At 42.0% G+C, this 72,089-nt stretch overlaps 3 protein-coding genes across 5 annotated transcripts; 2 read left to right on the forward strand and 1 right to left on the reverse strand.

The window, feature by feature from the left end:
* The first annotated feature begins 18,071 nt into the window (after positions 1 to 18,071).
* On the forward strand, positions 18,072 to 54,957 carry arhgap44a (Rho GTPase activating protein 44a). Of its 3 annotated transcripts, none has more exons than XM_050070057.1 (21): positions 18,072 to 18,371; positions 32,514 to 32,553; positions 33,556 to 33,675; positions 35,354 to 35,430; positions 35,590 to 35,701; positions 35,892 to 35,968; positions 36,116 to 36,230; positions 36,415 to 36,483; positions 36,665 to 36,746; positions 37,180 to 37,307; positions 38,358 to 38,469; positions 38,976 to 39,057; positions 39,240 to 39,320; positions 41,374 to 41,487; positions 41,601 to 41,692; positions 43,324 to 43,507; positions 44,419 to 44,436; positions 44,536 to 44,724; positions 49,359 to 49,504; positions 49,595 to 49,996; positions 51,732 to 54,957. In XM_050070057.1, the coding sequence occupies exons 1-21, from the start codon at positions 18,319 to 18,321 to the stop codon at positions 51,884 to 51,886; spliced, it is 2,448 nt and encodes an 815-aa protein (XP_049926014.1). In that variant the 5' UTR covers positions 18,072 to 18,318; the 3' UTR covers positions 51,887 to 54,957. The 3 variants fall into 3 exon arrangements, with proteins under 3 accessions (XP_049926014.1, XP_049926016.1, XP_049926015.1); XM_050070059.1 differs by having other exon boundaries at positions 49,595 to 49,669; XM_050070058.1 differs by lacking the exon at positions 44,419 to 44,436.
* Positions 54,958 to 56,673: 1,716 nt separating this feature from the next.
* On the reverse strand, positions 56,674 to 59,072 carry LOC126405371 (RING finger protein 222). Its single transcript, XM_050069082.1, has one exon. The coding sequence runs from the start codon at positions 58,839 to 58,841 to the stop codon at positions 58,212 to 58,214; it is 630 nt and encodes a 209-aa protein (XP_049925039.1). The 5' UTR covers positions 58,842 to 59,072; the 3' UTR covers positions 56,674 to 58,211.
* Positions 59,073 to 61,218: 2,146 nt separating this feature from the next.
* On the forward strand, positions 61,219 to 71,508 carry ndel1b (nudE neurodevelopment protein 1-like 1b). Its single transcript, XM_050068617.1, has 9 exons — positions 61,219 to 61,365; positions 64,069 to 64,165; positions 67,161 to 67,314; positions 68,545 to 68,693; positions 68,791 to 68,927; positions 69,023 to 69,190; positions 69,282 to 69,373; positions 69,510 to 69,655; positions 69,776 to 71,508. Exons 2-9 carry the CDS (start codon positions 64,080 to 64,082, stop codon positions 69,864 to 69,866), a joined length of 1,023 nt encoding a protein of 340 aa, XP_049924574.1. The 5' UTR covers positions 61,219 to 61,365; positions 64,069 to 64,079; the 3' UTR covers positions 69,867 to 71,508.
* The last annotated feature ends 581 nt before the right edge of the window (positions 71,509 to 72,089 follow it).

Genomic DNA, 72,089 nt, shown 5'->3' on the forward strand with positions numbered 1-72,089 from the left:
ACTTTAACATGCAGCACACTAATATTACAAATAATTTATTTACTTTAATGGCACCAGTGTAAAGCTGATAATATATCGATGAATTCTAGGATGATATTAAGATGTATTAATAATGATATATGTTCACTAACACTCTATAAAAATGGACCTGGATCTTATTTTTGCCTTTTTCTGGGGTTTCATTTCTGTCTGCATGGAGGGGATTGACAGACTTCAAAGTAGAGCACAGTCATGGAAGGATGAGGCTTAAAGTAAGAACAAAAGACACCTAAGGGAGGATGCACACACACACAAACACGCATGCACACACACACACACACACACACAAAGGGCACACAAGCAGACACACTTTTTTCCAAAATAAAAGTATGTGTGCTGCTTTGCTCCGTCTGTTGTGCTTCATGATGCACAGAGACAATACTTTAAACCCCCATACACACATGTGCACTCTGTGTCACTGCACAAGGACTAAGGAGAAGAAAACCGGACCCACTAAAGGGAGCGCTTGACTTGTTCTACACATCCTCAATACGATACCACTAACTGAACCATGTTAACACACTCCTCTTCTGCAGCCTAAACAGATGACATAAACTGCAGCTCATACATGAAAGCCAGACAGTGGAATGGGATCAGTACACACTGTGATACTGAGTTCAAGCGTGTGTAATCTAATGAAATCTGACCTATCCTGTGTGTGTTTGGGTTGTCAGCCTGACATGTGGTGGCGTTTTATGCTTTAGTAAAAGTAAAAATGTAGTTTAACAGTGTTCACACCACAGAAAAAAACGTTTGTTGCATCATTGTGTGGAGAAGAAAGCCTAAAGCTGAGTCTTTCTACCCAACAAGGACATGTGGTGTCCCACACACCTGCTTGCACAATAATAGCGCTGCTAACAACCTGTGCTAGCTTAACACCTTGCCCTGTCAACATGTTTTCAAAACCCACTTTTCAGCTTTCTCGCAGGTGTGTGAATAAAGTGGGAATCAGGTGCAAAGGTGTGCCCTGAGTGTATTCTTATGTCTGTGCTGTAGGGTAAGATTCAATGTGCACTCATAGTTAAGTACACAAATGAACGTGCTCAGACGTGACAGTGCACTAACGTCACTGTTGGAGCAACCTCCAGATGTCAAAGATCTGAGCCCATTACAGAGTAAAGTGGACTGATGGATGATCCCATCCACCGCTCTGTCCCAGAACACAAACAACACTAGGACAGAGGAGGTCTTACACACGCAAAGCCCTCAATCTAATGACGGGGTTATTAGGCCAGCCGAGAGGCAGATCAAGACACCGCTCTGGCTCCTTAAGTCCTCCTTCAAGGTTCTTCAACTCTGGCTAAGGCCATTTAGAATGTCTATAAATTCTCTGGAGCCATGCTAGAGACCATCTTATCTTCTGTTAAGAAAGAGTCTGAGCGGATTTCCTCGCTTGATCCTGTAGAAAAGGTCTTATCCCTTACTGCTGTCCTCCTGGACCTGAAAGCAGCCCTGTGGCAGGTTGGAGGGCTCAAGCAGGCTTAGATGTTCTGCTCCTGCCAAGTCTTGCACAAACTAGAACAAAATCCATGATGCTGGTTGGTCTTTTATAGAGTGTAAAACAGTGGCTCAATTAGATGTAAAGATGCGCAACTTTTGGGAACGAGCATTGGCATGTGGATGCAGTGCTTCGAAAGCAGGATCCTTGCCCTCTCCTCAAACTGCAAATTACTCCAAAAGAATGTATCCAGTTAGACAAATGAAAGCTTTCCAAACACCTGCTATTCTATTGGTTTAAGAGAATTTTCTCATGCTGACGTGTTCTTCCATATAAAAACAGGTTGTGTATTCCTGTAATCATATGAGTTGTCTGGATCCTTTTCACAACATCCAGATGGTTCACAAGTTTAGCATCAAGGTCTTAGGTGTGATACAAGGTTTCAGGTGTGATACAACTTTATCACTTCATTTTCAAGTCGTCATTCCAGTTTAGTTTATGTAGTTTCACTTTGTAAGAAACATCTGCAGCAAACTTTCTACTTTCTGAAATAAATAGACTCCAGCAAGGGCTCAGGTTTCGTTTGAGTTTTAGGGGGCTCACATAAGAAACAGGGAGTTTTGGGGGGCCTTTGCCAGAAAATGAGTGTCAAACAATTTTCTGCATTCAGGTTCATGTATATGAACCAATACATGTATGTGTGTTTTCTGCATCAGTCCATGGTCTTTAATTTGGTCAAAACTAAAGTCCTCTGCTGCTTTCATGTTAAAGGAGAGGTCCGGGATTTTGCACTTTGAGCCCCATTTCTGGGTTGTTTATGATGACATAGAGCGGCTAAGACCAAAATACACTGCTGCCTATGGCCATGTGTGAACCTACCTAAAACCACCCTAAACGTTCGTTTTCAAAGCCATGAAACTCACCGTGTGGTCAGTGGTGTTCATTGATGTTCTGACATAAAAATCGTCGCAAACTGTGGTTTCTGTGATGATTTATTTGACATTTTGTGTAGTCCATTGTTTTTCTATAGGAAGCCTCATTGTCTGTTGGTAGTAATCCACCACCAGAAAAAGAAAGGGGGTTGTTTACGACAAGGTTGTAGTCATTGTAGTCTTTTAGCTCAGCGAAAGTGCCGGCTCAACAGTGCTGTGTGCGCTCCTGAAGGAAGAACGAGAACAAACGAAAAGGTTTTGTAATAAGTTTAAAAACTGCACAATGGATTACTCACTTGTAAACAACCTTTGCAGTACAATGCCTTTGAACACGCCAACCGTCTTCTTCTGCTTCTTTTCTGTGTCCCATTACATTGCAATGGTTTCCTGCTGGTTGGCTACGCCCACGTAAAGGATCATTATCGCCATCAAGTGGGCAGGAGTGTATAACGCCTCAGGGTTAAACGAATGATCAAGCGGAAGTTTACACACAGGTGTGAGGCGGCTGAAAAAATAGTTCCACAATCGAGATGAATAGCGAAAACAAGACGGAAACAGTTTGCTATGATTTTTATGTCAGAACATCAACGACCACTGGCTTTGAAAATGATTGTTTAGGGTGGTTTTAGGACAGATTCACACATATTCTCGGAAAATGAGCAGTCGTCACTATTTTGGTCTTAGCCACTCTATTTCGTCATAAACAACCCAGAAATTGGGCTCAAAGTGCAAAATACTGGACTTCTCCTTTAAACTTGGGGGGACAAATGCGCCTGTTCTAAATCAGTGGTTCCCAACTGGTCCGGCCAAGGGGTCCAGATTTTTCCTTAATCATTAGCTCACAATTTAATATTTAGCGTCATACGTGTCCTCAAGCTAGTTTGCAAGTTGTCTCTGTCAAGTAGCTATCGGTTAGCTATTCACTCTACAGCAGGAAAAGGCACTACAAAATAAAAGCTTTGTGCCAGGGATTTGCTGCTCCTCAAAATAAAGAGTGTGACACATTTGAGAGTCAGTTGCGGTCCATTCAGAATGGATCCATGACCTTCTTTTGTACCATGATCCACAACTTGGAAACCACTGTTCTAAATATTGACGACCCAAAATCTATGCCTATGTACCCCGAAAAATGTGGGAATAACAGTAACTTCATATCATAGGAAGACATTTAAGTCACCTTCAGTCACCACCAGTCAATGATTTTTATTTTCAAATGTGCTCTGCTATTATATGCTTTTTAGCTGTTCTGTCTTGTACCATCATTTGGGTTATAGTGGTCATTTGATCAAGTTTCTACAGTATAATTAGAGATGTGATACACATTTAAATGCCAGAAGATTGCAGGTGCCACCCAGACAGGGAAGCAAATCATACTGCTCCTGCTTCAGGTGTTAGTTCACTTGAAAGACAGTTACCATAATCACTGTCAAGGTAGCTCATAAGGTCTAATTATCAATGGAAAACTAGGTGTTTAGATATGAAATGTCTTTGATATCTGGTGGACTTTTATTATGTAGAGGAATATAGTGATTTTATTCATCCCGTCTTTGTCTTTCTTTACAAGCTTACTCAGAAACAAAATTATTCACACACAGCTGGTGTGTCTTTTTTAACCACCAACTGCTGCTTTATTATCATAAATACAGATAATAACTTCAAAAGACAGCACAGCCTTGCCATTTGACCATTTCCAAAAACAGATCCTACCAGTCAAAGAACACATGTTGCCTGTGTTCAAAAGGTTGCAGCGAAAACATTCGCTGGCAACAGCGGCAACTAGATACCACCAAGTCGAAGGCTTGGAGGCTGGGTGTCCCTCAGGGGGTATATCCTGGATGAAAATGTAGCCCATTATTCGAGCTGAGAACAGGTGCTTTCAACAAAGAACGCTGCATCATTGCGCTCCTGTGGGAAATAAGGGAAAATATCAAGGTCCAGGAATTTACGATGTGGCCTTTTGAAAGCAAAGCAGATCAGATGCCACGTTGTGAGTCAAGCTAGAGAAGCCATTTATAGAATAAAGATGAAAAACACAGAAGGCTTCTGCTACATGAAGCAGTAATGCAATAGAATTTTCCTAACCAGCATACAGCAGGTTAATTGGACACGCACATGAAAGTCATGAAGTTATTTTGAATCTGCCATGTATGATGAATCACATTCATTATTTTAATTATTATGTATCACTAGATGACACATAAAATGCTGCAATTATTTTATATTTTAACCTCTAATCAAGATGACATAAATAAATAACACTTTAATGCTGATGGAGCTCATACTTAGAAGCACAAAACAAAGAGAGCTGAACATGCTGCAGCGTGATTCACAAACCATTTACTTTACAGATTGGTGTCTAATTATTTGATCTTCGCTCTCAGCCAGTATTTATTGTTCAGTCGAGACATTGAGCATGTCAGCAAAAACTCCGAGGTCACAAGAAAGCAGATCTGTGGCCAAGAAAAATGTCCCACTGAAGCTCCGTCCGGGTGGAGGTCCTCTAAAGACATGTTAAGCTCCACGTTTCCACTACCTCTCCTTCCCTGTGCTTTTGTTTCAACATTCCTGACGTGCTTCTTCTCTCACTTCCCTTTCATTTCACTCATCAGGTACTTACAAATTTTGCTTCCCTACTCAGATATCTTGAGCATCTCTTAAGAAAAGTTACAGAAGAAGCGGGTTCAGACAAAGTTTCTTCACCCAAGGATACGGATCCTCTTCTTTCTCACTCCATTTTCACGATAGCCTTCATCCAGAGGCCACGGCTCCTGTCAGACCAGAGCAGGGTCCCTTTGATCTGGGCTGAGATGACAAGGCTGTGTGGTCCCAGCGCCCCAGGCCTCCTCTGTCACCACACACAGAATATGACAAGGTCAGTCAGGGGAGGGCAGAGGGAACAGACACATGACCTCCAATCTACCTGCATAACTGGGTGGAGAGAACACAGCTAAAGACTACTTAGGGCTAGTGATGGGCGGACCGATTCTTTTTATAGTATTGTTTTCATTCGAGTTGATACATGTTAAATGCTCAAAACTTGTGAACCTTTCAAATTTTGATACTTTAAACAAAATATGGTGTCATTTTCTCAGTGGCGCTTGTTATAGTACATGCACATTTGACTGCCAGTGCTGCCAACTCCATAAAACTTCTCCTCAGTGCATTACCAGTCATGATTCAGCATTACACTTCTATGTAGGTAGGCTATGCAAGCTCAATACAATTTTGCTTACCAGTGATTTGTCATATTTTAAAGGGCACGTAACAGATGTTTCACTTATCCCATGCCTTGTGCTGCATTCATGTGATGTTAGAAAAATCTAACAAAAAAAAAAAAAAAAAAAAAAGAGCTCCTGATCATATTTTGTGACAACCTGGATCTGTTTCCTTTGCTCTTCATTATCAATGTGTTGTTCAAATGCTCTGAGCAATAGAATAAAATACATTGTTTTTTGTAACATATTTGTTTCCACATCAGAACTTAAAGCTCATGAACACACCGAAGTTGGAAGAATGATGGTCTGAGGAGCAAAGGAATGCCCCATTGGCCTTGGCTAGTGGACTCAACTTGAGTCCACCGCGGCAGAAAAACCTTGAATTTGCGGACAATTTTGTCAAAAATTGCAATAAAAATTGTGGCATTTTATGTATTTTTTTGTGGGAAATTGCTGCAAATGACAAAAGGAGAAAAAAAAAAGATTTTTTTTAAATTACTACCTCCAAAAAACTAAGTAATGTAATCACTTGCTATAATAATCATACTGAATATTACAAAAATAGCTACAAATGTTTTTTTTATAGTTCTCTTCTTTAGTTTTATTTAATTAGTTTCAAAACATGGACTCCAATAATGTTGCAAAAAATCCTGAGTGAATATTGTAGCTCTCAAACCAGACAATGTGACTGTAAAACAACATGTAAGCTACATCTTCTGTAAACATAACATTTTAATTCTAATATGCCCGACGACCTCCGGTCGGCCGGAAAATGCGGAAAAACGCAGCTGATTGATGGAAGGGAGTCAGCTGATAGATCACATGATTCCTTTCTATGCAACCAATTGGCAAATCTCATTGAGGGTGCCCTATTTAAACTGCTCTGGCCTGCCTACTGTTGCTGCTTCCTCTGCAAGCCGCTTCGCAACCTGCCTCCACCCCAGCTCCTCCTTTTCATGCCGTGTCTGACTTATCAATGTCATCTCTGTCTGTCATTGATGCTGCTCTGTTCTGTTCCGAGGGATCTTTGCTGCTGCTCTCCCTGCCTTAGGCTTTCCATGTAGGCGCATGGAAGGGCAGAAAGCTTTGCTCTCTCTGCCTCAGGCTTTAACCTTATTTGCAGGTGGAAGGGCAGACAGGTGTGCACTCTCAGCCTTAGGATGTCACTGTAGGCGCGTGGATGAGGCTTTCTGCGTAAGACTGAGGAAGGGCAGAGAGGCCCCAGAACAGAGTCATACTGCCAAATATAATACTGCAATGGACTAAAGTGTTCCTCACTGAATTAACATTTTGTCCAACATTGTTTTCCCATGTAAAAAGTGACAAAAATCACACTAAAAGGGGTCTGATAGCACATCTTCTTATTCATTTCTTCCTCAGTGAGAAATTCTAGATCTGGCCTCCATCTACTAATACTGCTGCTTGCAGTAGGACGGGTGAAAGGGCAGTGTTGGCATTAGAGGAAATATTGGAGAGATTAAGTCATACATGTTTGAGTCTCTGTCAGACCCAGACTGTTGTGCTCCAAAATTGGCAACTAGCAGATGATTTAGAATGGCTAGCATGTAAATATATGCCAGAGTTCTAATCAAAGTTTGCAGAAAAATATATCCTGTTTGGCTGAGGTTTCTTTGCTGGCAGTTGCGTTTTGAAGTTGCTCTTTAGTGAAAAACTTTGCACAGATACAAGGCAGTACATCAATGTCAATGTCGGACATTTTAGGGAACATGAATACATTTTTGAGGGAGAGGGGATCTTTAACTAAAAGAGAAAAATCTCTGCGGGCACTGTTAAATTTAGGTACATTACCATGAGCTATAGAAACAGACAGGTTTACAGGTCTCCCTGAGGAGAAACAACTTTGTTTGTTCTGTGATTTAGGTTAACATTTAAGTTGATGTGGTCCATTTCATGTTTTATTGTTCATTATATGATGATTTAAGGACTATGCTTTGTAATAAAATGTCCATCATTTTCTGGATTGATGGTTATAAAAAACCATGGTGCTGTGTTTTTTGAGGGGAACCTTTTTATGTGGCAGATTTTATTTGTATAAGTTCTTTCAGTTATATTATGTTCATGACTGACACCACTGCAACAGTATTTTTGGTCTCTTATAAAGTCCATGTGGACTGGGAAATTCTGTGTGCATGATACCATAAATAACATGTAGTAAACTGCAGACATGCATGTAGTGTATATGGTTTGTTATTCCTTGTGAGCAGTAAATGATCGTTGGCGCCTCAGTGTTGCAAAAGTTTAAAGTTTAGTAAGAATGCAATCACTGCTGTGATTGAACAGTCAAGAAATTTCCAGGCGGGCCGCTTCAATAAATTAGAAATAGCTCAAAAACACATGCTGTTTGTCTCTGAACTGCACTCATTAGAAATGTACAGTCATTTTTCACTCTTCTAGTTGTATTTTCAATCAGTCACGCAGTTGTCATATCCGCTGACTTTATTCTCTGTGGAAATGAAATAAAGCTGGTCTGTGGGCAAGTAGTTAACCCCCTGAGGAAGAGACAAGACAAACATGATAAGAGGCTGTTGGTAAAATTACAGACTGCAGGCAGCCCTTAATGGAGTTCAGCGCAGGGTTGAGGGAAGTAAGGTCAGTCAGTCATCGAAGCTCCTACGCTGACGTTGATGCTTCCTACATTCCTGAGCACCAATGTCAACAGGAAAAAGAGGCCAGTTATTACATTAAGTTTAACCTTTTAAACATGAATCCTGACAAACATGCAAACTTTATTGTACTTTTAGTCTACAAAGAATGCTGCTTTTAATGATAATATACCGATTCCACATTAACAAAGCATAAAGGCGCCGTATGAAGCCAATACAAACAGCGTACTGACGATTATAAAGTCTCCCTGCAGAGCTAACCACGCTCATTAGCATTAGATAAACACACTGCTGCGCTTGAAACATGTTTAGTGTATGCATATTTCATAAGGGTTGTGACAGACCATTGAAAATTCAAGATTTACAGTACATGCTACAGCAGTAAGGGTGGGCAAATACCATACACCACATAAACCAACTTTGGTATACATTCTTCACTGAGTTCATAATCCAGATTTTTTTGCCAAATATACACAGCACACGTCTTAACTCAAGGAGTCAGAGCTCTCTGAACATTTGATTTATGGACCCTTCAGCGTTCACTTTGGCGGAGCCATTCTTGACCTGAGTCTCTAAAGCTTTAGGTTTGAACAAGTGCTGTGGGATCCAGCTCTGTAATTCAGCTTTGTGCGCACTGTGTACATTTTACTTTTCCCATGGTCTATGAGCAATCAGCTGTAATATCCAGCCTGTAAATCTCTCTATCACCAGTGGCTGCCAGCCCAGGGAGGAGTTGGCTTGTCCCTCAGGTTGCTCGCCTCACGTCATAAATCCCGGACCATCTGAGCTCAATCTGTCTTTCAGATCCATGAAATGCCAAGGCTACCTCAAGGCCTTGGTTTCCACAAGTGTTGGTCTCATATCAAATGTGCTGCTTTTTTGTGTGTGTGTGTGTGTGTGTATAGTACAGGAGCCGCGAGAGCTCAACACACTGCAAGTAACAAAAGAAGTGCATTCACAGATGTGCTACAAATACAATGCTGCAAGAAGTACAGAAAACAACAGATAAACAGAAAATCATATTTTAGTTTCCATGCTCTGGCTGCATGATTCAGATATTATGTTAAACAGTGGTTCCCCACTGGTTCAGATGTCTCCCTAGCCATTAGATCAAGGTCCATGCAGGTTACATTTAGTGTCATACTCACATTTGGCCATGTCCTCGAGCTAGTTTGATGTCTCTGTCAAGTAGCTATCCGTTAGTCACTCACTCTACAGCAAGAAACGACACTTAAAAAACGCAGCTCTGTGCCGTAAATCCACTCTACCTAAAAAATACAGACTGTTTTTTACAATCTTGACACATTTGCAAGTCGCTTGCCATCCATTCAGAATGGACCTGTGACCCACTAGTTGAGAACCAGTGATGTAAAATACCAGCTAACTTAGCATTAGCCTTCAATTACATTACTTCTGTTTTCTTGGGTAGGGCTTATAGTGCATATCCATATCTGTGCTGTTTAACTGTGTTTTATCTATTTATTTTTTGTTGTTTTGTTTTCTTTATTTGCTTGTGTTTTGTCTGTTTGTATGTTTGTGTGCTGAGCTCCAAGGGGCCACCATACATATGCATGCTTGTGTGTCATATGACATATGTTATTATTTTGTTGATAATACTTCTGTACTTTTACAAAAGTCAGTTTTTAATGCCGGCCTTTACTCAAGGACTGTACTTACACAATACTGAGGTACCAACTTTACTTGAGCATTTCCATATTTTGCTCTTTTACACTTCTAGTGCACTACTTGAAGTTAACTGTTGTACTCTTTACTCCCCTAAATTATTAATAAACCATGAATTATAATGTATTATTATAGGTTAGGATACAACTTTAGCAATCCCTGGGGGTCAAGATAAAAGTAGGCTATACAGTTATATTTAGTTCCACCTTTAGCAACTTCAACAATGGATGTACACATTAATGCATCAGTCCCGAAAGTGGGGACAGTGCATCACCTTGGTATATGCCACACTTAACCCTTTGAAACTTGGGCAAACTGGCTTGATTTCTTTTAAAAACAAGAGAAGAAGGCAATGAGCAACAAAAGAAGAAATTACCTCTGAAAATAGAGAGAAATTAGTAAAAGGTGACAATTAAAAACAAGAAAGTTAGTGAAAAAACAAACAAAAAAAAAGTTTTTAAAAAAAAACAAAGAAAGAAATGACCTGGAAAGAGTGCCTAAAATTATAATTCTGTAACATAATTTTAAAATGTAATAATAATAATAATAATAATGATAATAATAATAGTTATAATGATAAAAGTTTCTCTCTAGCTTTATTTTTTCCCTCCTTTTCAATTTTTTTTTTTTTTATTATTAATTTTTATTAACTTTTTTTTGCAGTTTATGGAACATTTCTTACCAAGTTGCTCACTGCCATTTCCCCCTTGTTTTTTTAAAGAAATCAAAAAAATTTGCTCAGGGTTCAAATGCTTAAATACTTGCGAAAAGTGCCCGAAAGCATCACAAGAAAAGTGATATCACTCCAGGTTTCATAGGGTTAATGGGGGGCTTGTGCAATGGCCCTGGAGTTGGCTTCCTGTGTTGTCTTCCACAGCTTCCACATGTTATCAGTGTACTGTTAGTTTTGCATAGTGCCAGGCACTCTAGTATACAATTAGTCGTAGGCTTTCTTGTAGTTAGTCCAGGCAGTGCTCAGGTTCAGGTTGGTCTGCCTAGTCTATGAGTCTTGGTGACTGCTCTGTCAACCAGTAGCTGGTGCTTCAACCCTCTTCAACCCACCTGCATCCGCTCAGTGGAGAGCGTCAAAAGTGAGAGAGCATGCATTATTAAGTGGCCTGGGAACTGGATAAAATGGCCCCTTCACTATGATAATTATAACAAATGTATGTATATATCTCAACTCATGGCACCTCGTGAGTGTTGCTGGAATTATGTTCTGTTGTTACCTCCAGAACTGTTAGCTAAAGTTAGCAATTTTTGAGCACCTGTGATCGATACAGTAATACAGAATGGTCCAACACTAAGAGATCTTCTGTAGTTTTATCTAATGTAGGCTATAACATCATTTATAGCCTAAGCTAGCTTGCAATGCCCTTCCCTGTGTAGAAAATGTTGATGAAGAGCAGTCAATGATGAAGGAGATCATAGTCTGAATGACTAAGCAGTTAAAGGCACCTGCTGCTGACAATGTAAGATGTTTGCTTTGCAAGAAAATGAGAAGTGTACTTGAGAAAACAAGAACTGTAAGATAAAAACAAGAAGTATGCTCTGATTTAACAGCCGTCCTATTTTTAAATAATCATTTGTATTAGTGTGTGTGTAGTGTCCTCATGGTGACTGTCTTCTCGCAAGCACTCCCTTGTTAGTGAGAGACTCTTCTGTACTGCTGTGTGTATGCCAGAATGCTGTCTCAGGCCTGCTCAATAAAGAAGTGCTTGATTGGAGCGTCTATCTGTGTTCCCTGATCCCTTCATTTTACCACAGTTAACACTCAACCTGCATCAATGCAAACTGGAACAGCGGGAAGATTTTCCACACTTGGATGGGCCTTAGAAATATTGAAAACTCAATAAGAGAGTATGTACAGAACAGCACAACACACAAACAGTGATACAATAACACTGGCCCTGGGCGATCATGACTACATGACTGTTGAGTTTTCAATGATCCATTTTAATCTCTTTAGATAAGGAGATCGGCATATTGTCGACATATCATCTCATCTATTCACGCTCTCTTTCAAGCAAAACCTATCCTTTATCATATGGGCGTGCATGCATGCATATACATGTTCTGTCTCTGAGAACAAATATGTTCACTGTACACCGCAGCTGCAGATCAACACACCTCGGCAAACGGTAACAGAATTGGTATTATATATTTGCATCCAAGATCCAGTTGATGAAAGGTGTGCTGTGAAAGGTGACACTTTGTTAGCTGATATAAAACACCATCTTCTCAATTTAAAATTGACACCTTATAAATAGAATTCATGGGTAATCTTGTTAAAATGATAAAGCCATCCCCAACCTCTGCTGTTGTCCAGAGAAAGAAGCCTTATCCTGTTTTGTTCTACATCTCTGTCTAGATGCTGAGTGTCCAACATGCTGTCAGTATTGAGTGCTCAGCTCGTGTCTCTCAACTCCAGGCCTACTCACCTGCAGACCTGCATTTAGCTTCTGAAAGGTGTTTCTGATAACCATCATTTTCTGTCATTTGATGCATGTTAAAACAGCCCCTGTAGTTTAGACCTGTAATATATTTCCCCTCAGATGTCACAGCGTTTTCATTAGGCCTGGCGCTGGGCTTGCTGGGGCTCATTATGGCCCTAGATAACCCTTTAAAGACGCACCACAAAGTCTGGCCTCGGCGCTCAGGCTTAGGTCTCTCCATACCCAGTCTGCAAGAGGGCTGTAACAGCTACAAAGAGAAGCATGCCTCTCTGCTTTTTGCAACTTGTTTGACTCAAATTGTAATAACAGTGATTGATCCCTGATTATTTTGGGTGTGGATTTAACATAAAAGTGAATTTCTCCGAATTAAAAGGGGTGAGTCACAGCCAGAGGGTGAACGAGTGGCTGTGTCTGCCTGCTGCCTTGCACACACCTCCTTGATGAATATGTCACACTTTTCTTTAATGACAGACCAAAGGCTTGTAGCGACCCACCCCTCACACCCAGACTGATTGATCTGGGTAATGCACTGCTATGCGTCTGAAGATAAAACACAAGCATGATGTATGTGGCGAACCCACCTATCTTTCCCTCTGTTGACCGGGCACCTTTTAACTTGAGCTCACAACGTGCCATTAGGTTCCTGCTAATGCTCTACCCTTGTTTGTTTTGAGCAAAGCTAACACTTGACGCCTCAACATTTTGTTTCCAGCAAGACCTAACCCATTTAATGACTGCACGCAAAGGTCTCCTAAGTGTTGCTCTGATACAATGCCTCAGTGCGGCAACCACAAGGCATCCGTCTGACCAGGTTGCTGTCAAAGTGTAGCCCACATATCAGTAGCAGGACTGGGTCATCAGGTGGAGAGGTTATGACCTGAGAGGAGGCTTCATTTGGAGAACTGGGAGCCAATTAGTCCCCAGCTGCCCAGTAGAGGAGCATTAGAGTGAGAGGAGGAACACTCAGTCATCCCACTCACTGAGAGAAACAGCAGGATACCGCATGAAGAAATGTCGTTCAGATTTTCTTTTTTGCTCTCATGAGACTCATGCTACAAACCCGGGAACTCTTTAATGATTTCGGGGGCTTGAAATCCACCTGAATTCTGTTATGGTTTGACTTTATGTTCCGCCCTTGCCCTTTCTCTGTTCATTGTTGAGGGATCACCGGTGAGAGAGTTTCTGAAACAGGCCAGCGGATGTGAAGAATCATCCATGCTGATTTAGAAGTGTCCAGAGACGCTGTGGAGCAGTAAGTTTTGGGGGCTGGGGTCAAGAAGACCCCTGGAGATGCATTCAGAAATGCTCCTGGCTTTTAGGGGGGGGGGGTACGGGGTGGGTGTCTGGACTGGGACTGGCCAGTTCGTCTGAGTGGGGACTAATGAAAACAAATGATCTGACAAGGTCAAAAGGTTGAGATCAAGGCAGAAGGATCGTCCGCCCCTCTCAATTTCCAACTTGGGAGATTAATGAGGGCAGAGAACAGCCATTTCTCTGTATCACTTACTCCCTGAGGCTCCTGGACTCTATGGTGCCCACCTGTTGGCCTAGTGAGGCCTTATGACACCAGGCTAGGGGGCATCGGTCCTGACTCAGGGCTGTAACCACTCTGTCCTGTTCAAAGCACAGACAGGAACATATTGTGTTGTCATGGCTCCATCTCAAAGCCTCAAACATTGTCCTAATTGCCTTGTATTCATTTTTACTCTTGCCATTAGAGACACAAGATAGTTGCACATTTCCTTACTAGTATACATAAATCCCCTCACCTCACGCTGCTTTGAAAAATTCTACTTCATAGAAGCCTTCGCCATGTGACGAATGAACATGCTCTTCAATTTCATAGTTGTTGAAATAACTTTGATGGACTCAGCAGATAAGCATACACCAAGACAAGCATTTCATGTGGCATGTCATTTGTGTTTGACCATATTACACGGCAACAGATATCCTGCATAAACAGCCCAGTCATGGTGCTGAAGCTTGTTCCTCATGCTGGTGTGCTGAAGGTGGTTTAAAAGACAAAACTGCCCCCTACTGGACACTTCAAACCAGCACAGAATCAAAGTAATAACATCAGATGTCAGAACATTCTGGCACTGACCCCAAATTATTACATGAAAGAGAAATGTAGGGGAAACTTGGTTTAGTGGTAACATGTTTTGTCTCTGATTCTTTGTGTTAGAGTTCTAAAATATTGACACAAAGTTTCCTTATTTGTCTACTACACATTTTAATGTTTCCAACTTCTCTAACTGTACCACAGAATTAATTAACTGATGTCAAATACAAGGAGTTGCACTGTTAAAACCTGGCCCACTAACAGGGCAAGATGTAAATATAACAGAGAAGAATTAAAAATTACACAATACAAAAATACATATTAAAAAAGACTGATACATACACTAATAACCAATTCCTACTTAAAGGTCCAGTGCAAAAAATTTAGGGGGATATATTGGCATAAATGGAACATAGTAATCCACTGCTCATTTTTATTATTATTATTATTATCATTATTATTATTATTATTTATTGCCATTTCTTGTATTTTTGTGCTTTCTGCATGCCTAGTTTTTAAGTTTTTAAGTTTTTAAATTTTGAAATTCTTAATCTGACTCTTTCCCCTTGACTGCTGTAACACTGAAATTTCTCAATTGTGGGATCAATAAAGATGTATCTTGTCTTATCTTATCTCTTATCTTAGTACAATAGGTATGTTTTCTTTAGTATATAATTACTTAAAAATATTAATCTTAGTGTATTCGTTACCTTAGATTGACCTGTTAATGTCTACATAAGAAGCAGGTCTTCTATTATGGAGATCGCCATGTTGCAGTGCCATTTTTCTACAGTAGCCCAATATGAATAAATCAAACACTGGCTCTAGATAGGGCCTTTTGAGTGTACGTGTCTTTTAATGTGAAATTGCCTTATTTGGTGTTTTTACCGGTTTATATCACCCGGATCCGTTTGTTTTGTAGAGGAAGAGACCTCTGCAGATAATTCAGCTCCTGGTAAAAACCTCCTGAACATCAGGGGCTGTATTAACAAACATTCTGTTTAATAGGAGTGATTTAGGAAAGTTCTCAGAGCAGCTCTGTGCGAGGAAGGGACAGAAACTTTTACCTTAGTGAGGAGGTGTGGTTGACCCTGTTGCTAGGTATGACGCATTCTTTAAACAGATGTGATTGGTTGTCACAGACACACCCTTTTGTGAGTCTGCAAGGTGTGGACACCCAGTGGAAATTAAATGAACTGCTGACTATGAAAGTGTTGTCATTGTTAGTGTGATCACTCTGCTGATAGAAGGTTGAGACAGACCCAAGTCATCACTGCTGCACTGATGCATTTTCCAGTTTCCCAGATATCTTACTGTAGTGATCACTTTATTTCTGGTGTTATAGACATAGGTGGGAAATGTGCGTATCCCTACTGATTTCAACCACACATATTATTCCTGCATGATCTCATCTGTAGTATTTCATTAACTCACTGTCATCCAGCGTTGGGAGAATATTTCTCTGACCTCTTTGTGTTTTCACCATTTCCTCCTTTGCTTAAGTAACTCTTAAGCCTCTTAAAAGTCCTCCTCCCTGCTCCTAAAAGTTTTTCACCTTAGGGGCTTTTTTAAGGTCTAGAATACCCTTCGAATAACTCTTATCTTTACAAGGACCTAGTCTTAACTTTAAGGGGAAATTCTAAGAAAACAATTTTAAGAATTTTCTTAGAATTTCATCACTAGAAAATCTTTGTACCAGGAAGCTTTGTGAGTATGGCCCCTGGATCTTAACCTATCAGAGAAAAAAGGTGAACACACATTAGCAGGTGCTAGGCTAGCCGCCCGTCTCTGACATGCCAAACAGCGTCGGAGAAACACAGATTTGTGACGTGAAACTGCTTCATTCAGTGTTTTTACTGGTTGAAATCACCTGGAGCCATATTCACAAATCTTTCTAGTCACTAGTCACTAGTTGCTTCTATGATGCAGGGATAATATGTACGATCAATCTCATGAGGGGTACGCACACATTTCACACCCAATGCAATCACACTGTAACACCAGAAATAAAATGATCACAACACTAAGATAATTCAAAAATTGGAAAAAATGCAACAGTGAAGCAGTGATGACTTGGTGATCACACTAACACTTTCACAGTCAGCAGTTCATTTCATTTCCACTGGGTGTCCACACCTTGCAGACTCACAAAAGGGTGTGTCTGTGACAACCAATCACATCTATCAAAAGAATGCATCATATCCAGGGTCAACCACACCTCCTCACTAAGGTAAAAGTTCCTGTCCCTTCCTTAGTAAGAGTCACTCAAAACATTTTTAGGCTAAGTCAGGAGCTCTGTGAGAGTCCTCTAAGAATGTTTGTGAATACGGCCCCTGGTCCATTTTTCCACAGAGAAAGACACCACTGTGGATAATTCAAATTGTAACTGGGAAAAGTTTCAGCTTGTTGCATTCTGCAACCCTCATGGCTAGATGCCACTAAATCCCTTTAAATCTTAAACACTGAACCTTAATGCCTAACTGGCTAACCTGTACCTGCCAGATACATAATACCTTAAGTAGAGTGAGTCCAAAATACAAGTTTTCTGCTTCAGTTAAATAAATAGGCATGGAGGATCTACTCAGTGGCAGAGAGATTATTATTTGGGGAAAGACCTCAATGTCTGTCACTGCCTCACCTCATGTGCAAGCACACCCCTATCAGTTTTTCTCATCTGGCATGCTGAAAAAAAAGGAGTAAAATAGAGAAAATGTGATAAGTTGCCCCTTCTTTCATACCTGACATCAGTGTTTGGGCTATAAAATCTGCACACACATGCAAGGTCAGGATGGAAGTGGTCACACATTCAATGCATTACATGAATCATAGGTCGTCCCTTATGGTGAAAGTGGTACTGCTACAACCATCCTGTCGTCCCAGCTATTCCAAACATGTATTTATTATTAACAATCACATTATAATTGCAGCAACTTTAACTAAAGCATGCAAGAGTATATTTCATCTGTTTGTTAACTTTGAAATAAAGAATTAGTATCACTGTACCCATTAGTTGCAATTGCACATATTAGACACTAGATGGAGATGTTAGCCAGGCTGAATCACAGCAAGGAAGGGCTCAGTGGACACTTGCTACCACCTTTGTGCACATGGTAATTTCCATTCTATTCTATTTTATAATATAAATTAGTGAATATTATCACATCAGTGTAATAACTGTTAAAAAAGGAAGAAGAAAACGAATGATGTCTTTGTAAATGTATATATATTTGTTGTCATTTCTCTGAATTATGTTGCCTTTTTATTCTTTCTTTCTGGTTTGTTTTTTTTGTGTGTGTATGTGTGTAATTTTAACATTGCAACCCTCCAAATTCAGCCGTATTTGTGTTTCCCCATGCGCAGACTTTTTTTGAATTTCTTTGTAGCCGCTGGTTTAGGATTTGGGCAAGATTATACCGCAGCTAATTCCATTGTTGTAGTCAACAGCTGAAATCTAGAATAATAAATGGGATTTAAACATAAACGCCTATTTAATCACGCCTCAAAGCCCTCTGGGAACCGGCGAGATTGGATTCTACATTGAGGATCAGCCATGATTTACTACATTTCCCACACTGCATTGCTGCGCAGCCGCGACTTGTCACTGCTGTCGCTCTCTGCCTGTGAGTGCCCGCGGTGAATTGCTCCAGCATCCCTGCGCAGGCAGTGGGGCAAATGTAGATGTTAAAAAAAAATATCATTTGAAAATATGTAATCGTGGGATAAGTTCTCGGCGTCGGCAGCTTGCGATGAGGGACGGAGAACATGGCAGACTGGATTTTGTGTTGCGCCTCTGTGGAGCACGGACCGTTATATTGAGAGAAATAATGCGGAATATTTCCCCCTGTAGGTGTTAACGCAGAAAATACAAGATGAAGAAGCAATTCAATCGGATGCGACAGCTCGCCAACCAAACGGTGGGAAGGTAAGCAAACCCTTTCCGTGCGCTATTCTCGCCGGGCCAAGTCAAAGGGAAGAGAAACCCCCTGTATGGCCCCAATAGGATGCGTAGCCCATCCATGCAAGTATGATTTCCATTACATGATATCAGGCTAAATATATGGACTAGACAATGGTCAGTGCAGTCGTACTTATTCTGCTGAACAAAAGAATACTCCGTGTTCATGTTGGTGCTCCTATGCGTAATGTCCATTGGAAGAGGCTACCGCATAGGCAGCGTGTAGGCGCATTGCCCCAGTAACCTGCCCACGGAAATACATTAAATATAGACAGCATCACAGACCATCACGCAGAGTAGACCCCCTCTTTGAGGCAAGGTATCACCCCTGGAGTGTGAAGAACATGCATATGTGCAGTTATGGTGTGGTTAAATTTACCTCCTGTCACAGAACCTGTCAATAGGTGAACGTGATGCAGACGGATGCGGTGTGGGCTGCGACGTGAGGGAAAATGGAAAAAGGCGCAATGTTTTCATTACGCAGTAATGTCAGCTGTGAGGAGGGAAGCACCTCCTAGGCGTGGGTTATCAAGTCCGTGGATTCCTGAAGGTCGTGTTCCGCATTATACAATTATCTGACAACACTTTTTGTCATGATAATGTCATAATAGCATCAGCATTTAAAAGAGAATGCTCAATGATGCCACAGTAGTTCATAAAAACTGAATGAGAGGTTAATGTGGGAGGATTTTCCATCCCTCTCCTCACAGACTTCCATGTCCTGTACTTGCCCTGCATCTGGGTGACTCTGAAATCCCTTCCCACCTTCAGAAATAGATGCTTTGTGACCTTTTTACACAGATCCCATGGGTTCATCACTCCCCCCCGCCCCCCCCACCCCGTTGGCTCACCTCACAGGGAGGCAGAGCAGCTTGTGAAGCAGTGCCGGGCCAGAGGGTGTTCTCTGCTCAGTGTATGGTGGGGATTAGGACCAGGAGGTGTGGGTCATTATTATTACAAGGCTGTGTGAGTGACTGGCATGCACTCAGAAGGGAGGGGACACACCTTGCAGGCTCTGTTGGTGCTATCATTGTCAGTTGGTTCAGGCTGCTTTTTCAGGCTACAGGCTTTTTATAATCATTTCTGTGTGACTCATTAACGTGTGTGGATGGGATTGTGGATGTGTGTGTGGGCAGGTGGGTGGTGGGCCTTTATATGAGCAGAGAAGGCGCTGCTTCCTTTTGTGTGTTTGTGTGTTTGCACTTACGCAGCCTTATTTGAATGCGCTCCCCACATGTAGTGCATGCCGGTGCTGTTGTGAGTGTAATATTCCTCGCACACTGCTGTTTTCCAAAGCTGTCTGTCTAATAAGAGCAGGAACAGCTACCTGCTGAGGTGGCCTGCCTTTACCACAAAGCCATAATGAGCAACAGCATTCTCCCTGAGCAGTCCTGCCCCCCTGCTAATGGTACCTACTGTTCATACCCAGGACTGCATCTCTCAAACCCTCAGCTGAGCTTTGGATCAGGGCAAGAAGTAACACGTCTGACCCTCTGATGACCTTGGGCACTGTCAAACACTGATCATGTCATACAGGGAGAAATGGAAAGAAAGTGAAAGCAAAAGCTGTGCCATCTATAGCGACCTCGCCAGCTAGGTTGTTATATGTCAGTGAATGAAGCAAGACCATACAAAGCTTACTTTGGCCAAATCCCAACACACCCCTCGCCCCTATCATTAAGACATCATCCCTCTGTTTTGCATGTCCACATCTAGGGGTAGGGTGTCCCGATTCTTGTTGGGATAGAGGGGTAGGGCGAAGCGTTAGGGCTACAGGGCCCTCCAAATGAAGGTTCTTTAGATGCAAAGTTCAAACCAAATGTTATGAAAAATCATCGGCAAGGTGGCTGCACAAGAAACAAAAGAAACCCACAAGGTGTTTTCTTCCTTAATAAAAATTGAAAAATGACAATAACCATCATATTATCTTAGTTTAATTTTCTAACAAGCATGAAATTGCTATTATGCTGATGTCTTGGTAACTAGCCAGCCAGCTAGTGTTATGTTGTCATTGCTGATTTGGGCATGACAGCCCCACATGTTTCCATATCCCCCCCGCCCTTTGATGGCATATGACGCATATGAAGTTAACTAAAGTCCATCAACTGCTGCGCTTGTTACCACCACTCGAATATTAGTGCAGACCAGCAGAGTAGGAGTATGGGCAGCTAACATTAGCATACAGAGCACCGCTAGTGACCTGTGCATGAAGCAGTGTTCTGTTTTATTTGATGTCTTACTTGGTTGATAGATAGCGTGAAACTTAAGTTGTGAACAAATTGCAAGCGTCCTGACAACAGCAAAGGGTTGCCTGTAGCAACGCTCGTTGCGTCTGTTCACGCAAATGTAGGCATCGAGAACTTTCAGGGTCTTGAAGGGATGTCCCTATTGTAACGGGTCCATGTCATTGGTTCGACAGCCCATTGGTTTGACATCCCATTAGTCCGACTGTCCGCGGTGCTGAACGGCTCGCGGCGGGCGTATGGTGCGCCGCGACCGGCTTGAGGCGGAGCAGGCTCACGGCTTATGTGTTTGTCACTTTCTTTTTCATTTTAACCCACACCATGATCTTTTCCTGACCCTAACCAAGTGGTTTTTGTGCCTAAACCTAACCAGACCTTAACCACAGGGCATCATGATGATTTCGGAACGGACTTCGGAACAATGAGTTTAATATGGTCGGAACAATGGGATGTTTAATATGGTCGGAACAATGGGATGTCGAACCAATGGGCTGTCGAACCAATGGGCAGTTCCCATTGTAACTCTGTTCCGAGGGGCGAGGTGGTACTTGAAAATTAGGGGTATGGGTAAAAATAATAAATGGGATTGGGCCCAAGTCACTTCTTGGTCCTGATGTCTGTCCACTAATGCTAAAATTACACACAATCATGGTACCATAAGGTGCTCCGAATAAATCTGTCCAATAAAAGTGTTTTTATGGTTTTGCAGAGAAAATAACAATCTGGATGCTCCCTAAAGGTCTGCATGCTGTTCTTGTTTATTGCCATCTTGTTTTTCATGTATTTCAAGTCTTAGTCACCTTCTCCTCTATTGATAAAGAAGTTAAAGAGGTGTTGTGCTACATTTTGAATATCTCTTTCCTACATTTGCACCCTAACCACGAAGGATGATAACATCCCTGGATAGTACCACCCGCAGAGCAGAAGTGTGTGAGTGTGCATATATTATGTAGCGACAGTGTGTTTGGATCCATGTGTCCTTGCACACACACCTTAGTGTGTTAAGGGGGATGGGGGGGTCAGACAAATGTGTGTATGTGAGAATTAATGAGGCATCCTGATGTAAACATTCACACGCCGAAGACTCCCGTCATGCTGCAGTTCTACTTCTCTCCCTGTCTTGACTTTACACAACACTTGAGTTCCTTTTCTGCGATAGGGAGAATTTCATCATAATTTTAATGGTTGCTGAACACATCCCTGCTATGTTGACTGAAGTGGAGATGCTCTGGATTTAAGCTCTCGCTGTCTTTTCATTTTCTTTCCGCTGGTTTGCCATTTGAGCGGAATAACAAGGCTCCTCCAGCATAAGTGTTACCCTGCAAAGACAGGAATAAATTAGCAAATCAGGGAAAAGTCTGTTCATTAACGATTTCACTGATCCTAGGTACACTCCATCTTGTACTCACTGAGGCTTCAGATGTACTATTCTGCTGACTCAAGCTTCGCCCATCTTCGGAGGGGAGCGGGGGTTACTCTTTTGGTTTGAGCGTTTGACCTTCGTGAACCTCGGCAGTCTCAGTGGAGCCGTTAATACCGCTGACCAGTCCTCAGTCCCTTCAAAACAACACAAAACCACAAGAAGACGACTATGGATTGGATATACTAGGAACTATTGGATATTGTATGACTTTGATTGCAAGAATCTGTGTGTGTGTGTGTGTGTTAGCAGGAGTGTGTCTTCATTAAGAGATAACAAGTACACTGTTAGACTTTTAATCCACTCACCTCCCTCTGGCATGTATTATCGTGTCATTAATGGCGAGTGTTTCTGCACTGGCAGTATTACCACGAGTCCTTTTTTATGTGTGTCTTATATGTGATGGAGATTGAAGGTCTTTTTCAGTGGGGGGTTGGCGATCAGGTGTGCTGTGTCAGCATCTCTCTGGATCTCTGAGGCTGCTGCTGCTGCTGCTGCTTGCCTGGGTGAGATCCATGTCATGTGATCATCAGCTTGACCAATCACCTCCATGGAGCTAGACTTCTACTGGAGGATGTGCAGCCATGCATACTCTATAGCTGAAAGAAATGTGTTATGGCACAGTGGGAGAGACAACAGGGTGTCACAGCTCTGTAAAGTGCAAGAAATTATAGCCGCATTTGTGTTTGTGTTCACATTATTATGTTCTTGTTAACTTACTGTAAGCCATCAGATTTGATAGTTCAACCTTAATACAAGTGTTCACTGTTTTGCAAACCCTCTGCATGATATTAAAAATCCATTTGCAGGTATTTGGGTTTGTTTTTAATATGTATTTTTTGGATGCCTTCACACATAGCAAACAAGCCAAGGAAAGATAGCTTTGGTCCAGCCAGCTCCCACCCTCCATTTCTCTTGACCTATTTCTCTATTCCCAACTCACTGCCCTATCTAGGTCTAGGACAGCTTGGTAACAGATTCCATGATACAAGTCTGTAAGTCTGTCAGTGAATTTCACACATGAAAGAAAGGTGAAAACACAACGTGAATTAGCTTTTTATACTTGAAAAGGGCACCACTGTCTCTAGCCCTAACCTTCTGACAGATTGCCTCTCACCCCATCTTCGCACTCTGCATCACTCACCTGTGTGATGTTCACCAATACCATGAGTGTATGGTAATAGCATTCTTCCTGCTCATGCCTTTAGGGTAGGCTTTAGCTCACCACTCCACAATGCAATTACCAGAAAATGGCAGCCATTTGTGGGCTGGCGGATGAGTTGAAGATGCTTTCTCTCTCCCGCATTGTCTCACTCCTTCTCTCTTTCACTTTCATCTGACAAAATGACGCAGTAGGTGAATGCGTTGGCAATGAGCTTGCATGCTGGACACTTGGAAAGGAAGACAGACAAAAGGCAGACATTTTTAGTGTGTGAATGTTTGTGTGTACAAGAGTGAGAAGCTTGCATGTAAATGTGTAAGGCACTTTCAGTACTCCTTTATGCTACACTGACTCACTGGATGTTGACTGTAGCTGTGTCTCAGTTCAGGGGTTCCAGCCTTTGAAGAACACGGCCTTTGCGGTCGACGTCGGCCATTCCCTTTAAAGACCGCATCAGCCACACCAAACGGTCTCTGAAATGGGACGGTCTGGTCAGCGGAGGATTTCCTGGTTGCATCACCAACTGTTCTTGCCCTGAGCCGTTGACATTACTGTTACCTAGCAACCAGCTGCGCTTGACAAAAGAAGGAGTAAGCTAGTAAGATAGTTAGCCCTAAATCATGGACCCAGATATTGTTATAATATGTTTTGTTTTTATTTATTGATTCACCACTGGAGACACCGCCATTTGATATATTTCAGGCAGACGGAGGACCATTTTCATATAAACGTATTAAATTAAGATTGTTTAAGCCGTGTCCTATTAGCTAATAGTAATATTAACAACAGTTAACCTGTAGCTACAACTGTTAGTTAACTTAACTTAATATATAATCATCTCCGGTGCGCATTGCATCTTGGGATAGGCTAAGCCACGAAGGACTCATCCATTGCATCCTCCAAATTCTGGGAAAGAAGGCTGCATTTCTCGGCCTCATTTGAAGGAGCCTTCGAAATGGGACAGCCTTGGTGGCACCGATGTGACGCACTCAGTCTTGCATGCAGCCTTCAAAGGCTGCAGCCCCTAAATTAAGACACAGCTTGTGGGTATAAACTTGCCACTGTCCGGCTATTTAGGCCAGAATGCTCCTCTCTTTTTGCTATCTGCATGTTACAGGTTTCAATATTTTGGAGCTTTGACGGAGATTTGGATTGTGCAATAAGGCATGTCTGTTTTGTTCTTTCCGTGAATTGTTGTTAAGATCTACAACAGATAAAACAACTTGTGAATGCACCTGGGAAAAGCCCAGACTCTGTCACACACACAGGACTCCGTCACAGGATGCTCTGTGCCCTGATGTTGATCCATTTTTTGACACATATGTTACTGTTTTTTGTGGTGTTTTCCCTTGTGCAAAGTTAGTCATTTTAATGACAGTGCTCACCTTTCAGCATACAAATGTCGCAACAAAAAAAAAGGTCCCCCATGATACTATTTTGCAAGGGCACCGTCGCTACATCCTGGGCTAAGCGCCACTCAAGACAATTGTGATTGGTTAAAATAAATACAAACAAGCCAGTGCATTTTCCCACTGTAGCAGAATGATAATCAGTGCTTCCAGACCTTTCTACAGCGCTGACACAACACTAGAAAAAGGCCCGGCTGTGGGAGACTACCTTTATTCTAATGCTGACAGAAGGACTGAAAAGAGAATATTATGCATGACTCATTAATGTATCCCTGAACATATTAATCTTGTAAACAAGAGCTGTCTTTGCCTGTTTTAACATTCAGTGCATCATTTGCACATGTGCACCTCTTGGCAAGGATGCACGCGTGACTCTAAACGAGCATATGGTAGCTGACAGGTAGCATGAGATGTGGGAGGCAACCCTGTTGAATGCCAATGCAGCATCTCCTCCTCTCCTTTCTCTCCTCCTCCGCCACCTCGTTGCTTTGAATCGCTGGCCTGGCGGATGAGGACAATGCTTTGGAGATGTCAGAGCGGGTGGCCTTCACGGGGCAGGTGATTCACTGCTCCTCTGGCTTCACTTTTGTATAGTTTCTGGCTGATCACGTTGTTTAATCTTGACTGGAAAGTACACTCTCAGCATGTTGTTTATTACCTCAAGGCTCTTTCACTGCAAGAGTTTTGTGCAGTTTTGAGGCAGTAGTCATCTGCAATCAGAAATGAGTCATTACTTGTGTTCTAGGTTGTGTAACTTTATTGGAAAAAAAAGAGCTGTAATTGTATAGTGCCATTCAGTGGTAGTATCAGAGGTCCATGTTGATAACCCTCCCATAACCCAAGCAGTGCCTCTCAGAGACAGCATACTACACGATAGAGATAGTGATAAAGAGCCTTTGTCAAAGGGCCATTTTGGCCATCAAAAGAGAGATGATGTAATATCGGACAGAAGCGCCATTTCATCCTTTCTATGTAGCTGATTCAATGAAAAGACTAACCTCTTAAAGAGCCCCCTTTACTGGTGGTCGACTACAAACTCAGCACTAGTGTATTATATTGGCACATATGGCACACAAACAGATTTGATTTTATATTTGTCCTTATTGACCTGCTGCATATTAAAAGTGGGTTCGATCACGGTCACTATGTGTCCGGGGCATCAGGGTTGGCCCAGTCTGTTGCTCATGATCTCATCTGTAACAGGAAGTGACCTCGGGGCCTGACTGAGATGCAGCAAATGAATCGGATGCAGTTCAAGCTGCGAGGCATTCAGGAGCGAGACAGGATCTAAAGAGGACTTACACACTACACATAGATGCTGTAAGCTTTGCTTTGACAAATAACTTTTTAAGTGGTACAGTCAAAGTAACAAAATAGCACAATCCTCTATTTCAATAACTTCAAGAAACATTTTCATTAATCATCAATTTACATTTCTGTTTACTAGATTGAATTGTCTTTGCAATAAAATGTGGATTATGGAAGTAATTCACTCTGTAGTGTCGTAGCCATATCTTTGTTCCTCATGAAGAGAAACAATTTTATCCATCTCAAAAGGACTATTATACAAAGTTAGTGCTGTAAGAATATCCAGAAAGCTTTATTGATTTTCTCACACAGTGCTCTGCTTATAAGTCGTAATTTATAGTGGTGTACAACCCAAGGCCGTAGCTACTGTAAAGTCACTTAGCAACTGCTTTATTCTGAGTAATACACAGTTGTAATTGTGTGTAGCTACAATAGAGTGGCATTGTTGTTAGAAATAACTAAGTTCTCCAAAGGAGACGGGCGACTCCCTATCAACATGCCCACTTCCTTCCATTCAGGAATGCCAATAGGTTCACAACAGGAAGCACTAATCCACTAATAACAATTTCCTGTTTTGTTTACTTCTTATTGCCTTCACTGGAGTTTATTATTTTTCTTAAAAAAATCTTTCTGTTTAATTATAGAAGATGATTCTCCATCTCTCATTTCTATACAGTTGAATAGTACAACATTTGCTTTGGTTGCCTGGAAATGCTCATTTGGTATTAGCTGTCTCATCACATTTGTTTGGTTTTGCAGTCCCACATGTTACATTTTCACAAATGGCGGAGTATATTTTTCTACAGCTAACAAAGAATGATGGCTTCTGACAATGATGTCATTTACAGCCTGGGTGGCCATAAAGCACAACACGGATCTTTGTTGCTTTGTTCTTTTGTCTATTTGATGCTCTCTACTGGACATGTCAAATCATTTAGGTGCAATGTGTTTGTGCGCCGGCAGACGCCAAGTGTAAAAACACAGTTAAGTCACAGAGTGCGTCTTGTGGAGATTATTCACCATGAATAAAGTTATTAGAGATAACTCACTGCTTGTGTTTCCACTGAAACGTTGCTGAATGCTGCAGGCTCTCTCTCCGTCTCTCTCTCTCTCTCTCGTTCACTCCCTCCCTGGACATGTGTGTTTTGTGTGTGTGTGTGTGTGTGTGTGTGTGTGTGTGTGTGTGTGTGTGTGCGGACTCTGCGCCTGTGTGCGTGTGTGCGTACACTCCTCTCACAGTTATTCTTGCATACTTAACAGAACTGTGACCTAGTTTGCTGGACAACTACAGTAAGTGGGTTTTTCTGTTTTAGTAACCTTGCGTCCCATCAGCCCTCCGCCTTGTCATTTGGGAGGAAACCGAGTGGGCCTCTGGATGCACGGCAAAGGTCTGGAGAAGAAAAAAAAAAAGCAGTAAATGGAGAAATATTCAGAGAGCATATAGCATGAACGCTGCTGTGTGTATTTGTGTGTGTGTGTTTTATGTGTGTATGTGGCTGACTGTGGATCTCATGCCAGCGCTCCAGGCCATGTGGTGCCCTGCTGAGGCCCAGGGCCACCATTCTGCTCCACTACCCTCCCCTCGCAGCACAGGACCTAGCATCTAGCACAGCTCTTCCAGGCCCCAGAGTAAGCGCTTTTGTTAGCCAGGCTAGCAGTGCGAGTAAACCAGAGCATGACCACTTTCTTTTTGTTCAGATGGATCAGGAGGACCTGTGGACGGAAAGTGTTACAGCCAACAGTTGGCTCGCTGCCAAGGCAATATGTTCAAGACGACCAATGTTATTTATTTTCATTATGTCGACATGGATTATTCATGCTCTCATAAACTATGCACAGTGCTGGGGGGATGAGCATGTGGGTTTTGAACATTAGCATATCTCTAGATAGAAATATTTATTATATAAGACATATTTGTATGGAATGTGCAGCTGATGTATAAATGGTCAACTGGGTATTTGGTACACACGTTTTACTTCCAACTTTATGGAATTACAATGACTTGGAATGTCTAAGGTCCCTGGGAAAATATGCACAATAAAATTACATTTCTCTTTGGCCAGCTGTAAATACAAAAGCCCAGATGTCCTTAAACAGATTCAGACCCTCCTTCTTATCAGCACTTTGGTAATGTTACCAGAGGTGCAGGGGGAATTATTCAAAGTCTAGCTGCTGATTTCTCGGTGAGAATATTGTCTCAACTAATTCATCTTCCTCCAGTTTTCTGCAGTTTGCATTAGACAGATCTGCGGCTCTGTTTTTTACCGACGCATCAAAGACACAAGCAAACTTTTGTCAGCTTTTGAAATCACTTTGCATGTGTTGGTCTGAAAGGTTAAATCAGGATAGATTTCTGGCTTTGGTTAATTAATCTGTGTATTTATAGGCGTGTGTGTGTGTGTGTGTGTGTGTGTGTGTGTGTGTGCATGTTTGTATTGAGTCATCAGCAGCTCCAGGTAAAGGAATGCCTGCAAAGTGGCAGATGGTTGGCATAACCCTGGCAAAGTCTTCCTCTCCCTCCATGAGCACACCGCCCACATGGCTGCCAGCTCTCCCACGTGTTTACTTTCCTCCCAGGGCTCATTCTGCACACTGTTTGCTGAGAGGAATTTCACTCCTCACCTCCAAAATCTCCTGCGAGCTTCTTTCTTTATATCAGATTTTACAGCAGCTCCAATACCCCCTGTACCGTATTCCAGCCTATGCCACGCTATTTTGTCTCCGTGCCTTTGCAGGCCGGTTAATGTACGATGCTGCTTTCCGAAGAGGAAATACCAGTGTCTGAAAACAAACAAGCTCAAAGAACAAGACGGTCTGCTGTCTTTGAAGATAGGCTCAAATCTCTTTGAAGTCTGGGTCATAATGGCCACATCAGTTGTGGTCAGCGAGAACACCACTGACACTCATTGACTGGTTCCAAATAGCAAATGTAATTAACTGTCCACGTTCCCCCCAGTCACAAGCCTTCAGGAGAAACACTCCCACACAAACACACTGGAGACAAACAGAAAGAGTGACAGGAATATGATGCCCACCCTACTATTGAAACTTTCTCGCATATGTAGCTGTTATATTGTTTGGAAAGTTTGATGGTATAGCTTGTCAGTAGAGCTCCAGACAGCCAGGCCAGAGAGCCGCACAGGTTGTCTCTACCTATCATTGCTAACAGTGTAGCTTCTCCTCATCCCTGTCACTGCCAGAGCTCCTGTTCCATCTGCGCTGTTGTGCCCCTGTTAGGCTAGAGATGTACTTGCTTTTTAACCATGGGTTTGTGTGCATCATGAATGGAACTGTCCGTATACTTGCATACCTCCCTAGTGTAGTGGTTAGAGCACTTGTCGACCATGTGGAAGGTCCAGGGTTTGAATCCTGCTGGAGTCGACGCCAGCAGTTGCATGCGGTTGCAATCAGACAGGATCAGATTCCTAAAGGTGGCTTCAGGATAAGAGAGTAATTCCGGAAGTCAAGCCAAGTCAACGAGAACGCGTCTCAAGCCCGTTGTAGATGGAAGGTTCCAGACATAAAAGGCGGGTTCACTTGCATATGTTACTGGAGGATTCCACGCCAGAGAACTCAGACCGTATTTGCATGATGTAAACAATAAACACGGCGACACTCAAGTGGGTTACGGAATGAATGGTATGAGTCAAGGACATGGTGACAATGGGAAGTAGGCTTCTCTCATTCTACCAACAAGGTCCTCACCATTCATGTATGTATTGCATCTTGCAGACGAGTTGCATTAGCATCTGTTGATGCATTTCTACCAGACCTGGCGACGGAGGGCGTCACAATGCTTTCTTTTGATTTGATTTGGAGGGCAGTCACGCAGTGATCGGCAAGAGTGTTGCAGCAAGTTTGAAGGAGAGGTTGCAGTGCATTCACTGGTCTGTATTTGCATTTGCAAGTAGAATGATTTAACTTTTTGCAAATGATTCCTTGTCTCACTCAAAATTAAGCAGAATGGACCAAGCTGTCAAACTACATGATTAAGTGCTAAGTGAGACCATGTTGTTTCCTATTTGAAATGGCGAGCAGAGAGCAAAGGGACCGCCCAGTTAGCAGCATGTTTATCCAATCAGGTGCATTCCACAATTGGTCCAGGAAACAATCAGACCCGCCCACTTTTTCAGTGGATACGCCCATCATGTGGCCATTTGAGTGAAGCAGCACATCCCCGAGCACCTTTGCTGGATTTGGTGGAAATGTGCTCTAGTAAGTACGTGTGCAACCAATGCTCCAGAAGGTCGCAGAACAACACGAGGCAGCCATCATGCACATGCACATGTATAGTTAAAAGCAAGTATATCTCTGGCCTTAGGCTCGCTCAGAGTCTCCCAAGGGTTACCTTGACCAGTCAATGTGAGGCCAGATAGACAGTGACGAGCTCACAGCTGCATTGCAGACCTCCAGGCTACACACTCAGCATGGTATACATGTGACAGTCTCGTCCGCTAGGTCTTTTACAGAACATGGAGTTTTAGAGATTTTTAGAGGCATTTGGAGTGTCGCAGCAAAACTGAGCCAAACTTTAGTGCTCGGGTTATTTTTATCCTCCTTTGTCATGTAATCAGCAATCTGCGATCACACTTATCCTTGCAAATCATGCCAGAAACTTCTCACTGTGCTATCATCCTCTCTCTCGCTCTTAAGGCCTGCATGAACACACTCACATACTTCCTGTATTTTTCCTCCTACCTCAGTGAGCAGAGCAGTTTTCCAACAGGCTGGCTGTGATTAGATCCATTGGTACATGGTTTGACCCAGTTCCCATGGCTCCATGCTCACATCTTGGCAGTGAGTGTGGTGATGCTAATAACTGACATCATTAATGCTCAGCTTTCTGTTATTGGCAACTATGTATGGAACATGTACACACGACTAGATGTCAGCATTAAACAGACGCGCTTCAGTTCGTTTCTTTTCTGCCGTTTATAGACTGTGATTTCCTTCAACACCATTGGCAACGCAGAGCTGCTACGCTGTGTGACTGACAGACTTGGTGACGAGGCATCATACATGAAAAGAGCATTTCAGTCATGAATTTTTGTCTGGCTGATGAATAATGGTTCACAATCCAAGGTCTTTTCCATTCTCTCAGTCAACAGCGAGATTAATTCAGATTTACTTTTTAAATAAATAACACAAAATGCTATTATTTTCAATTGGCATTGGCATGATTGGGGCACAATAGCAGGAAGAGGTTGTGCAGACAGGAAGGGGAAGTGTCGAGAGAAAGTGTGCACCACTGGGTGGCTGCTGGGGGTCTCCAGGTTTCTGGCTCTCTTGTCAACCTATAGCCCTTTGGAGCAGGAAGTACATGTTATCCTCGACTCTAATAAGGTAGTCCCGATAGGATTGTTGCTTTGGATGTGAGCATTGTTTTGTGTTGTGCATGTCCGAGTCTGTGTGAAGGAATTCTGGAAAACAACCAAAACTAATGTATAATGTATGTTCCTATGAGACAATTTGCCTATTTTATCTTTTCTTGAAGGATTATAAAAAGCATATCAAGCTCTGTTGGGAAATCTGCTTGCAGAAAAAGGACTAAAGTCTTAAAATATTAGCTGTCTGAACTGAGCTGACACCATATATTTATGATATCCAGTGGTTTGCTCTTTTCTGAGCTTATGGCTCATTCAGTACTCCGGATGAGTAGTTTTATCTGCTTCAGCGGCAGTGCAGCTCTGCCCTTTCCTTCAGTCTTTGGCTAAGTCCCCAGTCTGCTGGATTCACAGTGGGATGTGATGCTCCTCAGTGGGAACTGGCATATTTGAATCAGTGGCCTTTGCTCGCCGCTGTCCTGCTTGTTTCGCTCACGCTGGTGTCAGAACACTCCAGCGTGAATAGTTTGCCCGATAGTTAATGTGTTCTTCTTATGGATCGTCAAAGATCATGACTGAGAGAGGCAGCCACGCACTCGCATGCACGCCCACACATGCTCTGAAGGGACAGGTGCATGGATGTGGCCCACCCATTTTGGAGCGCTGCCACATTGATGACGTGCAAAAATTCAGTGAATGAGTCTACAGCTGGGACTTTATTTCACAACCCTGAAACATTTTGGCAAACACACACCGCATGTGAAAAACATTTGGATACATGTGAGACTTGTAGTGAGCCTCAAATCACCTCAACTAGCATGTCAGCACAAGCTTATAAAAAGAGTTTTATGATGTGAGATGTCACACCTTCACATGTTCTCCCGTTAGATTATCTCAGTTTTCTCCCATGCGTGTCATTAGACAACAACAAAACTTATAATTTTTTATGTCAATAGGGAGGAACATGCTTTCTGCTCTCACGTTAGAGTACAAACTAATCTGTAATAGTGACCATCACAGGCTGTGTCGCTTGTTGAGTGAACTGAAACAGGATTTATAAGCAAGTTCAACCACTGTAAAGGAAATATTTTGTTTTTCCTGACTTTAAAGTGCATAAGGCTGCATTCACTGACAGCTGATACATCTAGCAGAACACAGACACTGTTTAAAAATGCTAGCATCAGCTAATGTTGATGTTGTCTCCCCTGGATACCCTAACCGTTTTACACTTTTATCTTTACAGGGCGGAAAAAACAGAGGTGTTAAGCGAGGACCTTCTACAGGTGAGCTGTGGTGTAAGTGTGTGTGCCTGTGTGTGTGTGAGCAGGGAGGGCGAACAGGTGCTTGATGTAATGATGGTCTCGTAGCAGTTAGTGCTGTCATTGTTCACGCTGCGTTAAATTAACAGGTGTAACTAATGTGATTATGATGGCTGTGTTTGATCCTGATGGAGATCAGTGGCGCCGATGTTTTCGTCTTGTGGCCCCACGGAGCAAAGCAAGGTCTCATCACAGCTTTACATGCCGTATGTCTTTAAGCAGTTAAAGAGGGATTGTTCTTTCTTTGTTGGTTGTTTCATTGGAGCAAATTACAGATGCAGAAAGTGGCTCTCTCCAGGATTTCACACATAAAACAAAATTAAGGTGATATTAGAAAACACAGGCTTCTTCTGCAAAATATGCAAAACATAGTAATTAAAATTATATTGCAATTACTTTGACAGATCCTGCGGTTGCAGTATGAGTCACAGTTTTAGTGGAAATGGTATTATTTGCATTTCATTTTCACTGAAAAACAATACGAAAATAATGATGAAGGGATTTTTTTGGTGGGGTCTGTACCAAACTAAATGCTATACAGGAGTATAATATATAGCCCTAGGAATCTCTGTAAAACCACAATGCTTCATTTATAATGGTATGTTTTAACACAGTTTACAAGCTTATTTTTCATCTCTTTGCATCTCCCACAATTTGGGTATTGCACTTAGCCATGTTGCAATTTTAATAATATTTCGATTAATTGTGCAGCTCTGCTTTCTTATTGCTTTGATCATCTCACAACCTTTGGGTGCCCTCAGCCTGGGCCTGCGACTAATAAGTATTTTCATCATCCAGTATATGTTTAACATAGAGGCAAATACTCATCACATCTGATGGACACTAGCAGGTGCTGATTTGAGATGCTGCACGAGCGATAAAGGGACTGTTTTTACAGTGCTGTGTCTGTGGTAATACATTGGTGTATGTGTGGTATCTGAGGTATACATGTGTGTGTTCTTCCAGGTGGAGAAGCGTCTGGATCTGGTCAAGCAGGTGACACACAGCACTCACAAGAAGCTGACTGCCTGCCTGCAGGGTCAGCAGGGGACTGATATGGAGAAGAGATCTGTCAAGTCACCTTCTGTGAGTACCTGCGTCCATCATTGTCTCAGATACTGAATGCAGACTGATATGACGTGTGATAGGCTTGGGCGATGTGACAAAAGGATATTGTTTGGCCACAGTAATCATCACATGTCCACGATAACAATGATATTCAATTATATAACGCCTGTTATGAATGTTGTGCTATATTCAGTTTATTTTTCTTTTGCTTTCTCTATTCTTTACCCATACAAAGAGAATACAAGGAAAGGACATTGAACTGTTTGCAGTGGTCATTTCACAAGTACAAAAGAAAATGGCATTTGTTTTTAGTTATGGTGTCAACTCATGTCAGTGGGGCCATAAAGTGTGTCACACTCACTTGTTTGAGAACTCTGTTTTGTCCTATTTTTTGCACCTATTTTCCTGATTGAACAGAAATATACAGCCGCACACCAATCCAAGTTTCTATGTTTCACCAAACTCAGACTAATGTTAACATATTTGACTTGTTAACTCATCGTAAAACTTCATTCAGACTTGACAGAAACAAAACACAACTTACTGCAACCATCTTAGTTAGTCTTGTTAGTCAACTGGTTAGTGAGTCCACTGTTCCAACAATCACCAACTTTGGTTTAGTTGAGAAATGTTACAAATGGTTTCAAATTTGAAAACATGCTCATGTGAACGTTGTTTATCCCCATTGTCGCTGCTTTTCAGCTTTCCACTGAGCAGCAGCTCTCTCTCATACTTAAGAGGCTTTAGAGGAAGCAAACATATAATTAATGGCAACAAAAGAAACAGGGAAATAACAGTTATGGTGATATTTCAGTAGTAACATATTACTTACTTACTTGCACTGGCTTCCATTTAGAATTAATTTTAAGGTCCTCCTCCTTGTATACAAAGCCCTGATTGGGCTGGGACCAAGCTACATTGCTAACTCCTATTCACCTCCAAGAACACTGCGATCATCTGCTGCTGGTTTATTGGAGGTTCCCAGCAACAGCTGGAAGGCCATCAGGGATGCAGCCTTTGTCAGTTATGCCCTAAAGCTATGGAACGCACTACCTTTAGACATCAGCGAGGCTAGCTCGCTAACTATTTTTAAAAGAAAGCTTAAAACGTATCTGTTCACTATAGCCTTTAACTAGCTCTGACTTTTCTGATACAGATTTGAAACTCTTTCTTTTAACGCTTTTACTTTCTATTTATGCTTCACGCTGCTGCAACTCTTTTAAAATCTTACTTGATTTTATGATTTTTAGTTTAACAATTTTTTTGATTTTATGAATCAGTTCTATTTTATGTCCATTATGTCTATTTTCATGTGAAGCACTTATAATGCCGAAACAATCTGTGCTGCATTTCTTGTATGAAAGGTGCTATTCGTTTTGGTCGTTACAGCAAACATAATGAGTAGAGTTGCAAATTGCTGTTGGTCTGCTGATCTGTTGGTCAGTTGGTTTGTCTATACCACAAAATATAGGCCTAATCTGTGTTATTCTCATTTCATAGGTCAATGTTGATCGACGTGATTGATCTGATTAATTGATCTCAGCATGCACTAGTGCGAAATAGAATTTATTGCCTATGCAATGGGGCCACTTTCAATTTCAATATCGCCCAGCCCTGATGTGTGATGATGCAACATTATTCAGTTTTGTATGATTCCCACATAAGCTCTAGTAATGTTATTTCTCTCTGCTGTTAGAAAAAACTACCGCTTACGATCCTGGCACAATGTATGGTGGAAGGGGCGGCAGTGTTGGGGGATGACTCTCTCCTGGGGTAAGTCACTGTCGTTAGCAGGCCTTTGCTCACACACACATACACACACAGTCATCTTTAATTATTGATTTGGCTATTGAATTCTTCTCTGTCCCCATTACCCTTGTCTGCATTTTAATTGCATTTGATTGCCTGTGACTTTCGGCTATCACCATACAGGAAGATGCTGAAGATGTGCGGAGAGACAGAAGAGAAGTTGGCCCAGGAGCTCATCCAGTTTGAGTTCCAGATCGAGAGAGATGTCGTGGAGCCTCTCTATGTGCTTGCTGAGGTGAGCACCAATTAAGACATAACACCTTTGATATGTCTGAATTACAGAGTCACGCTCTCTCATTTTTTTTTTTATTTCCGATGTTATTAACTGAAAATTAGAAGCAGAACATGGTCCTCATTTACATAATAGTGCTGCACTTTTATTCCCTGAGCTGACTTTTAATCCTCCACTTAATTTTCATTTGTAGGTGGACATTCCCAACATCCAGAAACAGAGGAAGCACTTAGCTAAACTTGTCTTGGACATGGACTCCGCTCGGACAAGGTGACGTCCACATTAAAAAGCCCGGCTGCAGCCTGCTCATGTTCATTTTTTTTTTTTTTTTAAACAAAGGCTCAGGTTAAAGCGTCTGTGCAGGAGGCATGACATATCCAATGCAGTGGCCTTTTTTTTTTTATCTCATGCTTATAGATATCAGCAGTCGTCCAAGTCGTCCAGTCACCCGAGCACACTGCAGCCCGGCGCCAAGTCCGAGTCCCTCAGAGAGGAGATGGAGGAGGCAGCCAATCGGATGGAGATTTGTAGGGTGAGTCACCAATCAGAGCCACAGTCTTCCCTCCTCCAGCTCCTTTTCTCTCCGTTTGATTTATAGCCTTTCTGCATGTATAAGACACAAATGGACCACAATGCCAGGATGGTGTTACAGTTCTATGTAGGACTTCAGTGAGATCATTTCTTATGGGATGCTTGCTCTCTGCTTTCTGTTTCAGGACCAGTTGTCAGCAGATATGTACAGTTTTGTGGCCAAAGAAATAGACTATGCAAATTACTTTCAGACAGTAAGTAGCGTTTGTTATTAAACCTGTAATGCCAGTGGGAAAAAATGGTCTTTCTTTTCTGCAAATAAAGCAATATTTCCCACATTAGCATAGGCTACAGTAACTCTGTAGATGATCTAATAAAATTCTATGATGCACATTTGTTAGGAAATGTTTGTTCTAATCTGTTTTCCTTCTATAGCTAATAGAAACACAGGCAGAATATCACAGGAAGTCATTAGAGATTCTTCACAGTATCCTGCCCCAGATTAAAGCTCACCAAGGTGAGTCTTGCACTTATGTGTGTGTGTGTGTGTAGAGAGAGAGAGATGTGCTCCAATTCTGCACCTCAGGCAATATCAAGATGGGAAGTAATGGAGTTAATAGCCCTGACATGCCACGTAACAATCTCATTGGGCTATAATTACCCACCTTTATACTTAGAGTATACTATCGGCTAGGCTGCAAGTGTTAAACCAAACAGAGGTCTCAAACATCACATCTTTTTCAAATAAGAGAAACAGAGGCGCAGCACCAGAGAAACACAGAACCTTGAAAGTCACAGTAAATTGCCGTTAGGATTTAATTAATGAATGTTGCCTCTGAACTTTATATGCAGTCGCTGGTTTTATGTTGTTCGGGAGGAGGGTGCAGCTAAGGTGCGTAGGTTTGTTTGTGTCTGTGTGTGATTCAAGCTGCTGTGTTTTTTTGTTGCAGAGGCGTGGGTGGAGAAGCCGTCATTTGGCAAGTCTCTGGAGGAACACCTGAATATTAGTGGGAGAGAGATTGCCTTCCCCATCGAAGCTTGTGTCACCATGCTGTTAGAATGTGGCATGCAAGAGGAGGTATAGGGCACACACACACATACACACCTAGTGTAGGATTTTGGGTGTCAGCTAATATGAATATTTTTGCATCTTTATTCACACTTGAGTCTTACCACGAAAGACACATCTGGTGCTTAAACTTAATCCTTATCATTATAACTGATCACGTGTGCACATACACACACAAATGAATATGAATGCCATAAATGCTCCAATATAAATATGGCACATTCTTTTTCTTTTAAGGTATACTATGCAGGGTTTTGCTAAAAAGCAATGCATAGACTGATGCAATCCCTCTCAATTGTCACTTACAACCTATCAGAAGTGTGTGGCGGTATATTTTTCTGCCAAGACTCTGCCCTCTGCAACTAGCTAGCCAGTGGGATACACACACATGGTCTCACATGCATTAATATGCACATGCTGCCGGGCTATCTACCACAACAAAGAACAGAGAAGCTTGGATTACCACACACAGAGGGAGTGTTACTTAATGATTTGCTCTGGACGCCATTACCCCACTAAATATTTACATAGCAAATAGTTGTTTGCTGCTGTATCAATACTCTGAATGTCATACAGAGCCCCTTTAAGACTATCTGAAAGAACAGAGCTGCTGTCACTTCCATTATTCAGTAAATAGTTTAAACTTGACTTTTTTGTGCCTTGTCAGACAGGAAAGGCTCATTCTCAAAATTGGCTTTTATCTGCTTGACCTTTAAATTAAAATTAAATTGAGGAAAGACAGAAAGGGCAAGTATGAATGGCTCTGCAACAGGAAACATGACTGTGAGGCTGGGGTTACTAATCATCTCTGCAATATTTGTATTTGTTGGTGGTGATTAAAGCTGTTGTGTTTTGGAAATTTGTCAGTCATATACATAAGTATGTAAGTACAGCATAAATGTTTTGTAGCTACTGGACCAGAACAGGTAAAACCACCAGTATGTTTCTGTGTTATTACCAATTTCAAGTGCACAGTGGTGGAGGCTATTACTTTTCTACAGCATTATGTTAGATTTGATAATTATGGATGATTATGTGTTTCCTGTGTGTGGGCTGCAGGGCCTCTTCAGAGTGGCTCCATCAGCCTCCAAGCTGAAGAAGCTGAAAGCATCCCTGGACTGTGGAGTTCTGGATGTGCAGGAGTACTCCTCCGACCCACACGCCATCGCAGGTGAACTACACCCACACAAATGCCTTGTTCAAAGCCCATTTCCATAACAACAACCCCTACACTGTCATTGTAAGTCAGGAAAAAAACTGTGGAATATATCTACGTTAAAGGCAATTTTTTTACTCAACATCTGTTTTTGTTTATAACTTGGAAAGGTCATTGTTACTGTACAAAAGTTTTCAAATTGATTTTGGAGCTAGTTGGCGGAAAATGTACTTCGTCGCGCAACACAACAGTTTACCAGGGAGTCTTCATCAGCTCTTCTCTCAGTGTTTTTTTTATCCTGAAGGCTTTCTGTTCTGATATTGCTGTGCATTTCACACATTAGCATGAAATCTGTGTTGAGCAATCTGAATCTGGCAGCTGCACTAGCTGCAAGGGCCTGCTGGAGGGGAGTGGAGATATGGGGCATGGCCTCGCCAGTACTCTGAAGAGAGAAAACAACCCTCCCCTCCTCTAAAGACGCAAACCAGTTTTTACTCTGTCCCTGTGTTTCTCACCCAAAGGGGCTCTGAAATCATACCTCCGTGAGCTCCCTGAGCCACTGATGACCACTGAACTTTATGATGAATGGATTCAGGCCTCCAAGTGAGTTGCTGTTTGCTTATTAAATGCATTTTCTTCAATTATGCCACTGGCCTCAATGGAAAACAGAAAATAGTCCAAAGTTATTATAAAGGGAGTCTTAACTGCCAAAATGAAAAATGGTGACATTTATTAGGAAGTGGAGCAACAGTAAACCATAATGTTTTTTTATTTTATTTCCTCAGCATTCAAGATATGGACAAGAGACTACAGGCATTAATGGCGGCGTGTGAAAAACTCCCCACAGACAACTTGAACAATTTCAGGTCAGACGCTTCCCCTCATTTTCTGTCTTATCATTTATACATGTTCCCATGTGGCCAAGAAGGGAAAGCATTGTAAAATGCCATAGCAGCAACTCCAATAATAACATTTCTGTTCTGATTGCTGCTAGACTAAACAAGTGTTCTATCTTACACAGGCTCCACCCCCTACTCGACTCTGTGGCCAATACTCTCCTCCAGTCATGAGTACGCATTTCCCACTAAAATTTGCATAAACGTATCCGGCCTATCAGGACATGCGTTTCCCCAATTCATGCAGACCCCACAGTATATAAGGGAGTACTCCAACACAACATTTGCTCACTGATTACTTTCTCACTGTGGTCCACACATCTGTCTGCTGCCATGCTTTGCAGTATGAGTGTCAACAAGATATATACGGCAGCTTTGTCATCTTTCAACCCCTGCAGAGTATGGCCATGGCTGCACCCAGTTTGGTTGCATACCACCTGGGTTGGCTGGGGCCCTCTCCTTCTCCAGTACAGCGGACTAAGTTATAAAGAAGTAGGCGGGCTGCGACAAATAACCTTAAGCCGGTCAAGATCAGCATGGCTAGGTTGATGCAACGCATTCTCATTCCAACTCACCAAACACCGCTGCATTGAAATATGAAATTAGGTAACCTCCTGCGTCTGTTGGTGATGTTCAAGGATGGCGTGTTAATTCACGCTTATATAACAAGCATTGCGTCTTTTCAAAAATACACTTACATTTTCACAGGAATGCACAGGTCTTGTTCGATAGATGCTTACAGTCTTTTTCAAAATGCCCTTACACCATAGGTAAAACACCTCCTTTTTATGTTTATTTCCTTGTGCAACAAAAGCACATGGTTAGGTTCTGGCTCAACATTTACACAGGGAACAAACAATGGGCTCCCGGGTGAAAGTCCGGGGTTTGTTTGACCCAAATCTGGCCTGTCCTGTAGGGACTTCCCAGCTCCTTATATGACATTGTTGCCGGTGGCGTTACAAACTGAGGTTGTCAGGGGGTGTATCATATCACTGCAAAAGGTGCTTTTTTGCATTGGTGTCTGATGCCAACATCACTGACAAAGCAATGGTATTTGATGGTTTGGGAATGAGAATGGGCTGGGGTCAGTGTTATGTCTTGACAGGGCATTCATTGGGCTTCACCCACTGTAGCCAAAGAGTCCAGTAGAGGGTGGAGCCTGTGTGAGATAGAGCAAAGGTTACAGTATTGTAACCCTAGTTCTATCAGAAAGGGCATAGCGCTCTATGTAAGGTGCCTGTTGCTCCTGTGCCACTCGCCAAAGAAGGTGTAAGCTGACAGACAGCATCATAGCACTTCCTTATATACTGTGTGGTCCACGGATGTTTGTGTAGACACATGGTGATTGGTCGATTATGTTTATTTATAAATTTCAGAGGGTGAATGCCTGCTCATGATTGGATTGGATAGGATTGGAAAGTATTTCCAATAGAGTCCAGTTGAGGGTTTCACCTGTACTAATAGAACTAGGGTTACAATATTGTAACCTTTGTTGTTCTGTAAACCTATCAAGCCCCATAGCTGTTCCCCAACAGCCTATCATGTCTCTGCACCCTGTTACTTAAACCATGCTGCACTGCTTAATGTAAGATCACTATCAAATAAGTCTGTCCAAATCAATGACCTGATTAGTAGTCATTAATTAGATCTTACATTCCTTGCTGATTATATACAGACTGCCAAGTATTCAAGAGTTTTTAACATTCATATCAACAACCTAAATGAGGACAATGCCAAAGAACTTAATGACTTCCTATGAAGTCACCTTTGTACTCAACATGTCTCCGGGCCCACCCACAACCGGGGCTGTACCAGAGATTTATTTATCACAAGGGGTCTTAAGTCATTATTTGTTACGGCTGTTGATGTTGCTCTGTCTGATCATCTTTGCATTTCTTTGGTGATCTCTTAGATCTCCACTTCAAAAAACCCAAACTATCCCCTAACAATATGTCTGACAAAAAGGAATATAAATTAATTATAGATTAATTTTAAGGTGCACTCTTTTATTTAAACCCCACAGATATCTAATCAAATTTTTAGCCAAGCTAAGTGACTACCAAGACGCAAACAAGATGACTCCCGGTAACATGGCGATTGTTCTCGGCCCTAACTTGCTTTGGACACACACTGAACCGTATGTACTTTTAATTCAACTATTTCTCATGTATGAAATTCTTTTTGCACGGTTTGATTCTTACCTTATCACATGGGCATTATACTGTCGTTAATTCTTTCCATTCTTTCCAGAAACATGACAGAGATGATGACCACCTTGTCCCTACAGATTGTTGGCATCATTGAGCCCATAATCCAGCATGCTGACTGGTTCTTCCCTGGAGGTGGGGATCACATACTATGTATGTAATATTGTAGACAGGCTGGGCAACATGTCAATTTTTATTGATCTTCCAACATCCTAATTGTATAATGACATTTTAATGACCCAGTTTTGTTCAAATTAATTTATCAAAGCAGCTGTGAAGTCAGAGAATTTAGTGAGACTAATTTTATATATTAATTACTTGATGTAATAATATACTTATTATTATTTCCTTTTGCTCAGCCCCATATGAATACAATGATACCTATCATTGTCCCTCATGACTGACCGTTCAAATAAATATGAATCTGTATAAACAGACTCTGCATATGTATCCAGAATCTGTAGATGAGCGGGCAAGAGTTTGGTATTGGAAGTGTTCTGGTTTCCATTTGTAGTTCCTTTGTAGTCCGAGTAGTGCTGACCAATCTACTATTTGAACAGCAGGTAAACAGTCTGTGTGCACAAGAGGGTTGAATTGGTCGAAATTTAATCTCAAAGCCCATCAGCTATGTCTGTTGATGAGTAAGCCTTATATTGGGTATTTTAAAATTATCTGCATTCATAGATATCTGTTTCTATAAATTAGCCAAAATGACCGATGCACAGTAGAAGGAGTCTTGGCTCGAATATCTGTCTTCACTGGATCACCCCGTCAGACAGATAGCCATTGGGTTCCAAGACTGCATAAATGTTAATGATTAAACAAAAAGTCAGCAACACCTACAACAAAATACATCATAAAGCCACAAAAAACCCAGCTGTAACACACCAAAAACATACCTGAGGCACATTAAAGTGTTCATGAGCATTGTATACATCATAATATCCAAACACAATGTGTTTGAAGCTTTAGCATCATGTAACACACAACTTTGGGCAGCAGTTCACCTTGTGGATCACTTCCTGTTTGCACAAGTCTCGTATAGATACCATGGAGTTAAGATGTACACTAGCAATTTGTTTTTCTGGTAATATTCTCGATTTTATTCATCATATTTTGTTGCTCAGTGGAGTAAAATCATGCAACAAAGCAGAATGTTTGTCTCTAAAATAAACATTAAAGCTGTAGTTGGTAACGTTTATAAAAATAACTTTGTCATGTTTGCTAAAACTGTCAATACAGAGACAGATAATCTGTAATCTGCCCACCAGCCAAAACAAACAGTCTCATTTTACAGCTAAACAGTACACTAAAATATGTTTCTGAAAACATCTGAAGTAAGAAATATTCAATGCAGTAACAGAATCTTGATTCATATTTGGTCAGCGCTGCCTAGTTTGACAGTCTGACCACAGTTCACAAGCAGTGATGGACATGATTGAGAGCCTATTGACTCCTTGGCTCTGATTAGTTGTTTTTCTTCAGACGTGGTGTACTCTGGCAAATGCCATTAGAAGCTGTAGGAGGAGAAGGAACATGTTTTTTTACCACAGACTATTTGTCTCATGTATACTGTGTGGATGTAGTGACAGTTTCAGCTATTTTTATAAAAGTTATCAAGACCATGATGTGTTTGGTCCGTAGGAATATGGTTTTATATCAGGACTTTATTTGATCTAGGTACTCTAATATTCCCTCAAGCCAGTGTAACTACTACTGTAACATCACTATACTGTATGCTTATTGTGTGTTTACTCCTCTCTCAGAGATTGAATTCAACCTGACAGGCAGCTACGGCAGCCCGATCCACACCAACCACAACTCCAATTACAGCTCCATGCCCTCACCAGACATGGACCAATCCGATCGCAAGCAGCAGCACGACCAGAGTCGACGCCCACTGAGCGTCGCCACGGACAACATGATGCTGGAGTTTTACAAGAAGGATGGGTATGATGCCAAGTGCATCCTTCTGCTGCCCACATCTCACTCCCTCTCTTTTCTCTCTCCTTCCACCCACGCCTCCTCTCAGGCATCTGATATTTAATTCTTATATTTGAGGCAGGCAGCACACGCACATTTCAAATCTGTTACCTCGGTAGGGAGTATTTATGAATCCTGTTATCTAAAGTTTTTGCTCTAGAGCCGCCATAGGAGCATATACGGCCACGTCCCCTATTGTCAGGATTCATCAGGAGAAGAGAAAAACTAGTCTCATTTGAATACGTAGGGCTGTATTGCCTTGAGTGGCATTGTCTCTATGGCAACGGGTCTCTGATGGAGGGCTGCTTGTTACCTCTTTTTTCTCAGGAAATATTTCTCCAGTGCTATCTTACCATCCTCCCACACCCAGCTCCTCCTTCACAGTCTGGCTAGCACGTCACCTGGCCTGAGTCATTCATCCAGCTGGTGGAAAATCACTGGCAGAATTAGAACCGATGCATTCACCAAAATACCCCCATCAAATTAAGGCTGTAATATTATAGGCATGGATCTAGAGCTCCTGTGTCCTATAATCAGCAACTATCAATAAGGGGGGGGGGGATAGAGAACAGCTTTTATCTATTTAGAGTAATGAGTAGCTTAGGATAAAGCTCTGCCTGTGTGTTTGTTTGTTTCTAAGACCAAACAGGTTTAATCAGACAAAAACAACCCTTTAAATGGCGCTCAGTGGATAAGTGCAGGCTGGTTATGTGGCCTGACATCCTCTCACCTCTACAACATCACTTCCACTCCTCCCTGCCACTGTAGATTTCATCTCCCCATTATATACTGACTAGTTTTAGTCTGGTGTTGTGAACCATGTCTTCATTACTTCTGACCACATATCCCTTTTGCCTCTCTTTCCCTTACTAACGCAGCATTAGGAAGATACAAAGGTACCGTATCATGCCTTTTTCCCCACTTCTTTCCTTACCACCCCCTCTCGCCTCTTTCTTCATCATCATACATGACTCTGGATATGTGTTTGTCTCCAGTATGGGAGTCCGAGTTATGGATACCTCCTGGGTGTCTCGTAAGGGTTCAGCCACGCTGGCGCGCAAGGCCTCCTCCACCCCTCCAGGCATGCAAGGCCCCGGTTCTCCGGCTGACACTCTCATCCCCGAGCAGCCCGGAGAGCTCGTCACCTCCCCGTCCGCGACACCGCCGCCTGGAGAGCGGGTCTGGTAAGTCACAGTGGAGACGCTGTCCCCCTCTCTTCTTCACGCGTACACTCCTGTTCATTTTTATTGTCATTGCCATCATCATCACCATCATCAACTTTCTCAGCTCTGTGTGATCGAGATCCTTGGCTGTTCTGATCATACTCCCGTTCATTTGCAACTCCTCTATGTTCTTTTGTATCTGTCCGAACACGTTCATGTCACATCCTGTTAATTATGGTTTCTCAGTTTCACATTTCCTCAGTTCTCCCCGTGGTTTGTCAGGTTGATGTCATTGTGGGTAAAATTTCCAAAGGATAATGACATTTTTGACTCTAACTCTGAAGGGTTTTAGTCCAAATACTGTTTGGAAGTTTTGTTTCTGTACATGGCACTAAGCTTCAATCTGCAAGTCCTTTGCGAGCATGCTAATATTTCCAATTTCCCATTGTTGTGGCTTGGCTTCCTCAGCTTTCGTGACTTATTTCCTTTTCTGTTGACACTCAGACTGATTTCACCATCTTTTGGTATGATTATCCTATGATAAACACATGAATACTCACCTCATGGTCGCTGGCTCTGCCTGTGTGGCAGACAAGAGATAATATGGCTTCTGGCTTGGCTGGCTTTCCCCTCCTCTCCTGTGGCTCTTTCAGCCAATGAAAGGGTTTTGTGTCTGTTTCACACTGCCCTGGGCTGACTGCAGGACCTGCAATGCAAACAAGTCATATAATGTAGGATGAGGGTAGATAGGGTTTCCATATATGCAGCAGAGAGGAGATATTCAGTCATCAGCTCAGCTTGATAATATTGTAAGCTGCAGACCAGCACTTTGGCTCCAGAGACAGATCCTCACAGCTCCATGCAGTGTGCAGACACAAGGTGATCACAGACACTGTATTCTTTTCCTTTGGCAATAAAACATTCTTTTCTTTTGCTGTTTCTTTGTGCTTGTCTTTGTATTTGCACTAAGCTGACTGTGTGCTGAGCTTGGTGCCCACCGCCAACCCTAAAATGCAAATTTTTTCTTTATTTTTTTCTTCTGTTTTTGGCTACGGACCAACTAACACACTAACACCCCAATCATCAAAACAGCTTATCCTATATCGCTCCAATGCGTCTCCCTGTTCAATCACTAGAGCTGTTTCTTTTGTGCTGTCTATTCTCTTAATATCTACAGCTCAGACAACGTGTCGCCAAATCGGCCGGACACCTCTCATGCCCACCCACCCCCAGGGGAGGACCGGCCACCCCCCCCTTACCCCNTCACCACTCTACATCAAAACCCCCTTGGTACTAACCCGCCACGACCAGTCCCTTGGCAACCCCCCTAGCCTCCCTTCGTCCGCGCCCCCGCCCCCGCCGTGGGCTGCCTGTCCATGTGCCCGAGAGAGAGGACCCCCCAGGCTGACTAGGTAAATACAACACACCCATGGCCACTATAGATGCATCACAGACTGGCATCTGTATATCTCCTCTCCTCTAGCTCGCTGGCTCATATTTTCTTTTTGCTTTTTTTTTTTTTTCCTCCCCCTCCAAATTACATACCTCAGATTCTGTAACATTCAGGTTGTCCAGGGATGCCTCTCATGGGGGTTGCCTAGCAACAAAGGATGTTACTGGCTTATATAGCGCTCGGTTTCATGCTGGTATTGAGTAGATGATAAATACATGGACAATGCTGCATATGGCTATCAAATAGCATATGAATGTATTTATTCTACAGTTTGCAGCATTTGTTTACTAACCAGCTGAAGGAAAGCATCAAGTTTGGAAGGAAGTAAAGATTTTTAAGATTAGTAATGTAGCATTTGCAATTATGTCCTGGTACTATAAGCTGCAGTATAGAATTTCTTCACCCAGCTAGACCCAAAGTGCTGAGTTTGTATAGAGTGGCTGTGGCAGTTTCCTGACTCATATGTCTGTGGTGTTACAACCACACAGGACAGTGTGAATCATTACAGCAAATCTTTGTCAGCGATAAGAACAGGCTCGCTTGATAACGCTCCATCTTGTGATCTAGTAGCTTCCCATTCAGATGGATTATTATTGGGAAAAGACAGCTCAAAGGGACTGCAGGAGATTGTAGTTAATTAGATGTCATATAATCCAAAATGTGACCACTCTACTGCAGTACTGGTGCTCTCTGTGGGTGTGAGTTCATACTATACTAGTCTATATTACAGAGTACATCCTCATTTCAGACATTAATTACAGATATACCTACATCTTACAGTGATAGGAGAATATGGTGAGTCAAAATAGGATTATATCAAATGAATCAAATATACATGTCCACTAGTACACCTGCTGATAAATGAAGACGAGCAAAGATTAATAAGGTGGATCCTTGATTAAGTGTGCCCTATTGTTTCCATCTATGCTTACAGTGCAGATTTAGATTAGTAGGTCATATCTTGTTACATGCAGCATCTCTCCTCTGTTTCCTGTGCATCTTCACTGCTGTCTGTACTGTCATAAAGAAATAAATACTTAAGTTAACTGAGGAGTTTCTGCCCAAGGATGCTCAATCTTTCTATGTGATGCTGAATACAATATGTACACCTTCTGGTCACTAATGCTGGAAAGAATTATTTGAGCTAAGTAGGGTTTTTTGTCAGAAATCCATCCTGAGATTGAAAAGTTCCTAGCCGGGTTGAAGTTGAATTTCACATTATCATTTGTTAAGATCATAAGCTGTAGTATTTACAGAGGAAAGACATTTTCTCTTTTAGATTTTTTTTCTAACCCAGAATACAACACAGCTGACATGACAAATCTATCCAGTTTACAGTGCTCTGAAACTATAGTCTCACAGAAACAGGTGAAATGGACATGACCTCTTAACAAGCCGCTACGTGATGGTGGGCACGAGATGTGTTAAACTCAAGAGATGGCAGCTTTAAAAGACTTTCATCGACTTTTGGTTTTACGTGGGACACAAACAGCAGTCTCCTTGTTGAAAGCCCATATTTGTTTGACCGATGGACCACCCTTCCTGCCCATACCTAATTTGTGTGTCCACCAGGACAAAAAAATGCTCATTGTCTTTGCAGTGACTGTTGTTGTTTGTGTTACCACACATTTTGTGCCCACTACCATGTAATGCGTTGTTAACACCTTGTGTCCATGTCACGTATTTCTGTGAGAACAGGTTGTCTGAAAAACAAGTTGTTTTTTTTAACCTGCTTTTTATTCTATTAAAATGTAAATGTATTGTTGTTGATAAAATTAACATATTATCATTATATGCATCTGGGTATAATAATAGAGGTGAAATACTGATCAGGTTTGTCAGACAGCAGATTTGTGATTGTCTTTATTTTAGTAAAAAAAAAGAAAAAAAGATTGGTCAATGGCATTTTCATCAACCAAAAACAGCAGATGCTCCATCATCTTTGATGAAGTTGTAGTTATGGACTTATGTGGGATTTATACTTCTGCATTGAATCGACGTCGTACCTATGGCATAAGCTCTGCGTTGCTGTACGCCATACCCTACGCCATAGCCTGACGTGCACCTCCCCAGAGATGTAATTACACATCACAGCGACGCAGACCTCCTGTCTATTTTTGTAAACTGAACCATTTCCCTCAGTGGAAACAAAGCTTTTATTCACTTTTATTTCACAGTTAAGAAACAATAAATTGTGAAGACAATAAAGCCTCCACTAAAATATCATTTTAAGTCTTGTTTGTAATTTATACTTCAGGGAATTATACTTCTGGATTTATCCTGGCTTCATATGAGCAGAGGAAATCTCCGCTTGTCGCTAGGCTAATTTATGCAATGTAAAATGCCATAGGCTTGTGCTAATAACTTTAGCATGTTACATTTGTTTGGAAAACTTGTTTAGTATAAGACAATTTTTTTGTCGGTGAACCTTGTGAGTTGTACTGGAGCCGAATTTTGTAACCTTTGTTAAATGTTGCTGTTGTCCCTGGCTTCATATGAGTAGAGGAAAAGTCTGCTAGCTGCTAGGCTAATTTATACAATGTAAAATGCCATAGGCTTGTGCTAAAAACATTAGCATGTTGTATTTGTGGGGAAAATGTGTCCAGATAAAGACAAGTGTTTGTCTGTGAATGCTGCGAGTTATAGTGAAGCCAATATGTGTACTTGTGTACACGTTTAAAGTGTGTTTTGGGTGTGTTTTGAATCAACTAAACTTAACAGCACTTCACGGAATTCCCGCCGCCGACTAGTGTTTTTGGGGTGTAAATGCAGAGTGATGCAGGCACACCATCGCAGAAGTATAAATGCTCACAATGCTGTAGGCCACATGTGTAGGGTCTGCCGCACAAGTATAAATCCCCCTTTATGTGCACCATTTGTGTCTAAAACTCTCAAGTAAGAGGTGTCTAAAAAGATGTGACACTGTCTGGTCGCTAGATAGTTGTTTACCTTGATGAAGCCTTGCTTGACATTATTGTCTAACTCGCAGAGCTTACTAATGTCGGTAACACTGTACTTAAACACAGTGAAATACTCATAAGTGATGCTGATGATGATGATGATGATGGTGGTGGTGGTGGTGGTGGTAATGGCTGTTGGGGTAATGTACATGAGGTATGCTGACAGTTCAAACACTTAACCTGTTCACAAACATACTGAGTCTGATGCTGTTCACACACTAATGTCTTCCTGTCTCTTTCAGTTCATTGAAGAGTAAAGAGCTCTCCCCTGTAATTGGGCACAAAGCCATCCAGGTGGCAGGTCCAACAGTCCCCCCCAGCTGTAGTCCTCAGAGCAGTAGCCAGTCCCCCCACTCCACAGAGCACAGTCCACACACCCTGCGCAAAGGTTAGCACCTCTCTCAGTCTGAGCTTACACTGTGTATATGTATTTTCATTTCTGACAGGAGACTAATGTGTCTGTGTTGTGTGTTTCCAGGTTCCAAGAAGCTGGCCCCTGTGCCTCCCAAGGTTCCTTACAGCCAGTCTTGCGGGATGTCCGATCAGTCCACAGGTCAGCCGTCACCGGTCAGCCTGTCACCCACACCTCCTAGCACCCCTTCCCCTTATGGACTGGCCTGCCCTCCAGGGCAAGTGCCCCCATCCTCCCCTGGGCAGACCCCATTAGGGGCGCCCCACTCGCTTTCGTCCCCACCATCCCTGACCGGAACGCTCACCAAGTCGCGGCCCGCCCCTAAGCCCAGGCAGAGACCCAGTCTGCCCCCTCCTCAGCCGCCCACAGCCCCCCCGGGGTTCACTGGCCCAGCCATGGCCCCAGTTCCCCAGCCCCTGGAGCAGGGCCTCCTGGATGGACTGTCTCCCGGGGAGAGCATGTCTACAGGTAAACATCAGCCCTTGGCAACAACACCCCCTCCGCCACCACAGGTGGGGCTGCAGCGGCCCTCTCTCAGACTCGCTGTGGCATTGTCCAACGGAGACGGTGGACGAGTGTAGGACTCTGTAGGACTTGTCACTGTAGATATAAACGAAACCTTCCCCCTTGATTGACTGTTCCCAAACGAATGTCTGAATGAATAAAAGTTGCCTTTTAGACACAGCTGCCTGAGAATGATGTAAATAATAGCGTTTTTGTGCTACTGTAGTGAGCAAATCCTCTTGACCTATGTATTCATTGCTTGTGTTATGTGATGATGTTTCTGGGTAATGTGTGGAAACATCAGAGAAGCATAGCTCGTCCTGCTTGTATGGAAGTTGCCATTAGATTCATCATGTGCTCTCTGTTTATCTGTGTTACCCAGACCCTCACTCGGCAGAGGTAGGTCAGAGGCTTACGCACCAGTCCAGTCTCTCTTATTGCGTAGCAGGGCGTGGAAACCTAGCCAGACAAACCCCACAGTATATCTGCAGTATGATGTTCTGATGATGAGGTGTTCTGTCATTATATACCAATCATTCTGTCACTTTGCTATATTTATCATTCTCTTGTTCCCCCTGCTACTATTGTGTACCTTGCAGCTGTGTGAGGCCAGGGATTCAGTGTGGGCTAAGTGTGAGGGGGACTTTTAGGGTAAGCCAGACCGTCCCCGCCCCATGCGCTCCATCTCACTGCCTGGCCTCGTGCTGTGGCTGCCTCTGGGGTCTCCTGCAGCCTGCCTCAAATATACCTACCTGTAGCTCTCAATCAAAACATTTTCCCGACTTCCTCTGAGCAGGTTATTGACTCGCTGCATGGTTTTGTAGTTCAACCGATCATGCATGGCTTAAGGACTTCCCAGAGTGCACCACACTGCGCTCACATTGCAGACGCCGTCGCTTACAAAGGTCCATCTTAAAGCCCCCTTCCTTTCGTTCCCCATTCCCAGCCCTATGCCAGCAGACATCCCCCTCTAACGCACCTGCCACCGGTATCGGGGGGCCACAGGTAACCCCCATCCCTCCTTTGGCAGGTTCATCGCTTTTTATAACCTCTGCTCCCTTTTTACTACACTGCCACACTCCATCTCATTCCTACACAGGAGTAGTCATCAGTCTCTGCTTGGACGTGCTGCGTTCAGTAAATGCAGCAGCACATTAGAATATATTTAGAGCAAATAGTGTATACGGTCCTCATGAGATTTCCATTGTTACTTCAAGCCCACTTGGTGTCTTGGTGCCATTTTTCCACAGAGTTCCACACACATCTTGTTGCCTCTGTGTTGGTTTACTCGGCCATTGTTGTAAACGTGTACAGTAATGTGTCATTGTGCAGTCATATTGACCTGTTATTGTATTTTACCTGACAAAATATCTGTTGTTGTTGTCTCAAAAGACACAAAAAAAAAGCTGTGAACATACCACACTTGTTCAGGTGTGACTAGCATAACACACTGGAAAACATCCCTGTGTAGAATGTGAAGCACATGTAATCTACTGATTACTTCAATCAGGACAGACATCATTATGCCACTTACCATGAGTTCAGACTCAAAAAGATTAATATTATTTCTGCTCTCTTCCGTTTTTTACACCTCATTACCATCACCACATGCCCTCTTCTCCTCCTCCTCTTGCTCATCATCACCATTTTTCGCCATTCTGCTCATCACACTCACCTCTCCCACCATGCTCACCATTAGATATCTTCAATTATGAAATCCCCTCCATCAATGTCAATCTGGACAGCCTCATCGATGAGTTCAGCGGTGCCCCTTGCAGGAGGTCCGTGGCAGTGACAGACTCTCCAGAGGGGGATGCTGTGCCTGAGGAGGAGCCACAGAGCACCACTCTATGACCTATGACCCTAAGGCATCACAGCTTACCAGCACCCCTGTGGCTGATACATACTCTTAACTGTCGCCACCAAGGCCTGACGGAAACACCAATTGGCCTCACCAATGCCCACCTGAAACCAGAACTCGAACACATCTGCTACAGGCTGCAAAGAAACTCATCTCTTACAATTGCTCGCTAGTACATAAATGTGACTATAAAAAAAACAAAGAAGAAAAAAAAAAACCACCAAAATGCCATAGTGAAGGAACAGTTGCCTTTAGGAGGAAAGACTGGAATATAGATGAGTATTGCATTAAAAGATTTTTTTATTGTTTGTTTTTATTTGCTTTGCTTTGTTCATCTTTGTTGTTTGATGCAGTGGTCTGTATTTCTGTGAGTTTTTCGATTTCTTTTTTTTGCCTTATTAGAACATGCAATCAAATTGCAATATGATATTCACAAGTTGTACAACTTTTTTGGTAAGGGAAACTCAGAGCCTGACATGGTTAGGAGCAAAGCCCATCCTCAGGGTGAAACAGAGAGACAGAGAGTAGTCTTGGTGTATTACTCACAGGGTATTCAAGCTTTGTGCACATTAGGAAACATGCTGAGCCGTAGAGACAGGTTTTTGCATGCGGGATGAACCATTTAATGCAGTTTACTTCTTAATCGTCACACCCAGTCTTTACTTCCCCTTCTTCTAACACATATTACAACTGTAGTTCTTTATCTGGCATTTACCTTCATAAAGGTAAGCTCACTTTAACTCACTTTATACCAGCACAGTAGGAGAAGAATGTTACTGTAAATTACTTTGTTTTGTTCTCTCGACGAAAGCACCACAACGTGTTTGCATGACAAGCCAATATGAACGAATTGCTTTGGATCAAGGGCCTCAGAGTGGCAGTGTTTTATTTCGTGTGAGTGTTTCTGTTGTTGTTGTTGTCCTTGGAGAGTAAATTTAGACCGCCCGTGTGCTGTTAACGGTTTGATGATAATGGATGGATGACTACACTGCCTTTAGGTTCGTATGATTCTCTCTCTTAACCTTGTTTCAAGTGCTTCAGGTTCAGTGACCTTTGACCCCTAGTGTAAATACAAAGACTGTACATAAATTGATGTATATAAAATCTGAGAGGAAAAGTATATGTAAAATGCATATCTTGAATATATATAATAATAATATATGTGCTGATATTTATCATGTGTAGAAAATGTAATGATTAAAAAAAAACATTGCCGTTATTTTTGTCCCTGCACACAATGAACAGGTTTACTGTAGATTCATAATGTGTCACTGTAACACCAGGTTAACGATGATGCTGCAGCAGAAACGCAGATTTCTGCTTGAAATCAATTGTGGTTTTTCTAATTCTGTCTCCTGAGCTTTGACTTCAAACATGCCCGAGCACTAATGAGTTGCACACCGATGCCCTATCTTCTCTTCTTCTCCTTTTAAATCAGTTATTTAATAGATTCCTGTGTAAATGATTAGATTACTTGTAGCCCGCCTGGACCATTTAATGAATTCATAATGAGGATAAATGTAGTCCTAAGCCTATATTATTGGGCCAACTAAAAATATGTGCTCATTCAATTAGAAAAGCAGTCAAATTTGGCACACCTGCTGTATCACCTCTGAAGTCGAAAATGACCGTGCCCTTTGTTGTTATTCTTACCGCAGACAATTAATCAGAGGTGTTTCCAGTTCATCAGATAACAGATGCTGCAGTGTCACTTTTTTAATTCCATATAAAATGTCTTAGGACTATAATTTTGTCGATTAAAGTGCAATTACAGTGTTTACTGATCCACCTCAGTCCAAAAACAGTGGTCAAAGTCACCCTCCCCAAACCCACAGAAAACAAGCCATTAATTTTATTGCTAAGCAATTACTTTCTTTTTAAGTTTGTTTTATGTGTGAGTTTACTTACTGACTAAATGAATTCTAGATTAACCTTTCTCCAAAAGTGATCTATGGTATGCCTCAGTGTGTGTTCTCAATGGACTCTGTTTATGAAGATTTTGGTGATGTTGATAATTATATTGATAGTTGTGGTGATTATATGACAACAATTGCAAGTGCCCTCACACTGGTTGTTATTTTTGGAACTATAGGCATAATTAATGTGTACTAGAGGTTTTATTTTCTGTGCTGGATCCATACGTTTATACGAGGAGGCAGGGGTTTCTCTCTCTCTGTGTGCAGATTGAATGTGACTCACTCAGATTCCAAACGGTAGGCTACCTGATTTTGTAATAACTAACAGGCAAATAAGCACTTGTGTTTGGATGAAGGTTAATTAGGGCCTGTTGGCATGTATTATTACCAGTACAGGGCAGTATTACTGTAATGCTTTCGTGCATCATAAGTGGAACTTACAGCCCCCTAAAAGCATGCATTCATATTCATTCTAGGTGTGATTACTATGCTGCTGAAAAGAAAAGAAAAACATCTGTACCCTCCCCCGAAACACAAGTCATAACTTCATCACATATCTGATTTTACGCCAGTAACTTCACAGTGATTTTCAAGGGGATATTCATTCAAAGGAAACACCTTTTGCACCAAATGGTACACTGTTACATAGTTTTATCAAGCGTTTTAACTACGATAGACCTACATTTCCTAAGTCACCTCGCCACCAAGTATGTCGGTCTAAAGCAAAGCTCAATTTGTTTACATTTTGTGGGGGGGATTTTAAATGAAAAAAAAAAGGTAAATCTGAAAAAGTGTCATGCATGCGCTTAGATAGTCTTTTGATAATCCACGTTTTGTGTCAATCACTGTCTTTTTAGGGATTGTAAGAGGGGTAAAATGTAGAGATGGACTCTAGAGAATGTGGATCACAATGATTGGTCCTTCATGGGGTTTTGAGCAATACGGTAGAGGAGTGGATGTTGCCTGTGGATGTACTGCCTCCTTCTGCTTTCACTACTAGTGTACAAACAAAAAAAACCTGCCGCTTGTCAAGCCCACCATGCCCACCCCTCCCTCCTCTGCTTAGCATATCAAGTGGAACACAGTGTGTACTGTGAAGCCTACCTGCAATCCTTATCAGAATGTCAGAAATAAATATATATATTAAACTCTACATTTTTAATAATCTCACCTGGTTCACGTGGGTTTTATTTTAGTGTTTTTACTTATTATACTTAGGTTATTTCTGTCTTCTGCCTGTTCTTCTCCTCTTCACTATGAATATTGTACTTTTAATCCACTACATTTATCAAGTGGTGGTGTGGAATTTACTCAAGCACTGTAATCAGTGCTTTTGCAGAGAAATTTTCTGGCCAAACAAGTACTCTCACTTTGATGCTAAATACATATTGCTGACTTATTACTTGTAAAGGAGTACTTTTTCTTCAGGAAATGATCTGAGTACTTCTTCCACCACCATCTAATGGTTAATCCTGCAAATCCTGCAAATGTAGCACCTGGTTCTTTGAGCAATTTTCTCACCCTTAGGGCTGTGACAGTTGGGAAAATTTGTACATTTTCACCTATTTCTTTGCCTTGAAATTGATGATTTTTACACCAAAGCAATACTTCACCCACAAAGTGATCATTTGTAAATCAATTACTCACACAATTTTAGTTTAAAATTTGTGAAGAAAACTTTTTCTCACATGCCTCCGGGAAGAATGACAAATCCAAACATTAAGAGACTGGGCTCTTCTGACAGGGAACTTTCACTAGATTCACACAGCACTAAATGAAACAGACAATCTGTGAAAGAATCATACTCCTCTTCCTATTCTATTGCCCTGTAACATTTCCTCAGAGCCAAGACTCTCTGACAAAGCTGTCAGTCAAACTAGTCAGCACTGAACAAATATGAATCAAGTACTGTTTAGCTGTGCAATGAGAAAGTTTGGATACAGTTAGATGGAGTACTAGCACCACCCACAAGCTGGACCAACTTTCTCATTTTGCAGCTAAACAGTACACTAAAATATGTTTCTGAAAACAGTTGAAGTGAGAAATAAGCAAAGCAGTGACTGAATCTTGATTCATATCTAACCAGCGCTGCCTAGCTTGACAGCGTTTCACAAGCAGTGATTCACAGAGGTGTCGGAGACTCCTCAGCTCTGATTGGTTGTTTCTGTTTACATGCAGTAAAGCCATAAGAAGTGCTACAAGGTAAAAGGGTAGGCAGAGGGATATGAGGGAGAGATATATGACAGTTTGACCGCAGTTCACCGAGCAATTGACCTGATTGGCAGCGGCTCTGATCGGTTAGAGCCCTCCTCGAGCCAGTAGCCTAGAGGAGGGCATGGTTTTTTTCACAGACTATCTGTCTCATGCACTTCTTTAGAATAAAGTGACAGTTTGAGAAATATGACAGGAAGTTGATTTCAAAAAAGGTCACCAACTGTAGCTTTAAACTAGATGCTCTCCTCAAAGCCAGACTTCACTCACAAAAACAGTAATTTTACCTTGCATAGCACAGGAGGTGCTGGTTTACCACTGCTTCGATCAGTCAGTTAGTTTGATTAATTGTGTGAATTTGGTGTTTCAAAAGTGTAGTTCAGATTCACCAAAATCCCACAATTACACAAACAAACTACTGATAGAGGCAGAGTTAGACCAGCTGCTCCTGCATTCAATGAGGTAAAATTGCTGGTTTTGTCAATGGAGTCTGGCTGGTTTGATATGATCTGACTGTTGTTAAACACAGTCGCATATCACTGTGATTCATCGCAAATTTTCTCCATTTTTGGATTCTTACTTCACCAGAGGCATGCGAGAGAACACAATGACACAAGGTCAGTAACTGATACACAAATAGTTATTCAGGGGCGTGACGTATTCCTTTAATTTGGGTCCATTTACTGACGTACAAACCACCAACAGGAATATCATTAAGAAAGTCTGATTCATCAAAGAAATTAATCATTATTGTCCTCCTCCCACTCTCTGAGAAACCAGGTATGGCTGAAAAACAGAGACCTCTCCAAGTGTGTAACCTGTAGGACTGGCCCAGCAGGATGGCTGAGGGATTGCCACAGGAGGAAACTAGGAGTGTACACATTTGTCAGGATGATGATGATACTGATAATGTTCATTCTAACAACAAGTCTTTTTTATTTGCTGTGGATTCTTTGTTCAAGAGCAATTAGCATTAGTCTTCTCTCTATGAATCAGTTCCCATATTATCTTATTTTTCAGGTTTTCTCATGGCTGCCACAGTGAGGCCATGTTTTTCTGCTCCATCTCAATCTGGATTCTTTCAAGAGAGAGAGTGGTAATCCAACGCCACACTCCAGCAAGTCCAGCAGTGTATCTCCTTACAGCAATCAGCCAGGCACAGCTCATCCCCAACTGCAAGTCTATCTCCTTCAGACTCACGGGCGCATCAATTATTTCTCACTGAAAGTTTTACAGGTGTCTCTGTTTACACCGTCTTTATACACGTTACAGAAGGAGGCAGTCACATGCTGTGAAGAATGTTACTGAGGGGTCTAATTAAACACTAAACTTTCTCCAATCTGCATATTAAACATTTTCCCACTTAACCAGCACATGTAAAATTCATATTTAAGATGGAAATTGTTAGGTTTTTTTTCAAAATGTCTGACATCTTTCCTTGTGATGTAAGAAGGAGAGAAAGTCTGTTAATGTGACACCCTGACTGTGTCAAAAGGGTCTTTATCATTATTTTTAGCACATATGCAGACACAAAATGATCCTGAAGGTGAGACAGATGTAGCTCTGCAGTTTACATTTTTGATGCTGCTTGGAAACAGTGTATCCAACAACAGGGTAACACAGCAATGACTTGAGCTGGGTTAACAACAGTGGGATTAAGTAGGGTTAAATGGTCTTTATTGCTTTTTTTTTGCTTCCATTCCCCCTTATTTGTTGAAAATACAATTTCAAGATGTCCAAGCTTGTTGGGATTTTACAAACTTTTAGGTGTACTTTGGAATTGCTACATTTCCTGCATGTTTGCTTCTCATGAAACAGGTAGAACAGGTCACAGACCAGAATGCAAAACAAAAGACTTTGCTGTCAAGGCTTTAAACTTTACTCTGACTGTTGCTTGGTAATGCACACAAAGGACATGGGTATGCCTGTAAACTCCCCCTAAGCTTAGGGAAGGAAATGACAATGCTCCATCACATTTTAAAACCATGCTGCAAAATAAACTTCAATGTAACATACTGAGTAACTGTATTACATTTTCATTTTGATTATTTAGTGGAATGCATCAGATTATTTAGATATTAAAACAACTACACTGCTTCACACACTTCATTCTATGGATGAGAAAATGTTTCCTATAAATGTCAGTTCAACTTGGCACTTCATAATCCAGAAATCCACATCACACACAAGTCTATGCCAATAAAATCCAGGGTAAAGTTGCAGCCACCAGTGCCAGTATGGTAAATGCTGACAGCAAAACGAGCAGGCATCGTGCAGTCGTGCAAATTCTGCGCCTTCGCCTGCGCTGAGGTTGAACCACAGTCATCACAACACTGAGCGCATCGTCTTCAGCCATGGGTCGCCCCTGAGCGCTTATGATAAAGATCTGAGATGCGTTATTGCTGGGGCTGATCAACCTCTGTCGACGGATTCGTTCAGACATCCCCCTAAAGCAGCGAGCAACCCAATTAACTTCTCTCGGCGAACTGTCCGTGGAGGCGCGCCGTGCGCTCTGGAGCTGTCTCAGCGGCGGAGGCAGAGGCACCTCCAGGGTCTGCCCTTCACCTGAATCCTTGTCCGCCGCGAGGGATACCAGCGATTCCTTTTGCTTCTTGATGAATGTAAGATGTCGACAGATGGGGCAAACAATAGTGTCTCTGATACTGTCCCCATCGCTGTTGATGCTGACCAGCGTTTTGACCAGACAGTCGTGGCAGAATACATGTCCACAGCTCAGGGTCCTCTCTATGCCCGACAGACACTCATAGCACACCGGGCACTCTCGTGCGTCCTCCTGGCTGTCTTGCTTATAAAATGCCATTTAAGGAAAATCCACCACCGCCGCAAGAAAGCTGAGAAATGATTTAGACAAGACAGTCCATTCCTGTGGAAATGTAGTGTGAATTCCCTCGGCGCATGACTTTCTGTGCTGAGGGTGGAGGCGAGAACTGCGCCTTGTAAAACAGGGCCTGCCACCTGGGACTGCAGTGACTTCACTGATTGGGTCCTCTGAAGGTATCACTGGCTGTTCAAGTGGCCAAGCTGGTTTGCGTTACATGATTTTCATAAGGCTAAATGCTCACTGACATTCTCTAAATATTAGCAACACTAGCACATCTGACCAACTGGAGATATTTTCAAAGCTGCAGCTGATACAGTCTAATGTAGTAATGTCATTAAACTGCACAAAGTCACTAACTAGGCTACATTTAAATGTAGATTTGCTAAAGAAAAATTATTATCTTTTTATTTGTGTTTATGTCTTTCCTAATAAAAAAGTATCAAGAATTCAACAAGTCATTTTCTCCAATGAAACTGTGTTTGTAATAAGTTAATGTGACTCAATGAACTTTGCCCTTAAAGGAACAGTGTGCAAGATTTAGTGGGATTTAGGGACATACTGGGAGCCAGATATCCCACAGAGGTCTCTTTCTCTCCAAATAAATGGACCAGGTGTTTAAAACCAGTAAATACACTGAATAAATTAGTATCACCCTAAAAAAATCAGTGCTGTTCCGACACTGCTCGTCATGGACAGGCTGCTAAATACTGTGGCTGATCCAAAAATACTAAAACTATGTAAAATCGTGAAAATGCAAACACATAAGAATGAAAATAGCCCTATCTAGAGCTGGTTTAGTTTGTCCGTTCTAGGCTATTGTAGAGACATGGCGGTGCAACATGGCGATTTCCATAGAAGGACCTGCTTCCTATGTAGATATAAATGGCTCATTCTAAGGTTACGAAAACACAACAATTCTTATTTTCATGTGATTATACACTAAATAAAATATATATATTATATTATATTCCATTTAGTATATCCCCCTAAATCCTACACACTGGACCTTTAAATCAAATGTTCTTACCACAACCTGCGTCACTAACAAGATGAATAATAAATCAATGAATTTATGGGAATTAAATGAATAATGATGGTCTATACTTTACATATAAGACAAAATTTTGGATTTTGGTCCAATGTTTTTGTGAACCACATTTCTTAAATGGGAACAATAGTTTAAATTCTGTTCTATTGTGATGTCAGCTCATAGACTGTATATATCAGGGGTGTCAAACATACGGCCTGTGGGCCAGAACCGGTCCAACAAAGGGTCCAATGCGGCCCACTAGATGACTTTGCACACCTAATAATGATGCACTTGTGAAGGCTAAAGGGTGCCAGGTTCCAGGAGCAATTTAAACAGTAAATAGATTACTTGAGTAAAATGCTGCCTCAGAGGCTTTTCACCCTGACCAGAATAAAGTTCTTCGAAATAACAAGATATAATTACTGTGGTTATATTTAAGGGTACTGAACATTGTGCAAAATATTGTCAACCAGCAGCTTCAGTACAAAAGAATCTGTATCAGATTTCTGTGTTAAAACAACATGGGTGGAACCCTGTTGCTAAGACACTGACAAAACTTCAGATTGTAAATGGCTTGTAAGAGGATGCAGAGGATGGCTTAACCTGCTTCTTCCATAGATTCCACTTTAGAGGGAGTGGAAAATTATGAAAAAATGCACATGTAGTGAAAGTAAGAAGTAGACTGACTGAAACTGAAATATTGTTGAATTTGCACACATTTTTCTTAGGATCATTTGTTTTGTAAATGGATGAACATTTTCAGAAGTTTTATTTACACTAAAAAAGCAAACATTTGAAGGGGCTGTTATTCATAAGTTATTATGCAGTGGTTTTACTGGTCTGGCCCACTTGAGATCAGATTGAGCTGTATGTGGCCCATGAACTAAAATGAGTTTAATCCTGGTAAATACCTATAATAGGCCACAGTAGTTGTAACATAAAAACAGACAAAAATAATTAAAAAATTAATAAGGGAGACAAAAAATGCAGTGGTTTAAAACAATAAAAATAAATGAATGGCACATTTCACAGCTAATATTGGCCCCAATAGAGACAATAACAGAGACACAATAGATGAGAAAGAACATTATGGTATTTTGTTGTTCCCTGTCCATGTGTGGTAGTTTCTGGCAATCATATGCCACCTTGTGGTCACTGTAGTGAAACTATGCTGCTACAAATCTACAGTCAAAGAAAATAAAATGTGCTGCAGAGTCTGGTACATCTATTTCTATAGCAGCCCTGCCCAGTTCTGACGTAAGCCTGAATTACGTCAGCACGCACGTCCATGTCAGGATTTACGTCGGTTCCGGGAGACGCGTTGGCAATTTCCTAAACACAGCTCAGTCACTTCAGTATCATCCGAGGCCAGGGTAGGGGAGGTGTGTGTATGTGTGTGTGTTGGATGTGACACCGGCTGGAAGGAGACCCCCTGATACAGAAGATATCTGGACACCGATTTGACATGAGCAGGTACCGAATTTAACCGTGTTAATATCCGGTTTTAATGTGTTTTAATGTGTGTGTGTCGAGGTGTCGTGTTCAGCTCAGCGGCGGCTTCTGTGTCATTCCCGAGATGACAGCTCGAGCTCGGCGTCAATGTCCGGAGGTTTTAGCTCTGATTTTTGCTTCATGTGCGGTTCATTTTTAATCTGTGGTGTTGTCTGTTTTATTTTAACAGCTTAAAACGCATTGTTTGGCTTTAACCTAAGCGTCTGTGCTGTGTGAGATACCCACACACTGACGACACGTTTATTAACGTTAGCTAACCGAAATGACAAAATGCCGCCGTTCAGATAACGTTACATTTGGCCTGATAAATGTCAGTCTGTCATTTTCAGGACTGCCTTTTACCTCTAAAAATGTGTTGCCTGTAAATGACAGTTAATTGTAATGCATGTCAGTTGTCACTTTTAATATTTAAGCCTCCTTTTGTTAGCTTTTAATGATGCTTTTAAAAACATCATGGCTATTTGAAACCTCTAGCATTTGCCTAGCAAATTTGGATGACCTCCTGTACTAAAGCATAGCACAAGGAGCCAAAATATAGGCCCAGGTCAGGGGAGCCCTACTGTACCACCACACCCTGAAAAGCTGTAGGTCAGATTATCATCCACATTAGAGCAAACTAGTAAGACTACAAAGAGGTTTTTGACTCACCCCTCTCACAGGCCCCATTACAAAAATCTGACTTCATCAGTGTCAGCATGTTAACTCTTAGTAAGCACCCAGTCATCTGCAACAAAAGAGGATGTAGAGACAAGAATGTGGGAGAGGAAACTCTCTCTTCGCTACCTTCCTCTGTCTGTAGTTTCTAGATGGCTCCACAGTAAGAGTGCCACCACCACCACCATCATCTTTGCTGGCTATGAGCCCTGCACTCTGTCCTGGTATTGTTACAGCAGACAAATAGATCCAGGGGTCAAGCTGACGCCGCTCCAAAGGATGCTGAAATGAGAGATAACAGGAACTGTCATGTGTTCTGGCAGGGTTTCAGCTCTCGACCTGTTGCGTGATGTAACTCAACCTTGTCGTCTCATTTGGAGTGTGTCCCAGTCTGTCCTTAATATGTTGTCGCTCCTGTCATCGGTCAGTGAGCTAATACATCGTCTAGTCTTTTGAGGGGGTGATTATCCCAATAAGGCCTTTGATCTGAATCACCATGGAAACAGTTTCCTGTTGCTCGTGCCTTTTGAAGACCAGCAGCAGGGACAAATAGAAAGCACTGGATCCCACTCTGACCATTCAGCATCACAACAAATAGAAGATCTGCCATGTTTGCTACATTACCTGGCTCCTCTGGTCTGTGTCTATAATCAGGGGGAAATATTTTGGGTCCCCCCCCCCCCCTATAATCAGGGGGAAATATTTTGGGTCCCCCCCCCCCCCAGGGATATTTAAAGGCTCACCTTGTTCATATGATACGACTAGCATGTTATGTCAGTAACAGCTTGGCAACACTTTCCCTCTCTCCACCCTTGGGGTATTTTGGTCTCCAGTTTCCTTCATGATTTCCTAAGTAGCGTACCGACACGTGAGGCGCCTGTGGGGAGTGCACTGTCTATGACGCCATCTTAGAGGAATGTTTAAAGGAAACAGCGGGCGGTTCTGCCTCTGAGTCTCCATCCCTCCGAATCTAGACCATCTTAGAAAGGAAAAAACACACCCTCTTCTTTGCCTAAGCCCAAGACAGGCTAGTCTGGCCAAAATAATACCTTCCTTAAACTGTTGAGTGTAGTTTGCCTGACCTTTAGTCCAGCTAAGCGGTTTCCTGTGCGGCATTCCCTGGTTGTCAGACCTATATCCAGGAAATCCTTGTAATATCTGCTAGGATTATGAATACTCCTGGTGCTACAGCTATGGGACTGTCAGGGGGGCAGCAGCTGTGTATCCCCCCACACTGAACACACACAGCGGCTCTTTCCAGATGTGTTAAATAGTTTCTCGAAACCTGCCACATAGATCACAGAGCGAGACAGAGTTTACTAGCTCACCAGAAAAGAGGAACAACTTTTTACTTAAGTGTTATTTCCGCAAACAGGACGCAAGATGAAAACTTCTAACACTAAGTCAAAACTTCTGAACTAGGCTACAACATACAGCTTTGATCTGTTCAGCATTAGCCACGCTTAATTAACATGGATTTCCTGTAGTAATGCTGGCATCACATAAGTCGAGCTGCAAGGTTATACATTTAATGAGGAGAAGGCACACTTCTGTTAGACACTGGACACATGTCACTGAGGCTGTTCAGTCACCGACAAGCTTGCCAAAAAATGAGGCAATAGTCTGTGATTAATGAGTAACTAATAATGACATGATCTCAGAGCGGCAGGATAACAAGGCCAGGCCGATCTTGCGCTGTTCAGCATTTTTTAAGTAAAGAGAGATCTGTTCTGTTATCTTCTCCAGTCAGGAATGAGAGACATTTTTTTAATCTTGATGTGCCCGTTTGCTCAGCTCTGAGATAAGATGGCAATGCACGGTGCATGATTCTGCATGCCAGAGGATGCAAATAGCACAAGTCTTGTACTGTGTTTGAGCCACCTGCTAGTTTATTTTCCAATGCTTGTTCTACTTTTAACCTCACGAGCATTGGCGTTGCATCATTTTCACATGTGGTTTAAGCACCTGGCTAATTGTTGTGAGGCTAATAAATGTCTCTTTAATCCTCAGGGTTCCCTGACATGGACACAGAGATGATTCCCAAATTTTCGTCAAAGGATGAGGAAGTTGACTACTGGAAGTCCCAAGCCCTCAAATACAAGAAAAGGTAGGCAGTGTGATTTACCTCTCATATGAGAAGTGTCTGAATGTCTATATATATGTGCATAACCTCTTCATCCATATTTAACATCTTGTTAAGAACAGTTATGACATACTGTTCGGCTATAGGATAGATGTTTTGCTGTGCATGGAGAGTGTTACCGGTTGTCTGCTAAGTTTATTCTTGCAAATTGAGTTATGTAACAACGTGTCACGTTTTATTTTGTGATCTGTCTTGCAAAAACGTTGAACCAAATAGCAGATGGCAGCAATCTCCCATAAGAAATAAGCACACTCGGAAAACATAAACACTCCACACAGAGGGAAGCCTAATTTGTTTATTAAGGAGCTGTAGTCACTCACTCTTACATAATAGTAATAAGCTGACTGTGTAGTTTTCTCTGTAGTTATGAAAGACATGATTACACAATGCTTTTTTCATCATCTATGACTATTTTCTTTTTAATTTGTGGTATTTTTCTATAAAGTTGCAGCATAGAAACCCATGTCTAGCCATATAAGGCAAATGACCAGACAAGCGTTTTGAAATTAGTGCCCACAGCTGCGGCTTACACAGGAGGAAATGACTACATCTTTGACTTCTTAGACAGAAATCACAGTCTGTGTCTGTGCTCTGGCAGTGGTGCTTGTGAGTGTTGTTTAAATCTTTGTTGAACTTCGTCTGTCTGTCTTTTCTATTTGTGGAGAAGGGCCCCTGTTATGCTCTCAAAGGAAGTGTAGACCTGCACACAGAGGGTTAAAGTCCTGGTGGTTTTCTAAGAAATTCCTGCTGTGGGTACATAGGGGAAAAACTTCAACCCATGGAAAAAATAACTCCAAGTATATAGTGGCTTGTCTCACACATGTTTTGGAGCGTGCTTTTTCTCATGACTACTCTTACGGTAAACCGCTTACAGTGGCAGCGTGTAGTGTGGATAATAGCCCCTTTCCACCAGAATTGGCGCAGATATGGAGGTTTTTTTAAACATGAGAAAATACGCTAAAATAGGCGAAGTGCTTTAGAGTCAAACCAAATGCATTTGAAACACTAAGGAGAATAAAACACCAGGATAAAAGACACAATACAAGAAGGGCAAAAATTAAAAATCAAGTTGATAATCAAGAAATTAAAAACCAATAAGATGCCAATAAAATAAACAGCAAGGTCAGATAAAATCAGGACATGCTCTTTGATGAAAGTACGTTTTTAGGAGAAAGTTGGATGACCCAGACAGCCTCTGGGGCCTGATTACAAAAGCTCTGTCCCCTTTGGTCTTCAGCCCAGACCCTGCCCTTTGCCCGATGATGTCATACTATGCAATTGACATTGCTGATAGACCAGAGCTGCCAGAGCTGCTCTACAGTATACAAGTATGTCACGTTCAGTGTTACAAATGTGCCGGAAAAACAGGTTAGTAAGCAGTAGATATCAGCATGGAGGCCAATGATAATGTTACAGTGGTTACTTCTTTTTTATATCTCTTACTTATTCAGTTTGTCTTCGGTACCAACTAATTTGGAGCAATGTTTGAGCACTGCTTGGACAAAGATGAACAGAATTTGTGGCAGCACATTGTTGCATCATACCACAAAAGGGGCGAAAGTTAGTGTGTCCACCAGGGCATCGTACTTCCACCACTGCCGACTGGAGACATTCAGAGCTACAGCTGATAAATAACCCATTACTACTGCAGAGTCATTTGTATCTGGAATGAATGCTGATTGAAACCTTTCCAACTAAAAACAAAAGCCAGATAGTTTGTTTGTTTTTGTCCAGTGGGAAAGGGACCTATTGAAAAGTTGTCTCCTTTTAAACTTCATTTTTTCTGCTTCGACATAAAACATTTCATGAATATCACTTTAAAAATGTGAAATGGTCTTGCGTTGCCTGAGAGCTGCACATAAGTGAAATAAAAACATTAAAGCTACATTTAAAACATTAAAACAAGATGAGAACAAGGTAAAACCACACATAATGATAAAATAAAACCGTGACAAATAACTCTAAGCATGTATACCAATATAAAGTTTGTCTTAAATATTAATAAATAAGTGACAGCAGCAGTTTAAAGTGCATACTTTAATGTACATACAGAGTGCTGTTGGTCGTTTTAAACTATATAAAGTGTGAGAGCCTGACTGTCACACAGTATAGTTACAGGGCCCAGCGTGCTGATGAAGCAGCCACTGAGGTATTGGTATGTGTGGAACAGCCCCGCCACAACAACTGATTCATGGATTCCAGCGCTCTGCAGAGCCACTGTGAGGCCATTATCCCAGCACAAGTCAGCTGATCTCAGAGCAGTGTTAACCACGGTGTCATTCTGTGTGTGCACACTCTTGACAGCAATAAATTAGGGCCCTTAATAAACTCAGAGATTGCCATCAAATTTATTTTTCCATCCTGTTCCATGTTAAATTGATTGCATGTCAGACCTACATTATGAGTTACTGTGTGTGTTTTAAGGTTCTCTGCATGGGGTCATCCCTGACCAGCGTGTACACACATCCTGTTTCTTAGCACATGTCCCCATCCTGTTTTTCTGTGCCCTCTCATTTTCTCCTCACCTCTGACCTTTAACCTCTCCCACAGCTGAGGACACATGACAGCAGACCTGTTTTCCTGAGCTACTTCTCAACCACCTACTGTCACAGTTCAGCTGTCTCCTTAGAGATGTATATTTAGAATGCTTAACTCGACAATGCTGAGCCTTGCACCGTTTCCTGTTTGGCAGTGGCAGGACTGAAGGTTAAAAATCCACAAATATCTGACTGGGCTTTTTATGCAGGGTTATTCCTGGCTGTTGGAGATAAAGCTAGAACATGCCTGAGCCTGGCTCATCTTACAGGACAAAAGCCAGTCATTTTTCCAGAGCTCATGTGCGTGGTCATTCAGCCAGTCAGCTATACAGAGCTGAATGGTGGATGATGAACAGGGTTGCTGGTAATTGACAGTGATTGTTAATGTGTTTCCCCTCTGTGTCTGTGTGTGTGTCATCCAGTTGCTACGATGCCCAGGAAGAGCTGCAGGAGTTCCAGGAAGGGAGCCGGGAACTAGAGGCTGAGCTGGAGGCACAGCTCGGCCAGGCCGAACACCGCCTCAGAGACCTCCAAGTTGAAAACGAGAGACTGAAGAACGAGGTGTCAAACCTCAAGGTAACTGGGCCTGGTGAATTGCCGTGTTGCTTACTTTGGGATTTGGCTTGCTTGTGCGGTCTATGGGTCAGGACACCAATAAAGTCATTTGTGGTTACTTAAGAGGTTATCTGATCTCTGTTGGATCCTGAGGACAAGGTCCAATGTCTTATTTTTATGTTAGGTGTTATTAAGGCATGCTGTTAGGTAATCCTCCAGCACTCTTTAATTGGATTGGAAGAAAATAGAAAACTGCCGGGACAGATTTAGTTCTTAATCACTGCAGGCGTGAACAGGAGTCAGATTCATTCAGTGTGCTTTCGTGTGCGTAGCAGAACAAATTACTGCGCACACCGTTAACCATGATATTAATTACCACTGTATACAGAGCAGAAAAGTATTGTGATTTCATACGGCCCAACATGTGATTGCAGCTAAAAACAAACTGTGTGCATGAACAAGAGAGGTCATGAATCATGCTCTCCTGTCTTGGTGCATCTGGGACCACGATACAGGCGTGCTAACTGTACTGTGAAGCACCACAGCGCCTCCCTGGAGGGGAAAAAGAGGCTCTTTGAAAGCAAAATAATGTGTAAAACATGATCTTGACTGTCTTATGATTCACCGGGTTGTAACAACAATAGTGGTACTGTTGTCAAATTAAATGGGATGTTTCTTTTTCCTGGAACTAGGCCTGGGTATTTAGGGTATTGACCGGAATAACCAAGTACAAATACCATCAGAAGTTCTCCAGTGAAACGATACCTGCAGTCGACCCCCTAAAATAAAATGACTACTTGTATGGTTTTGTTTGCAGCCAGTTACCACAAGCATTGTTCAGTTTAATGTGACATGTGATTTGCCCACAACCACAGCAGCTACAAGCCATAGAGTCTGTGGTATGGTGAAGCTGAGTGCTGTGTATTTGACAGTGTTGGCAGTTCAGTGTGCAGATATACAACCAAAACATTTGAAAGTACGGCTATGCTACGTGCCCGTGGTGTCTGGTGGCATTTTACACGACTGAATGCTTCCATTCACATGATGGCTATTGAATAAAGCAGAACAAAGACAGGTATCGAATGAAGTACTCTGCTGGTATCTGTGTCACTTAAGGACACTGGTTTTGGTACTGGTATTGTCATTTTTTTTAAACAATACCCAGCCCTACCTGAAACAACAGATTTGGTTTATGTCCTTGTGTCTCCGCACACTCACTCACAAGCTCTTTTCTCTTCTTCACTCTATCAGGAGAAGCTGGAGCATCAGTATGCCCAGAGTTATAAACAGATTTCCATGTTGGAGGACGACCTGGGCCAGACACGCAGCATAAAGGAGCAGCTCCACAAATATGTCCGAGAGCTTGAGCAGGCCAACGACGACCTGGAGAGAGCCAAGAGGTCAATATATGAATTATTTTGGAGGGCGCTGAGGTGATGCTAAATTCTAACGGGGTTGTTTTAACAATTGTGCTCTTCAACCTCTACATATATGCAGGGCCACAATAGTGTCTCTGGAGGACTTTGAGGGCCGTTTGAACCAGGCCATTGAGAGAAACGCCTTCCTGGAAAGTGAGCTGGATGAGAAGGAATCTCTTCTTGTGTCTGTGCAGCGGCTGAAAGACGAAGCCCGAGGTAAAGACAGGAATCCATTCTGCCTTTTTGCAGGCAATATGTCATCTGTGTAACAGTCAGAGGAGGAGTTTTTCACGACTTTTTGTCTTCTGCAGATCTGAGACAGGAGCTGGCGGTACGGGAGCGGACCACAGACAGGATGTCAGCCCCCAGCTCCCCCACCTTAGACATCGACAAGATGGATTCAGCAGTACAGGCCTCTTTATCCCTCCCAGCCACGCCTGTGGGAAAGAACATAGAGCACGCCTTCATCAACCCAAAAGGTCAGGATGAATTCATCTCACTCTTTATTACATATGCCAAATGAGAGATTCACTGATATGTATTCTAACGTCGGCTCCTGTCCTCGTGCAGCATTGACCAACGGCTGTGGCAACTCATCCCTCACTCCTTCTGCTAGAATCTCAGCTCTTAATATTGTTGGCGATCTCCTGAGGAAAGTTGGGGTAAATATTAAGCCCTATCTTTTTAACACATACTTACATTAATGGAGGCGGAGTGCATCCTCCTGAGCCACAGGAGAAAATTAAAAATGTTTATGATCAGGCTAAATACAGATTGTATTTCCTGCTTTCTGACCAGGCTTTGGAGTCTAAAATCGCCGCATGCAGGAACTTTGCCAAAGACCAGGCAGCAAGGAAAAACTACTGCACAGACAACGGCAAACTCATCAACAGCAACGCCACAAAGTTCTCTCACTCTCTACATACCACTTACTTCGACAAAACGTGAGTCTTTCAGCAAGTTTTGCTCTTCCTGTGCGTAGTGTATACAGTATATGCGTATTTGTTTCCACCCTGTACGTGCGTCAGTGTTTGCTAATGTAAATGTCCATGTGGCAACTGCAGGACTGTAAATGGCCTGGACCCGAGCTCCTTGACCTCCATTGCAGCATCCAGAGCCGTGTCTCCACCAGGCATGCTGCCTCTGAGCGTGTGAGGGTTCCTCACACCACATAAACCTCTACTGAAATCACCCAACACAATGTGGGAATGGAGAGGACACTTGAAAGACCATTACATTGTGTGCCAGGTGTGTGTGTGTGTGTGTGTGTGTGTGTGTGTGTGTGTGTGTGTGTGTGTGTGTGTGTGTGTGTGTGTGTGTGTGTGTGTATGTGTGTGTGCGCGTGAGAGAAAGAGTTTGAAAGAAAGAGTGATGTGCGTGTGTTCGGGATTGTGCATTTTTTGAACGTGACGTGTGGAAGAGAGGCTCGACTATACAGTGAACTCGCCTCCAGTTTTGCAGCTCTAAATGCATCTGTGAGTAGGTGCACATATGTCCCTACCACATATTTGCATGTGCCTGAAGCTGTACCATGCTTGTATGAATGTCAAATGCGTTGCTCTCTAGATGTCAACTCTGAAGTGGCACTGTTATATTCTTAGTTCCACTGAAAACTACTATCTCCGACAAAAGGTCATCGGCAGACCACAGCTTCCTCTTAACCTTCGTTTCCTTCTGTATTTTCACTTTAATTGCACAGTTAAGCTAATTTCCATTTAGAATGTATGATATTTAAAAAGGGATGTGTTCATTATTATTAATTTATCTCACAGTACGCTTTAAAATGCAATATTTCTGCTATTTTCTTGCATGTGTGCGTATGTAATGTGGGGTTGGAGAGGTGTAGTTGGACCCCATGTTCATGACTGAAGTGAATGTTGATCGTTCAAAGCCATGTAGCCATAGCGCAGTCGTTCCTCTTTGTCACTGGCTACTTGCTGTTATTAATTTGGAAACAGTCTCCATGTTACAGCTTGGAATCAGCTGGTTCTGTCCGCTGGGTTAAACCCGCACTTAAACAAACTGCTCCTCACAGGTTTTGCTGCAGTCGATATTCCTCTGTAACATTTCGAGGAAGCAGTTTTGCCTTTTTTTTTTGTGTGTAAATGTTTAATGTATAGGTTTTTTTTTTTAAATCACGTGACAGGCTCATTTACCTCATTCTGATGTAATGGCAGTTATCCGCAGTGGATTCATAATATAAGTAGGTGAATTCGGCTTTATAAAACGCACACAAAAGGATACTCTAAAGTGAAATGAAACTGAGATAAGGATCCTTTTTGAGACTGTCTGTTAACTTTGGCTGGTGTATGAACTCATGGTCCATCGGGGCCTTTGTGTCATGCAGCATATTTTGCTGCTTCTGTGTTATGTTGTGTGTGTCTTGGATTTTTAGCTGGCTGGATATTGGCACTGTATTCATTTTACATGCCTGTGTCTAAATCCATTTTGCCCACATATCTCCCCCTTTCACAGATTTTTTTTTGCCACCATTTTGAAGCATTATTTCAAGCCTTTAGTATTAATTTTTATTTGATAATACTATATGAGATGTCATTTTGGGCACTCTATGAGCCTGTCACTACAGTGTGTTCTACAGTCAGTGTGTGTATATAGCTTGTAAGGATGGTAATTTTGCATACCACATTTGTACATACTGACATTCGACATTAAGGTCTTATTTATTTCAGATTCTGTATGGCATGTTGAGCTAATGAATGGTTTAAGCCATTGTATTATGATATAAAATTGTTTGTCAAAATTGTTTAAGTAAATAAAGATTGAAATGATAAATATATATGTTGTGTAGTTTGGGTCATGTACTAGCACAAGGTTGATTTAATGGACATTTTCCAAAGCTCGTAGTCACATCTTGTGGCCTTCATCAGTGGATGGAGTTTGTTTTGTTGTCATTTCTATTGTACAGTGTTAAAACTTTTTCTTTTTTTGGGGGGGTAAAATGAAAATAGACGCATTATGATTTAATGGTTGTAGAATAATGACACCATCAGCATTTAGACTGGTTCCCTACAAGCCACAATTTCACCATGCAGTTCTGTATGTCACTGGGTAAGATCTCCCAGGAAAATTAAGTCTTGATTGCGAGCACAAAGGAAGTGCGTCAACAATTACGCAACTGAAACAGGAAGAGGATAGCACTTTTGTTCCCCCAGCAGCTATCAGTAGTAGTTATGAAAGAGTATCAACATAAGTTCTTTGCAGATACTATCCCAGTAGTGGAAATGCTTGACGGTGAAACAACAGACTTAACTGGAAAATGCGGTAGTTGCTAGGCTGTGAGGAAAAAGGAAAGCAATCCAGCTGTCTTTGCAACAGCAACACCAACAATAATCCCACTTAAAAATGCTGAGGGCTCAC

The sequence above is a fragment of the Epinephelus moara genome, chromosome 18 (genome assembly GCF_006386435.1).
Source record: "Epinephelus moara isolate mb chromosome 18, YSFRI_EMoa_1.0, whole genome shotgun sequence".
NCBI classification, from domain to species: Eukaryota; Metazoa; Chordata; class Actinopteri; order Perciformes; family Serranidae; genus Epinephelus; species Epinephelus moara.

Bases quoted from the DNA above. Each gene is read 5' to 3' on its own strand.
- arhgap44a (XM_050070057.1), top strand. From the start codon at position 18,319: ATGAAGAAGCAATTCAATCGGATGCGACAGCTCGCCAACCAAACGGTG. The intron at 33,676-35,353 runs GTGAGTACCTGC...CTCTGCTGTTAG, and splicing joins GATCTGTCAAGTCACCTTCT to AAAAAACTACCGCTTACGAT. The intron at 35,431-35,589 runs GTAAGTCACTGT...ATCACCATACAG, and splicing joins GGGGATGACTCTCTCCTGGG to GAAGATGCTGAAGATGTGCG.
- LOC126405371 (XM_050069082.1), bottom strand. From the start codon at position 58,841: ATGGCATTTTATAAGCAAGACAGCCAGGAGGACGCACGAGAGTGCCCG.
- ndel1b (XM_050068617.1), top strand. From the start codon at position 64,080: ATGGACACAGAGATGATTCCCAAATTTTCGTCAAAGGATGAGGAAGTT. The intron at 68,928-69,022 runs GTAAAGACAGGA...TGTCTTCTGCAG, and splicing joins GCTGAAAGACGAAGCCCGAG to ATCTGAGACAGGAGCTGGCG. The intron at 69,374-69,509 runs GTAAATATTAAG...CTTTCTGACCAG, and splicing joins ATCTCCTGAGGAAAGTTGGG to GCTTTGGAGTCTAAAATCGC.